Source organism: Furipterus horrens, unplaced genomic scaffold, assembly GCF_987537825.1.
Source record: "Furipterus horrens unplaced genomic scaffold, mFurHor1.1.pri manual_scaffold_8, whole genome shotgun sequence".
Classification (NCBI taxonomy): Eukaryota; Metazoa; Chordata; class Mammalia; order Chiroptera; family Furipteridae; genus Furipterus; species Furipterus horrens.
Window position 1 is genome coordinate 79,121,702 of NW_028327178.1, and position 72,089 is coordinate 79,193,790.

The 72,089-nt window shown below is 40.7% G+C and overlaps 1 long non-coding RNA gene across 3 annotated transcripts; it reads right to left on the reverse strand.

The window, feature by feature from the left end:
- Positions 1-39,055: 39,055 nt before the first annotated feature.
- Positions 39,056-54,712, reverse strand: LOC150003206 (uncharacterized). Of its 3 annotated transcripts, XR_016512655.1 has the most exons (5): positions 54,364-54,712; positions 42,227-42,336; positions 41,511-41,658; positions 39,955-40,619; positions 39,056-39,829 (listed from the first exon to the last, which is right to left on the reverse strand). It is a non-coding gene; the product is annotated as an uncharacterized LOC150003206 (long non-coding RNA). The 3 variants fall into 3 exon arrangements; XR_016512657.1 differs by lacking the exon at positions 42,227-42,336; XR_016512656.1 differs by lacking the exons at positions 42,227-42,336; positions 54,364-54,712 and adding an exon at positions 42,127-42,164.
- Between the last annotated feature and the right edge of the window lie 17,377 nt (positions 54,713-72,089).

Below are 72,089 nucleotides of genomic sequence, written 5' to 3' on the forward strand. Positions count from 1 at the left end.
GTGAGGGGGACTAGCTGCCTGCAGCAAACCTCAGGCATTCAGTTCCTGCCTTCCAGTCCTGAGCCTGCCGCTCTCTCTCTGGAGGCTCAGCCTAGAAAAATATTTTTAACCCCCATGTAGTTAATGTTCTTTCTGGCCTTTTTTATTACTTATTTCTCACTTAATTGCATCTAATCAGTAAATATGGTCTATGAAAACACTAGTTAAAATGTCTTATTAGGATTTTCTTTATGGCTAAATACATGATCAATACTAGTAGTGCTCCATCAAAATAGAAAAAAAAAACATATATTTTCTGTTTCTAGTTTACAGAAAGAAGGGTCCATATTCATTGTTTGCAGTGTCTGTATCCTAACATGTTTCTATTAAATTGAGTTAAGTGATTATATTCTTCAATATATTATTTCTTATTTTTTGTTTATTTGATATTTGGAATTCAGAAAGCTACTATCAACAACCATATTATAATCATAATTAGTCAAATTTTTCTTAACTTAATGGAGTGTATTTTGTTTTTGTTTTGTACTTTGTAGATGCATAATCTTTGCTACTATTGTATCCTTTTTGTCGAATAAAACTTTTGTGATTATTTATTCTTCTCTTCCCTGTTTGTTTTGTTTTTGTATTATATTTTATCTGATTTGATTTCCTAGTATATTTTTGATAAACCCTTTATTATCCATATTTTATTGTCACTTGCTTTTATGTATGATCATTCTAAACAGCATGCAGTTGGTTATTTTTGATCTGCACAACTTGATAATTTGCCTACCCTGAAAGGAGAATTTAGCCTATTTATGTTAATAACTGACATATTATTTATTTGTCCAAATTATTTTGCTTGTTCTCTCTTGTGTTATATTTTGTCCTTTTCCTTGTAGTTACTAATATATAGAATCAGAGGCCACATTTGCAATTTGTACATTCACCTATCTTGAGATTCATGTTGTGAATCAATTCTTACTTATTAGACTATGTACTTCGATATTTTCCTCAAGGTTCATGAAGTTTATTTTCTAGATAGATTCTCTCTATGCTATTCAGTGGGACTTGGCAACTCCAAAAATAGATGGCTATTGCTGGCCCTGGCATGTGATATCTTAGCCAGGTACAGGGTTATAGAGCCCTAGTCCTTTCCTCTAAATTGCTTATTAATGAGAAGTTCAGTGCTGACCTCCTGAGGTGAAAGTGCTAATCTTTTCCTCATACAAGGTCCAGTAATAGTCTAGATCCCTCGTGTGTCTCTTCTCGGTTTACAGGATCATAAGCTCAGAGAGTTTCTTCAAAGCTCACAGGCCCCAAGTGGTATGTGCATCCCTTCTCCAAAACTTCAGCTGAATAGACCTCCCCAGGTAACAACAAAACATATAGACTTCAATTTGGACCTTAAGAAGCCAGCCATCTCTGCCAAGGTTCCTGGGCTCTTCTTCCTTCTGGCTCCTCTTGAAAGTTCAGGAGCATGTGTGACCTCAGATATTTCCTTCCGGCTCTCAGCCTATTTTGTTTCTACAGAGAGGAAGCAGAAGGGGTGAGGATATAGAGAGGAATTCTGAAACAGAGCCCCAGGCCACCATTTTCCCAGTATACTTCATATTTGTGTGACTCTTGTATACATTTTCTCACAGTGTCCTCACAACAACCTTCTAAGTGTCATATCAAGTGTCTGATATGCACTCCAATAATTTCATTACCCTCAGCATTTTTCAAAAGTGCAGTTTGCTTTATTCATTTCCAAAACACAGCAAACAGAATATACCACCAGAAATGGGGAATGGGGGGACAGTGGGTATGTGTATGTGTAAATCTCTTCCATTAGCAGCAAAAATGTAAATGGAATTCTGAGATATTGAACAGCCACTTTTTTAACTCACTATATATATATTTTTTCATTATATTCTATAGTCCTACTCAGGCGAGTCTCCATTCTATACACAAATCTGTGAGGGGTCAGAGAGCTTGCATGATTCTCCTGAATTGTGGCCAACTTCTTCTGGATCAATGAAAACTGTGGAAAATTATCTGCATCTCTCATAGATATCAATAAGATTTGTCTCAAAAGTTGCTTTTTCGTAAGCAATGCAAGGAAGGAGAACACTGGAGCACAGGGAGAGAGAATTGGCATCATTTCCCAGAGTAAGTTTTCAGCACATACACTGTAAGTGCAGTGAGTGATGGGGTACATGCTCACTAAAATCTCCCTATGTGCTGTATTTTATAAAGCCATAGTGTTGCTGCTGCTGCATGGAAAGATGAGGGAAAATGGGTCTGAATTGATGATTTAGATCAGTGCTTCTCGAACTTTAGCGTGTATAAGCATCACCTGGACAGCTTGATGATACACAGACTTCTGGATCCCACTCCCACAGATTCTGACTCAGCAGTTCTGGGGTGGCCTGAGTTTCTGCATTTCTACAAAATTCCGTCCCCAGGTAGTGTTGAAGCTGCAGCTAGTCTGACCATACTTTAAGGAGCACTGGCTTCAAGAATGTGCAGCTGGCCAGCCTGGAGTGGGATAATGTATAGCTGAGGTTTGTCTTTTAAGGCCCTTTCTGTTCTTTCCTACTCCCTCTCTCTCATCTCCAAGCCCTGAAGTCTTCATACTTTTACTATCCCTTAACAATTCCTGGCTGAAGTAAGAACTACTGAAGTTTGCACCATTTTCCAGAATGCTTTCATTTTAATAGGATTCACTTGAATACCAAAACCCTCAAAAACTAAAAGACCCTGGAGATACTTTTGCATAAATGGAGAGTATACATGCTTTGCACCTTCTAAACTGTTCTGTGAAGGTAACTGCATACCTCGTGTGCAATTCAAGCTGAACATTATTTGTATTAGGGTGGCTTAGCATACTGGAGACAGTCAAGAAAGAATGGCCAGACCTTAATTATTTTTTTTATTGTTGGATCTTCCTGGAAGTGTGCTCTGAGCTGTAGCATTAATAATGCATATTTTGTAAAAGTAAAGAAGAGACTACCTTGGGATAAGGATGGGGGTAAGTATTGGGAAGGAAAGTAAGAAAGTACAAATATATGAAAGAACACTCAATGCATTGCCCTCAAAACGCCCAAATCCAAAAACACTCCTCAAAGACATGTGAAAACCTTAGTAGATCTCATTTGTTTTGTAGAGTGAAGGTTCTGGAACAGTTTAGGTACATGGCATAATTATAGACACTGGGTAACAATAGAGCTGCCTTCATCCAAAAATAATGAAAATTGTAACAACCATGAGGGGTTAGACATTGGCTTTATTCTTTAGCTGGCAGAGATATCAAACTTTATGTTGAAAGGCTCTGTAATATCTGGCTGCATCATATACTTTCAGTTAACACAGAGAAAGGCCATGCGATTGCCCACTTATCTTGGGACTGCACTTGGATTTTATTTTGAAAGCCCAGAGGGCTAGGAGATGTTTGACCCCATTTGTTTAAAGTCAATAGTTAAAAATGTCTCTCTTCATCAACTTCTTTTTCAAATCCTGTTGTTACTAGCAAAATTCCTAGTTTATACTATGTCATAATAATTTGGCTGTATATTTTACTCACCTATGGATCTCTGAACTCCTTGGAGGTAGTAGGTGTGGCTGAGCAATGTCTTTCGCCCACTTAGTCTCCGGCATAGCCCCTGGAACCACAGGTGAATTAACACTTCTTGTTGTGTTTATGCTGAGTCAGATAGTGTCCACATATTATCTCTCATAAATGCAACTGAGAAGGCATATATTTCCATTTCATCCAGAAATGAGAAAATGGAAATGCATTATCTTAATATCCTTCATCTCTAGAGTGTCCGCCATGGGCCAGACACTTTGCATGCATCATCTTATTCCGCTTGGACAACTCTGTGAAGCAGAAATGTTACTGCCATGTTACGGGTATAGAAACGGAGGCTTGAGGCATGACGTGTCCAGAGTTATACAGCTAGAAAATGAGAGACCTAGAATTTGTCAACAGAGCTTTCAGCTCTCAAGCTCTTACTTTGTTTACTCTGCCATCCTTCCCTCTTACTCCAAGATCATATGAGAACCTGGGAAAAACAGCAGAAAATACTACAGGTATATTAATAGGTACTCAACAGTCTTGATACTACGACTATAGTTAACAGCAAAGCAAGCCAACAGCATGGAGCAAGTTGTCTCCTTCTTAACCTGAACCAGTCTATTGTAGTAGTTCAGCCTTTATTCAACATGCATTTAGCAAGTACCTTCTCAATATCCAACACTGTACCAGAAACTGGAGAAACTCCTACACCAAACAGACACTTTTCCCCGCTTTTCAGAAGTTCCCAGTTATCAGAGAAAACACCTGAATAATGTTTTTAAGTGTAATAAAGTATAGTGCAAAAGTCCAGGTTTCAGAACTACTGGGCTTTGCAAATAAAAACAGAAAACAGCATATACTCCAAACACTTCAGATTTCTCAAGTAATATCCACAGGAGGTCAAAAAGCTCTGGATAAGACAGAAGGAGTCAACCCCCTTTTATCTACATCTCCAGACTGCACATTTCCTGGCTCATTCATGCAATGGTCATTCAGGCAAAGCTCTCTGAGAAGGTGGAAATTTTTGCTGTTGGTCATTTTTAACTCTCTAAATCTTTGTACACATTTACTCCATTTGGTGGCATAGCTGTTGAATTAGGTAGCCCTGTATTGCTCACGTATGACAGATTCCTACAATCTGAATCTTCCAGAGTACTTACCACTCCCTCCCCCATTGGCCAGACATACAAAGGGTGTAACAATTAGGAACAGACCACTCATCGTCAAAGTTAACTATATTTCCTCAGTGACAAGAGGGGGCAGTGGTGTACTGAAGCCAGCTGATAGCAGCTCATGAGAGCCCATTGTTAAATTTTCTGGAATTTTCCAGAATTCTGTGAGCCAGTTGTTAAACACAGCCATTATTAAAATTTTAATTATATAAACTTAAAGTTGAATAACTAATAATAATAAAAGTAATAAAGACTCAAAACTCATCACTCTAACTAGTTTATCACATTTTACTATCATCATGCTCTTGAGATTACTTGGAGCTATTGCATCTATCCAGTGGGGAAATTTGCCAGCTCTGTGCTCCTTGACATCAGGCTGAAAACTTGAAATTGGCCACTCTGGAAGTATTTGCACCATGATATTTAGCAAATATTACAAATCAGGTCTATCTGAACCCAGAGAGCCAGATGTTAAATATTTACCATCACGGAACTGGGGAAGAGGTTTTTCTCCCAGAGAATTGGAAGCAGTATAACTTTAACCACAGGTTAAACCACAACAAACTTAGGCACAGTCACAGCTGTGAAAAACCTGCGGGGAAGACCAGTACACACAAGGCAACAGAGATGACAATAACACCTGTAGTGCAGGGCAGAAGTCAGGGTAACCTTCTCAACCACGCTGTCCAGACTGGCCTGTATCCCTCCAGTTGGGTACCCCCGAAGGAGAAGGAACCTGGTACTCTGAGCTTTCCCAGATTTACAAACACATACAATCCAGAATGGGTTGGCAGCAGCCCCTCAACATTTGCCACCAGTAGAGAAGTCAGGTGATTTTCAAGAAAGAAATAAACTAGATTGTCCATGAGCCAGAAATAATCCAGACACTGAATCGGTAAGTGTAAAATTACTATCATCACAGAGTCATCCTGGGAGCTGAAAAAGGTGGGCCTGGATGCTAGGGTGCATGAGGTGAACTTTATTGTTTAGGGTTAAATGTCTTTATTCAGTTGGCAGTTAGGAACCATATTAGGTTTGGGGTTTTGAGGGCATAACCTCCAATACAGCATCATCTGACAGGTCCTCCTGCAAAGATGGAGTTGTCCTACCCCTGCACACTGCTCAAAAGGGAGCCACTTTATTAGGCTGTGGAGCACTTGAAATGTAACTGATGGAACTTGGGTACTGAATTCTAAATGGTGCTTACTTCCAGTGACTATAAATTTAACTTTACATGACCATGAGTGGCTAGTGGTTCTCATATTGGACAATGAAGCTCTAAGGAATTTGAAGCTTGGAAACAGCAGTTAATCAGGGTGAATATAAGTAATAAAGTTGGAATGCTAATTAACCAAATATAGTGTAGTTTCTTGGTGTGGTTAGGTTTATAAAAGTATATTTGGCTAAGTTGTCTACAGATCTACGACTACGAATTCCAGAAGAATTTAAGAATCCACTTTCAATACTAAATTTCTGTTAGATTTCTGAAAATTCCAGTCTTGTTACTTAAATATGTCACCTCAATCGGCACCCCAGGCAATGGTCCTCCCAAAGTAGGTCAGCCACATGGCTGGGCTTGTCTCTCCTGGCTCTTGTCCCTAGTTTAATCAGCATTTAGATGCAATCTAGTCCCATTCTTGAGTCCATTCTGACCAACGCAGGCAGAAAATCATATTTTCCAACTTGTCAAATCACAGGATTCACCAGGCATCTACTGAATTTTGGCCTCCATTTGATTCCTGCTGTGTTCACGCTGAATGTGGGGCTAAGTGCTACCTAAGTCTCTTGGTTCTCACTCCTCTCTTATCTCTTCTTTGAGCAAACACCTGCATTTTATGGCCATGATAGAGCCTCACCCTCAGCTTCTGGAAGGTCTTCCATCCAACTCCACAAACACAACACCTTGGGAATTGCAACAGCATGGCCCATTCTCCAGGCCCACACTTGTTAGATACTGTGTTTAGTATGGCTATTCGCACAGGTGAAACTAGACTTTGGGCCACCTCTTTGGGAGGAGAGAAGGGATCCCATAAGGTGCCCCTCCTGGCCAGTATAATAGAGTGGCTCCAGGGAGCTTATTCGGGGGGGGACTTCCATGTTAACTTTCAAAGTAACTCAGACAATGTTTGAAACACACTGAAGTCTTATTTCTAATAAAGCATAATAACTGGGTTCATCGAATAAAGAAATTATATATTTCTTTTACTTCTGTTATTAAATGAGAGTTTGCAATTTTGACTGGTTTGTAACTTTTTTTTAAAGAGCTGCTATCTTCATGTCCTTGTTTATTTCTTTGCAGTCATATTTACTGAGGTATAAATTACATATAATAAAATTCACCCTTTTTGGCACACAGTTCTATGAGTATAGACAAACACATACAATCCTGTAACTGCCACCACAATCAAAATACAGAACAGTTCCAACACAACAACACATTCCCTTCTGTCCCTTTGTAGTCAATCCCTCTATCTACCCCTAAGCAACCGTCGATCTGTTTTCTGTCCCTGTGGTTCTGTCTTTTCCAAAATGTCATATAAATGGAGTCACATAGTATCTAGCTTTTTAGTATGATATCTTTCACTTAGAATAATGTATTTGAGTGAAATTTCCAATTTTGCTTTTTCGCAGTCTAGCTAACAACTGCAGGGCGCTATGAGAGGGCTATCCTAGGTCAGTCCAGGGAGCAAGAGACACTCACCAGGACTGCGAACAGGTCATCAGAGTCTTCTGAGAGGAGGAAAACTTTGGCTCAGGTCAAAAAAGCCAACTACTCACTGCTAAGGTAAAGAAAAAAACCTCACAGTTACAGGAGCCAATGCACAAAGCTGAGGAGATATTAAAACAAGCGAACAAGCTTCCTGCCTAAAAGAAGAAGCTATTAAATAGCACAGGTTCCTTTGCTCTAGTATATAGACCAAAGCAAACATAACCCTGAAACTCTAAGACTCAGATAAAAAGAACACATGCATCTAAAAACTTGGCAACTCTGGATCCAAGTACAATAAAAATGATGCTTGCTTCTAACCAGCTAAGTTTCTAACTTCATCCAATATACCTCCCTTCATTTGATTCAATAGTGATAAAGAGGCAGACATCTTTCAAGTCACATATCTATCAGTTAAACAAATTCTACAGCAAACCTCACCCTGGACTAAGGGTTTGGGGATGTGAGAGAAGATTAGAGAAGAGTTCTGAGTTCCAGCTCTAAAATCTTACCTGACGCATAAATGAGAGAAAATTACTTATCATTTGATGGGATTATATATCCATTCACTTTCCCATGGGAACATTAACAAGGCAAAATCAAAAAAAAAAAAAAAAAAAAAAGAAGTTTTGGCCAAGTGTTTCTAGATTTGGGGGCAGTAGATCAGCTCTGTAGCCAACCAACTGTTTTACCCTGAGCAAGTGTCTTGACGTTTTTTGGTTCTATTGTCTTTGCTATTACAAAGAATAAATTTAAAAAATAAAAATGAAAAAGAAAAAAAAAAAGAACAAAGTTGGATCAGACCATTTCAAAAATTCCTTCTAGCTCTTCTATTTCATGATTTTATAAGCCGACACCAAAACCATTGAACTTAGAGAAACTTGCAGCACGCTCAGAAATGGGGCTGGGACAAAGGCTCCATTCACAGTACCAGGGTCCAGTAAGCACAATGAGGCTTTTTGTTGGGGTGGTGGGCGGAAGGGTAGAAAATCTGGGAGGTCTGGTGTTCACGCTCTCCAGCACAGAGCCCCAGTGAGTCACTAAAATTATGGTAGCAATGGTGAGAGTTAAAAGATTTTTAAAAATAGAGCACTCATTAACTAATGATTTTCTTGTATCTCTACTGGGGCCATAAGAAGCAGTTCTGGAGGTCACTATATCTGGCCAAACTTTATCGTTATTAAAAGTCAATCTCAGTCACATCCATTCTCATCAGCTCAAGTATTGTTTTAGTCTGTTATACATGAGGCTAGAATCGTGTGTCTCAGGCTCCAGAAGACACACAGCTGTTCCCAAATGGAAAACCATTCTCCAATTCTCCACTTTTACCACTGCCTCTCTGCGGTCCCCTCCCTTGTCTATGCTTTGTGGCTGCCCTCTGCCCTACAGATACACCAGCACCAGAAGCAGTGCCAGGAGCACCCTTCTTTTCCCTGGCGGGTGGACAGGGCCTCCTCCCAGCTCCCTCGGTGCATGCACGGTACTCCGGTGTGTCACAGAACTCCAGGAGGGTGGAGGCTATGGTTTCAGCATGAGCCACAGATTCTTGGAAAGTCAGAGCTGGGGGGGACTCCAGAAAAACTAAGTTCACTGGTGTTCAAATCTATTTTTAAAGTAGAGCAAAGTCTCTTCTCAAGTAAACCTTGCATGGAAAACCAAAATGAAAAAGTGATAAAATCTGTGGCAATGAAACATAGGGGTGGGATGGAGGGGGGGGATGGAAATCATAACATGCTAAGTCATTCACTGTCAACACAGGCACGCTCAAGCACACACATGTGCACACACACACTGTCGAGGAAACACAATTAAAAAAAATATTCTCCCAATCCATAAATTCTGTCCACAGTCAGTAGAGAAGAAAAGCAGTTTCATTACTGGATAAACATGAAACAAAAATGTGATGCACAGCACAGGCACCCTCTAAGAGAGTGCAAAGGTTGAAAGAAATTGCACTTGCCCTTTTATATAGCCAAGGAGACACAACCAAGTATACGAACATTTTCAAGGTGAATAATAACCTGCCTTCATGTAAGAGGACTTGACAGAACTACTGATCACATATAGCTAATCCTACTTTACTGGGTAGTCAGGGTGATCATTTGTGTTAGCTAATTGACTTTACCCAGAGGAAAATAATAACTCATCTGCTTCAGGACAGGAGGCAGTTTCACAACCTCGAAGCAGGTACCCACAGATGTTAGACTCCTTCCCTCCCACAGAGTCTGGGAGGTACGGTGTTCACATTCCAAAGGGATGGTTTCCAGGTCCTTAAGAAAGACTTTCCTGAATCGTAAAGCTAACAAAAAGCATATTTAGTTTGTAAAGGTAAATGTTCTGATGGGTTCTAAAGTAAATGTTCTGACAGAAAGGAAGAGAAGAAAAATGTCTTCTTTTATTTTCAACAGGAAGAATTAAGCCTCTTTTTAGTTCATATTTGTCCTTATAACCCACATACACATGCACACACTTGCACAGAGCACTTACTTAAATCATTGATAATCCTGAACTGACCTGTCTTACTCCTGCTGTTCTGATACAATCCAGACTCATTTTGAATGAGGACTTTATAGGTAGTCATCATAAGGTCAGGGTCAGGGCTATTTTACAAACCCAGCTTGTCCACCAGCTATGCTTTCAGCAGTTAAGAATGAGAGCAGTGATTTCCACACTGGCTACATACATATCAGAACAATGTGATGTTTGGGCCCCACCCCAGATAGGAAATGGTCCCTGACCTGCTTGTAAGACTTAAAGAGGAAATAGGTGAATCTAATTTGCATCCAGAGTTCACAACCACTCTGCTACAGATTTATAAGACCCTCAGTCCTGGCTCCACAGTAGAATCTCAGAAGACCTTATAAAATCCTGATGCTTAGTCTTGTACCCAAGACCTAATATATCACAATCTCTGGGGTTGGGACTCAAGTATCCATATTTCTTAAAACTCCCTGGGTGAGTCCAGCTACAGCCAAAGTCAAAAACAACTGGGATGAGAGTCTGCCTCTGCAGAGCAGCCTGTTCAAAGCCTTGTTCCAGAGCTATGGGCTCATGGGCAAGCCTTACCCCATCACATATATGGGCATCTTTATAGTACCTACTGAATAGTGTTGCCCTTAACAAATGACATAAGTTTGAATCATGTTTAGTACAGTGAATGTCATTTGTTAATAACAGGTAGTAGCCATTATTCTTACAGGTCTGTGTAATATTTAAATACAAATTTTAAACTCTATTTCAACTAATTTTTGCTCTGGACATAAACTTTACCATCTAATGGGAAATTTCCTCTCTGTATGATTCTGTTGATTTTGTACATTTTATTTCTGTGTTCTCCTTCTGTTCTTACTGATCCTGGTCCTTTTTTGTCATCCAACTAAAGAAAAATATATTCCAGGTATAAAGGACCCCTCCTCCCTCCTTGTCTTGACAGCCCAGTCCTGCACATATGGGCATCCACATCCCCCAACACAGTGGTGCTTGGCAACAAAGATCAAGTTTTCTTATTGAGCGTGAAAAAATAAAACTGTCTATCCTAGTGGTTCTCAAACTACAGCAAACACCGAATCATCTGGCAGGCTTATTAAACCACAGATTGCTGGACATACACCGAGTTTCTGAGTTGGAAGGTCTGGAATGGGACCTGAGATTCTGCATTCTAATATCGACATAAGAAACATCCAAACCTGTAGAGATTTTTTATGAGTCTATTTGATTCAAATTGACAACAATGGCTGAGAAGCAAATTCTCAACAGGCTGAGAAACTGCTCTAGAGAACAGCAGTTTTGCCACTTATTTTATACATCAGAATGAAAGGAGGAGACTTAAGGAGCATTATATGAAATTCACTGGTGTTAGATTAAGGAGGAGGGCAGAGGCAAAGCTGGGAAATCGCTGGGATCTGATAAAAAGTAAAGTGGAGAAACACATGTCTTTTATATTGGTGGGTACAGAACAGTTAATAGTTAAATTTACAGTAGGGAACAAGTTTTGTGATCTCACGCTCTGATGTTTGTGGTTCTGCCTTGAGAGGATAGAAAAAGAAGATTGTTCTAGCATTTTAAAGGTATGTTATCTTAGATGCAAAAAGATGATACACAGGCTCACTTAGAATAAAAATTGACCTTTGTCTGGAAGCTACAAGCCTAGGACGTGACTAACCACCATTGCCCACTTTAAGTTAGGAATTTTTATGTTCAGATCATCCTATGTGATTGCTTTGCGTCTCTGAGTTTGTAAGCGTGCCATGCAAGCCTCCCCTGAGCTCCTCAGGTTTAGTGTGTGGCTCCTCTCTCATCCACACTAATAAATTCACAGGTAGGGTCGATGCTGCTGGTCTAAAGATCACACTTTGAGAAACACCGGTCTATTCCATTCCTCTCTGTCATGCAAGCAAGCAAAGATCATTCAGAGCTCTTGAGAGCCATTTTGCAAGGCTCCACTTCAGTCAGTATTGAAAAGAAAATAATATCTACATAAACAGACTTAGTGGCTTTGAGGGAGGCCCCCTGCCTGTGCACCACCCCATCTGAAAAGCTTTTGTAGCCAGCACAGGGAGAGAGGGTTACTGGTGGGGGCTGGTTTTAGACAAAATTCTCGTTTTCATTTTGCTGCTGTTTCTCATCTCCACCCCCATATGTTTCTCACCACACCCTGATCTGACTGCATTTATTACCCCAGGAAATTGTCTGTCACAAACAAAGAAGAATTGGAGCACTTAAAAATGTAAATTTATGGACATATTTCCAATTCTGTGGAGCACTAGAAGATGGTAAAGAAATAAGAACCATTCCAAAAATACCAACATATTTGAATTAAGTTGAAGAATAAGAGTTTTTCTTTTGTGAGAACTGGAGTTCCCTGGGAAAAGTTCACTTTAAAAAATAAACAAAGAGAAGACAAAGGTGAATAGGGGAGGGGAAAGTAAGGAGACCCAAGAGAATTGGAAAATGGAGATAAAGGAAAAATTAGTTCTGATACAAACCAAATGTATGTAGGCGATGCCTCCGTTCATTTTAAGTACAATGTCTGCCATGATTTTTGCCAACTCAACACTAATGTTCTTTTATGATTCTCTCAGGACCTCAGCTCCTGCTTCTCATCAACCACTTTAGGGCTCATCATAAGGTTGCTGGATTAAGCTAATAAAACTACAGGATACCCAGTAAATTTAACTTTTGGACAGTTCAATATCATGTAGTACATACTTATACTAAACACATTTTCATTGTTTACCTGGAATTGAAATTTAATCACACATCCTGTGTTTTATCTGGTAATCTGTATCATCGCACTATTTTTAATGTACATTTTCTGTATAAACTCAGGCATTGGGCTCAGCCCTTATTTGTTTTTTTAATCCTCACCCAAAGATAAGTTTTTTTAAATTGATTTTAGAGAGAGAGGAAGTGTGTGTGTTGTGGGGGCAGGAGGAGTAGGAGAGAAATGTCGATCACTGCCTCTTGTATGCAAACCGACGGGAGATCAAGTCCACAACCTAAGTATATGCCCTGAGTGGGAATCGAACCCCACAACCTTTTGGTGTATGGGACAGTGCTCCAACAAACTGAGGCACCCAGTCAGGGTTCAGCCTTTATTCTTTTTTTCCCATAAAATAAGCTGTCATCCTTACTACAGTTCTGGGAAGATAAAAGTTTTTATATTACAGAAGCATGTATAACTTCACACTCAATGTGCAGTCTAGCTTTTCCCAAAAGCTCAACAACTTCCACAATTGAGATTCCATTCGACTCAACTTTCTTTCTCTGCCATCATTCTTTTCCTTTACCCCCCCCCCCCCCCCAAACTCCAGTTCATTTCAAATGCCAGATATTTCTAAGACTTTTTCAATTTGACTCTTCTTGGCCTTTTCCTCGGTCTCACTTTGCACCTACAAATAGAATATCAATGTATTACCTAGGAGCTTTGCATGGGTGTTAGAAGCACTGACCTTCATGCAGTTGAAAATCTACATATAACTTTTACTCCCCCAGAATAACTAATAGCCTACTGTTGACTAGAAGCCTTATTGATAACATAAGCAGCTGATTCACACATAGTTTGTATACTATATGTGTTATATACTATATTCTTGTAATAAAGTAAGCTAGAGAAAAGAAAATGCTATTAAGAAAACCATAAGGAAGAGAAAATACATTTATAGCGCAGTGTGTATTTATTAAAAAAAGAAAACATGTATAACTGGACCTGTGAAGTTCAAACTGTATTGTTCAAGGGTCAACTGCATACAGATGCCTGCAGTCACTCCCAAAGATTCTAACTGAATTGGCTTACCCTGGGGCCTAGGCATTGGTATTTTTAAAGTCCTCTCAGGAATTTTAATAAGCAGTCAAGATTGAGAAATACTCACTTAGATCAGTGCTTCTCAAACATTAATTTGCACAAGAATCAAGGAGAATCTTGTTCAAAATGCAGGTGCTGGTTCAGAAGACGGAACTCGGTCTAGAAGTCTTGCATCACCAACAAGCCTCTAAGGAGATGCCAATACTGCTAGTCAGAGGACATCTCCAGCAACAAAATCTTAGAAGGAATCAAGTGCCAGGTGCTAAAGGCCTCCTTTGAAGTGAGGGGTCATCAGTGACATATGGAGCAGATTTTCAGATGCCACAATGTGCTAGAATGCCAGCTGTCCTGGGTGGGTGGGTGGACGTTCATAAGAGCATGAAGATAGAACAGCATTTCTTGACCTCATTAGCTTCCTTGATATTTAGAACTCGTACTTAGCCAAGATGTTTAAATTCAAGCACTTCCTTAATAACATAACCAAACCCAGTACTTATTTATCTCTTCATTTGGTCCAGAGCACTTTATTATAACTACAGCTTGATTGCCTCAACTCCTTTGAAAAGCTTTTTAGAGAGTTAAGAGTCCTCATTCAGCAGATGCAAACAAAGGCCCAAAGATAATACATCCAGGGCCATTATTAAAGTGGTTTACAAATAATTTGTAATATCAATGTTTCTATTAAATCTGAAGGGTCATAATATGATATTGTATACTTGAAAGTTACTGAGAGTAGAACTTAAGCATTCTAAACACACACACACACACAGTTAATTATGTGAGGTGATGGATGTGTTCATTATAAAAAAAAAATCCAGATGTAGCCTCTAATTTATAACATAATTAATTATAAACCAGGGCTTCTCAAATATTAATGTGCACACAAATCTCTGGGGTCTTGATAAAATGCAGACGGATTCAACAGGTCCAGGTGAAGCCAAGGTTGGGTGAAGACAAGCCTCTGGGTGCTTGTCTGTGCCTGGACCATACTTGGGGCACCACGGGATTTAACCTCACCTCAGTGGACTCAGCTTTCTCAGTTCTGACATTTAGTGATTCAGTCTTCTCAGCTGTGGAATTCTTCTCATTATTCTCTTGTGTTACTAAGCACTGAACAAAATATAGTGGCTGTAAGAACAGACTGACAGTTCTGTGCTTTGGTGTTATTTATGTCCAATAAAAAACATTGGCAACAATGCTTTGGGAAAATGTGTGTTGTTTTCCTCATTGTTCTCTAAGTTGTCTTCTAAAAAATAGATGGAAGTGATATGGAGTCTCCACATTTCAGCCTTCCATTTCATCTCAGATGCTTACCTCTAAGACTTTAGCAGCAACACTTGTATGCAGAGGAAAAGATTTAACAAATCAGTATTTGTTCATATCTAATACTATCTTTACTTTAACACAAGTCTGTGAAAAACAATGTTTACTTTGCAAAAATAGCCAATCCATCTTTTGGTGGTGGTGTTGTTTTTTTTTGTTTGTTTGTTTGTTTTTTTTTTGTTGTTGTTATTTACACTTACCTTTAAAATAAATCCCTTTTTTCCTTTTTTCCCCCTTTGGTTTGTGTCAGAAAATCATATGACGAACTTTTCAAAGATGAATTTCAAGCTAACAACATGGGCTGATCTTCATATCAAAACTGAGATGTTTAAAAGGAAAGCAAGTGTTGGTTTGGAAAAAAGATTGCCTAATTGACCCTGGCCAAATAGCTCAGTTGGTTGGACTATAGTTCCAATATGCCAAGATGTGGATTTGATTGCTAGTCAAGGCACATGCAAGGAGCAACCAATGAGTTTATGGATTGGTGGAACAACAAATTCTCTCTCTCTCTCTCTCTCTCTCTCTCTCTCTGTCTTGCACTCTCTCTTTCTCCCTCTCCCCTTCTCCCTCTCTCTCTCTTTCTCTCTCTCCCTGCCCTTTCCTCTCTCTCTAAAATCAACCAATACTTTTTTAAAGATAACCTACCTGATAGTGAATTTAATATCATCCTCTTACAGTTCCCAAGAGGACTGGTAAGTTTTCAAAGGTCTCCAAAACTCTCCTTGCTCTTGGTTTAAAGGAAAAAAGAGAAAAGAATGAGAAACATTACCCCTTCCACACATACATGTATTCAAACACACCCACGCTCATTGCTATCTGAGCATGTTCCCATTCTGTGTTTTTAAAAGTTATTATATTTTTCAGCAATGACAAAGAGAATAATGGTGCCTCCACTACCCTCATACAAACCACCACTTTAATGTTTGTGATAGATTTATTGTATTAAGAGCACTGATTTTCAATTCCTCCCTGTTTCCTTAGAAATGATCTCCCACACAGACTCTGGACTAAGCCTTGTGATTTATTTTGGCTAAAAGGAGAGTCGCAAACTTGACGCAAGCAGAAGCTTTTAAAAGCATGGTATCTTCTTTCTCACTTGGCATCTCTGGTTACATGCCTTAGTTGCCCTGTTAGAGGCTTATGAGAGACTCATGGAGATACTGGAGTTATTTCAGCTGAGGCAGACCTACACCAGTCATTCTCCAGCTGATAACTGTTGACCTTATTTTACCAGCAAATATTGGCTCATTCAGGAATAGCAAAGAATTGCAAGGAATAACAGGGAAATGCAATTTAGGACATGCAGGCTATAGCAAAACCATAGGCAAGTCTGGAAAACAAAGAAGGGAAATGTTCTTTTACAGAAAAAAGTAGAAGTTGAGAGGAGTTCTTATAAACACAGGGTCCATTGGAGGAAACTGGCAGTTTGAAATGTAATGGCTTTTCATTGGGTGGGTTGTGATAGTCTCTCATTGGCTGGGCTGTTTTGGGGAGATGAGAAATCTTTTTACATCCTTCTGGGGTAGTATAGTAGATGTTTTCTTCTCTTTTACCCTAACACCACATCTGTTGCTGTTTGGAGCAACCAATGATGAGCGGTAAGGCATGAGAACTCTCCTACAATCCCTCCCTATCCCAGTCTTGGTTGAGGTCTCCTATATTAATTTTCATACAACAAATACATTAGAAAACCCAGAGATATCAGTGGGACACAGTCTGCATCAGCAGAAGAGCCTGGCCAACTCCTGGACTCACAAGAAGTAATACATGTTTTTTCTTTAAACCACTATGTTTTGGATGGTTTGTTCCTCAGAAATATAGACAGAAACCATGCTGGGCATCATCCTTTGAGAGTGGCAGAGTCATGTTCTGTCTGATTCAGAAGCATCTTCAGAGTCCTTCCAATCAAGGAGTCACAAACTTAAATGCCTATAGACACCAGGCAGGAAATTTTAAAAAGTGAAGCTGTCCAGCCATAAGACAACGAAGTAGTAGTGACAGGTGAATCAAAAGCATACAAATATATCTAAAACCATTTCATTCTCAGTGTTAACAAAAGATTTTAAAATACCACATGAGCCAAATAAAACCCATCAGCTAACTGAATATGTCTTATGGATCCCAGCATCTGAAGTCTGATTTCTAGTTTAGTTTCTAGATTCAGTGATATAAATGCCTTGACAAGGTTCCCACATGTGGTTAAAAATTAATCCAGGACTTGAAACAGACCTCTTCCCACCACACCTACAAGGTAGATATTTTATTACCATTTTTTTGCTGGAATCATTAAGGTTCACAGAGTTTCAGTTAATGACTCCAAAGTCACATAGCTAGTTAGTGGACAATGTAGGATTCACACTCAGACCTGTCCGGTGGTCACACTTACTATTTTGCACCTCTGTAGGTTAACCATGAACAAGCCAATGGCCCACAAGGCAAATCCAGCCCTGACCCTTGTTTTTGTAAATAAAGTTTATTGAAACACAACCACACTCATTTGTTCCTGGTTCCTTTCACATTACAATGGCAGAGCTGAGTAATTGTGACAGAATCCAACAACAAAGCTAAAGATATTTATTATCCGGCCGTTTATGGAAAAACTTTGCCAACGCCTGGCCTAGAGGCTTCCTTCTGCTACTAGTAATCACAAGGTCTTCAAGATAGACAGCATCTCCAGCTTGCCCATTGATGGGACCTCTCATTCAGGCTCATCATAACTCTAGGAACATGACCTGCTCAAGGTCCAAAGTGGGCAGAGTTGGAAAGATGAGAAAATAGTAGAAGATCATTTTGACCTAACTTAGCCTAAAGTTTCACAATCTTAAAATTTGCAGTGAAGAAACTCATTCCCTAACAGCAAAATAAATAGCAGCTATAGATAGCATCAATATAAACACACCTGCCTACTCTTTGGCACTTGGAGCCTTTGTTTTGCATTTTATTCAAACGTGGGAAGAATCCATCAGCAGGACTCCTAAAAGTTTCCAGAGTCTTCAATCAAACAAATGATGAGAAAAATCTGTCAGTCTTACTGAATGACGAAGCCCCATATTTTATTAGAAAAGGAGACAAAATATTATGATGGCAGCTTATTTTAGAGAGCACAGGAAAAAGGCTTTTAAATGAAATGGTGAAGTGTGAAAGCCATATTCTACAATAAGACAACAAGCAAAGTCACAGTACTGCTCATCCCTGACAGGAACATGCCCCAGCCTATGCTATTTGTATTACTGTATCAGAAGAGCTGGAAGACTGCTTACCAGGTCCCAAATCTAGCTTCACCCAGACTGGCAAACTCCTGCGAAGGTGAGCATTCCATTTGTTCATTTGAGAACATATTCCACCCAGAGCAGAAAATGAATTTGCTCTGGAAGGAAGAAGTGATCTGAATCTTGTAAGTAAATTTCCTGTATTCTCTTCCACATTGCATTCTCTTCGGGTCCCAAATTGTTTGAGCCTTTGTCAAACCCAGAGCCCAACAGAGCCTTGAGATTTACCTGGGTAGCAATTTAAAATTACTGTTCCCTATGCCCCACCCCAAGCTTGCTGAATCAGAACTTGCAAAGGGTGAAATGTGACATTTGGTATTTTGCAAATGTCCTTCAGATAATCTTAGTCCACAGCCTGGTTGTTCAATCACTCTGAAAGTGATTCCTCTGAGCTCATGAATGACTTTAATGCAAACCCACCAACTTTTGCCTATTTTAAGAAAAAAAAGGGTGGAGGTGCAATGAGAGGGTGGTTCCTCCTTGAATTAATAAAAACAAAATTTTTGAGGTTCTACTTAATGCAAATACTCAGTTATTCTTATTCATTACTTGTTAGCTCTTAGACTTCAAAAAATCATTTAATCTCTCTGGGTTTTATCCCTCAGCTGTTAACTGGCAAGTTTAATTCAGGCGGCTCGAAAACTCTCTGACTTTTATATACTATCTCTCGTGTACCCATTCATGAAATAAACTGTGGACTATTTATTTTCATTTATTTCCCAGCTCTTACCCAAAGCCCTGCCCCTTTAAAAATATTCTCTTTTTTAGATGTATGAGTCACCTCATCCCAATGGTTCACCTGGTACCCAATGCAAGCAGAAAAAAAAAAGTAAAAGAGAAGAGAAAGGAGAGCAGGTAGGAGGTAGAAAGATTTTCACTTTTGATTCAGATTATTTCAAGATCCTCTGTCCTGATGGGTCAGTAACTCCAAATTATATGTTCTATACTGCATAGGTACAAGGCACACAAAATGTATTCAGATAAGACTTGTCAATAATATTTGTTTGACTATAACTAGAGAACAACTGTTCAGATATGTCAAAGAATAGCTGAAGTCTGACAATGGTCTCTGTGGAAGCTGAACTTCGTATGTTGGACAAGAAAAGCTGTATCCTCCTGGGGTTGTTCATCAGGCATCTCCTAGTAGGTAGTGTGAGAGCCAGAGGGAGGGCAAGAGGAAGTCATTTCCAAATAAGAGAGGATCCAAAAGGCACTTTGTAATTGGTTACAGAAGGGGATTAAAAAATTGCCCATTGGGTTTGGTCATTATCCCTGTATGATGTCAGGTACATGACACCATCTGCATCTCCAGTTTAATACTGGAGTGTAGTTCTCAACCCGGTGCAGTGTGAGGTGTTGAAGGCTCACGCAGGCTTCAGGTGATGCCGGGGTAAAGTCTCTCTGTGTATGGGCAAGGTTCTAGCAGAAATTTCCTTTATTTACTACAAAACTGAAATAAATAAGATCTGTATTTATTGCCTCATAACTTGCCTTTTGCACTTTATAATACACTACAAACAAATTCTATGAAAATACATTACTCTTTAACATTATTTTTAATGACTACAAAGTATTCCATTATATGAGTGTGTTATTATTTTTATATATTCTGTTGTTGATATTCAGATTGTTTACATTTCTCTGAGATTATAAATAGTGCTTCAATGCAAAATCTCAGAGCCAAATACTACACAGACCCTCATTTGTTTTCTTTAAGTACATTTCTAGAAATGCAACCACTAAACCAAAAATGATAGACATCTTCATAACGATATTTACTGCCAAAATTACCCTCTAGAAACAGATTATCATTTCACATTTCCACTGACAAAAGGCACGTGCTTACAGTACTGAATTGTAAGATCGCAGGCAAGAAAAAGCAGAGAACTGAGGACTCATAAAGCTTGCGGGTACATGATTCTTCCCCGGTGGGGAATAACTGACCACTGGGAAGCCTGCTATGTTTTAAGTAAAGTTTGCTGTTGTCTCTGTTAGGGCTTCTACAGAAGCAGACCCTGAGATAAGCATTCGGTTACAAGTGGCTTATTTGGGAGGTGGTCCCAGGAAATACTAATTGCAGGGTGAGGATTGAGGAGAGAGAAGGGAAGATACAAGACCAGACATGAAAGGTAGTGCATTAAGGGTATGCTATCAAGCAAGTTACCAGTGTTGAGCAGCTGGAGATTGATCTTGCTGGGTTAATCTGGAAATGGTGTAGAAGACACTCCTCAGAGTTATCTCCTTGAAGAATGAGGTAGCTGGAGAATCTCTACACCAACTCCTACCAGCCATTGGTTGAAGGCTGCTCTGAAAGGGAGATGATACTGCAGCACCTCTAGCCTGCTGTGAGCATAGCCGGGCAAAGGGATGCAGAGCCAGCTAACTCTGCAATGGTGAGTCTCGGGGCTGCAGTAATGTTATGGGAGACACATGCATGAAAGGGCAAAGTGGGGAATGATATACAATCTCCCTGTCACTTTTCAGCCCCAACACAACATGGCAAAGCTGTTTTAGAAAGCTATCATGAGTGCCCAGGCTGTCGTGCAACATCATGGATGAGAATGCATCATGCCATCCTTTGGAGTATAACTTACATGAAGTAATATGCACAAATTTAGAATTTTCCCTTCCAGCTATGATAGAACAACAAGGACCAGCTATGCACTGCATCCTCAAACCTTAAGGGCACGTTGTTCCCAGTTTTGAGTAATTATAAATGAAGTTGCTCTGAACATTCATATACAGGCCTTTGTTTCACTTTTCTTGTGTAAATACCTAGGAGTGAAATGGTTGAGTCATATGGTAAGTGAATATTTAACATTATAAGAAACTGTCAAGTTGTTTTCCAAAGTGGCTATTGCATTTTACATCCTGCCAGCAAGTATCAGAGTTTCAGTCATTCCACATCATTGTCAGCACTTGTATTTGTCAGTCTTTCTTTCTTTTCTATTTTTAAAAATTTTAGGCATTCTAACAATTATGTCAAAATATCTCATGAATTTAATTTGTATTCTCATAATGATTATTGAGCATTTTCATATGCTTATTGGTCATCATATATATAAAGTGTCTATTCAAATCTTTTACCTGTTTTTAATTTACATATTTTTTCTTATTATTGAGAGATACTTAACAAATATTATATTTTCTTTTAGTTTGTGATTTACTTTTTCATTTTCTTAATGGTCTTTTTTAAATAATAAAATTTTGTTTTGCTTTAACATTTACAATTTCATTTTACTCTCAGAACAGTTACCTAGATGAGTCTGGTACTGTTTTAACATCTCAGAGATTAGAGACATTATAGGTCATTGCCTTGCTCAAAATCACATAGCCAGTCAGAGATGATGTCAATATGAGACCTTCAGCTTTCTGATTCTAGATCTGTACAGCATTCCAGTGTGTCGACTTAAGAGTAGTTCAGAGGTTTACCCTCTTGGATGACATCTACGAGAGGCCTGTTTTATGTGGAGTCTACTCCCCTGGCAGATGGAGGATTTCAAGCCTTTAGTTTACATTTGTATTCCAGCTGCAGCTGTATCTTCCCACCCATGAAGGGAGACATGGAGAAAGAGCAGGAGCTACCAGCAGTTTCAAACTCCTTCAAGCCGAAAGCTATTTATTAAACCTGACAGATGATGGCAGAGCAAGATCATGTGCCCTCTCATTGCCTCTGACCTCCCATCAACTTCTGTTCCTTCTTGGACTTAAAAAAAAAATCGCTTTTTAATGATATCCATAATTCATGAAAAGAAACAATAAAATCAAAACATATTACCACTGGCTTATAAATGCCAGTGCTATTAATTATTAACAGACCAGAAGGAAGTCAATAATGATGCCAAAGATGAAAGAGAGAAAGACAATAGTGGGAGGAAAAACAAAAAACGTTGATCAGAAACCTTGAGTCCAAGGTTTCTAATTTATACCATGCATACTAAATGGAACTTAATTCCTTTTCTCAAGGAGCAAGCAGAAGCTTAGCTAAAATAGGGGCCTTAGCAAATGTTGAATAAAAAGCCTTTATGCAACACATAGAAAATACCTGAAGCCCAGAGCAGGGCCTGCCTTTGTTACAAGAGAGCAATGATAGAGCGGTGAAATGTGTTTCCTTTTACTGTCAATCCTATTCTCTAACTGTACCTCTTTCATGCCACACTTGATATCAAAGTGTGGAGGATGACGAGTGTTTTCCAAAATAAAGGGACTTGTTTGCAAAGTCTAAGAATCAGTCCCCACTTTTACTGTTCCTAAGTGCATTGTCACTTCTCCAAGGTAAATACTTACACTCCCTCCTCCACCAGAAGGAGCCTGTGCAGGTGGGGCCCCACGTAACAGTGATTTACCTAAAGAACATGTGTCCTCAGTCCTTTCTAGCACCTGGAGCTTCTCTAATAGAGATATACAGGGTCAAAGAGGTTAGTCCATATTCAGTGAATTCCAACTATTAGGTGAGTGCTGTGGGAACTTGGGACTGTGATTTCTCTAAAGCTCACTTTCTTCATCAGTAAAATGGGGCAAATGATATTATATGCTTCATTAGCTTATTCTGAGAATTAAATGAGATGACGCACTAAAGAGCTGAACTCAAGTAGAAAGTTAGTTGAAGATGGCAGGGAACTAGATGAAAGGCTGCAAAGGAAGAGAGACATCCAAAAAGCTTGGTGAGGTATGTGACTAAACCAAGATCCACCACAGCCTCCTATACAATTTTGCCGAGGATCATGGTCTGGGGGGAGAGAATAAAACCTGGGTTAAAAGAGGATCCTTCCATGGAGGGAGCTGCCCCTGCTCCTTCTGAGGACAGGACAAGGAAGGGCTGTGAGGTGGGGCCAAGCTCACATTTCCTACTGGAGCTCTAAGCTTTGCAGGGGACACTGATTGATCTCCGTGCTAGGACATCTGGTTGAGCCAAATCATGCAATTTGTCCTCTTATTTTAAGCAAACGGGTTTATTATAATAGAGTTTCTATCATTTTTCCCCCTCAGCATTTGATTTCTACCATAATTCTAGAGAAAATATATTATTCAACCTAAGGCACATGTTTTCACTTGAGAATAGAGGAAAATAGAAATTTCAAAAAAGTTAGACATGAGTGGCCCTTTTAGTCAGGGAGCAAGGAACGGTCCTTTGGAGAAAATAGCTGTTCTCCTCAGAGGCTAAGATTCTTCCTCATCAGCTTCTCTTTCCCTCTCCAGCAACAACAAGCACCACCTTATATGTCTTCTCATGAGATCCTGCTCCACAGGTGACCAAGAGATACTGGTATCCTGTTTAGATACGTTTCAACTGTATAAAAAATGTAGAAGGTTGGTCTGTAACCCAGACATGATTTACCACTGTCCTTTTCTTCACTTCTAAACTTAAAGAAAGATTAACCCCAGGCCTTTTCAACAGGATCTAGCTCTCAGAAGCATGACATGGAGATGTCGAAAGGACTTTCTGGCCACATTGAATCGGACTTTCACTTCTAGCTGTCTTATGATAGCCTCTTCTACTTTCACTTAAAAAATCAAACTGTATTAGGTTTTTTTCTTTTCATGGGTTCTATTTTGATCTTGAAAAGCACACAAATATTTCATAACACTTGTTTTTTATTCCTTTCATGCATAGTTTATATTTTAAGAAGAAAAAGCAATTGCTACTAATCACCAATAAAAAGACAGAAATGTCCTTTGGGACCAGACTCTCCCCACCCTGCCGGAGCTTTTGCAGAAGGCCTGACATCAGTGAGAAAGACACATTCTACGGGCCTGGGGAGGGTGGTCTGCGCTGGGCTTTGGATCTCAGTGATTTCTACAGTAGCTCCAAGATCGCACCTTCTATTTTCAGATTCGTGCTGGGAAACCAATTAAATTAAAAGGCTATTCATTGCACTATATTTGTCTCCAGGCTGCTCAAATAGAAATGCAAACGACTTCTGTTGAATGAGTTTTCTGCCTTGAAGAGAATGAGATTGTAACCCCAAGCCCCGTGCTGCCCGGAGTCCAGTTTGCACTAAGGCAATAAACCCAAACCCAAACGCAAGCCCGTGATTCCCCTTCTGAGGCTGTTTTTGTACACTGGGTTTGAAGTTATCCTAAATAAAGGCATAGTCAGCTTCTATGTCCACTCAGAGGTTTTTAATGCACTTGTCTAAAAATGGACCTGTGTTTACTGAAAGGGGCACAACTGAAAGGAAGGAAGAAGAAACTGTTTTCCACCTTCCTTCAGAAGCGTGGCAAAATGACAGAGCCTAAATATGAAAACACTGCTTCCTTGATGTTGCTTTTATTCACAAAAGGCATTGCTGCAGAGAAGATAGCTGCCAGCGACCCTAGGGCTCCAATATCCAGTTCCAAATCCTTCAAAGCGGAGACAGTCTGTTGTCTCAAACCAAAAATCCAGAAATGAGCTGTGCTGGATTGACTGCCTGACTTACAACATGTGACCAATGAGAATCAGATCACAGGTTAAAGCACAGTTGACTTACCCCATCTGGGACACTGTGAAGTAGTGAGTGGGATCAGCCTGACTGGGTAATTAAGGGTCCTTGAGAAAGGATAAATGGGGAGTGGACACCGAGGACTTGTCAACTACAGGACTAAATGAGTAGAAAGGACTTTTCAAAACTGGGTTAACTGGTAGCTTGTCCAAGAAAAGAATGTAGCAACTTGAATTTGCAATTTTTTCCCCTTAAAACACATGGCATGTGGAACACAGGAAGACTGCCCTCCAGTCTCCTGGTATAAAAGAAATTTCCATTTTGGACAGATGACCTTCCTTAGAAGGAACAGCACTTTCAAACTAGTCTATAGTCTATAAAATAACAGCCTGAAGCCTGCATTTGCAGATCATTTTGTGACCTGACCAACCTAAATTGAAAGTTGCCTGTGAACAATGGAAGATGAAATGTTAGGTTGTCTTGAATGGCTGGGCTACCAGGGTCTTAGTGATGGAGAGGATGTGGGCGATGATGGCTGTCGTGGCTTTCACTGCAGCTTCTCGAGACCTGTCTGGCAGGAAGTAATAAGCAGAACAAAATTTGAGACAACAATGATGACTAAATATGTATGAAAGCCCAAAACTATTTTCCATAAAAAGAAACCATTTAAAGCAAATTTAAAAATCACCTGACTTTATCTTCACTTTCATGAAAAAAAAAAAAATCCCCATCTGAGAACAATTTAACTCAGTCTTTGAAATTCATATTCATTTTAAAATGATTGGAAGGGAGGGAGGAAAGGAAAGAAAAAAAAAGGAAAAATGGAGGGAGTGAGGGAAGGAGGAAGGGAGGAAATGTTGATACATGGAGCTCAGATGTGAAGAACAATTTTACCCTCTCAGTAACCTGCCTCTCAAATTTTAAATACACTCTTTAAACCTGAGACCTAATTTCCTATCTGGTAAAATTTCCTCTGAAAACTTTTTTATTTTGCCCAAAATAGTTAATTGAATCAAGATGAGTGGCCAGTTTTTTATTCTTCATCATCCTACTATTCCCTCTAAAAAGCAAAGCCATCAAAAAATGCAAGCAAACATGTACCTGTATGTTCATAGCAGGTCTGTTTATGATAGCCCCAAATTGGAAAGGACTCAAATATTCAACAGGAATACAATAAGTATACAATGGCATATTCATACAGTAGAACTAGCATTGAGAATAAATAAATTACAACTAGATGCAATGTGAGAAAATCTCACAAGCATAATGTTTAACAAAAGAAACCAGATGCAATGGAATAGTTATTACATGATCCCGTGTATACTAACATTCAAAAACAGGCAACTAACTGATGATGATGAAAGTCAGATTAGTGGTTACTATTGGGGTGAAGGGACATATGGGGACCCCTGGAGTTCTGTTTCTTGATTTGAATAATGGATACATTTGATGAAAAATCAAGTATGACTTGTGCTTTTTCTGTATGTGTTTTATTTCAATAAAAAGTTCACTTAAAGGTATGCATAATATGAGCAAACTTTGGGGGGTTATGAAAATATGTTATATTTCAACTATGGTAATTACATGACCACATACATTCATTAAAACTCACCAAACTATAAACTTAAAACTGATTAATTTTATTATATGCAAACTATAGCTAATGATACCAATTTTTTTTTAAAGTTTAAAGAGTTTGGAAAAAAATAATTAATTCTACTCTCTACACATCAAAGAAATTTGAGAATAATTCAAAACAAAAATCAACTGTATGGACTTCCAGCCAAAATGGAGGCGTAAATACACATGCTGCACATCCTCACAACTAAGAAGAAATTTACAACCACTTCAAAACTAAAAAACAAAACAAAAGAGAAAATCCAGAAAATCTAAGCTACAGGGAGGTTCAGCAAAGAAATAAAGAAGAAATAATCAGCCAGAAAGGTAGAAGAGGCAGAGCCCAGACAGAGAGAAAGAGGAGCAGAGCAGTGGCTGCAGGGGCAGTGCTTGGCAGGCAACAGCAGCTGGCAAGCGCGGCTAGCTATCCCCAGGGTGAATAACACAGTCACACAGTTTAAACCCGAGAAGTGATCCCAGCCCCAAACCATACCACGTAGCTCGTGGTTCCAGAGCCAGGGAAAATAGAGCCACATTGCTTCTGAGTGTAAAAGCCAGTGGGGGCTGGGGCAGAGGAAGAAGCTACTAATCTCAAAAATGAGGCAGCTTGCTTAGTACAGGAAGGGGGAGAAGTACCTGGAAAAGTGGGGCAAGCAGCATTTTTCCCTCTCAGATCCCTCCTCCACATACAGGACAAAAACACAATGAAATGGTTGCCAGCACTAATGAATACCTAAGGCTCCGCCCCCTATAACATAAGAGGCATGACAGCCCTACCCAAATCACAGAGGCAAACACAGAAAGCTGTCATGATGAGGATACAGAGAAGTACGGCTCAGAAGGGGAGCAGATCAAGGTCCCAGTGACACAACTAAGCAACGAGCGGGTAGCACACCTAATGGATGATGAGAGAACGAGCTTAATAGATGCATAGTTTAAGGCATTGGTGATAAAGATGCTCACAGACTTGACAGCAAAGGTTTAACAGGACGGGGAAAGAATGAAGGCTATCCTGGCTGAAACAAAGGAAAATCCATATAAAACGAGTGGTGAAGGAAAGGAAACCAGGGTTCAAAGCAACAAATTGGAACATAAGGAAGAAATAAAACCAGTTCAGAAGGAGGAAACAAGAATTTTTTAAAAATGAAGAGGCTTAGAAAACTCTGGGACAGCTATAAATGTGCCAACATCCAAATCATAGGGTTGCCAGAAGGTGAAGAGGGAGAGCAAGAAATTGAAAAATTAAGTGAAAAAATAATGAAAGAAAACTTCCCTAATTTGGGGAAGGAAATGGACATACAAGTTCAGGAAGCACAGAGTCCCAAACAAAGCAGACCCAGGGAGGACCACACCAAGACACATCATAATCAAAATGACAAAGGTTAAAGATGAAGAGAGAATCTTAAAAGCAGCAAGAGAGAAGAGGAGAATTACCTACAAAGTGGTACCTATAAGACTGTCAGCTCATTTCTCAAAAGAAACTTTGAAGGCAAGAAGAGACTGGCGGGAAAGAATCAAAGTGATAAAAAGCAAGGACCTACAACAAATTACTCTATCCAGCAAAGCTCTCATTCAGAATGGAAAGGCAGATAAAATGCTTCCCAGACAAGGTGAAGCTGAAGGAGTTCATCATCACCAACCCATTATTATATGAAATGTCAAAGGGACTTCTTTAAGAAAAAGAAGATAAAAACTATGAACATTAAAATGACAACAGTATCACAACTATCAACAACAGAAGCTAGGGAATGGAAACAAAGGCAAACTAAGCAGACAACTAGAGTGGGAACAGAATCATAGGTATGGGGAGCATGAGGGGGGAGGTCAGCTGGGAGGAGGAAGAGGGGAGAGGAAGGGAAATGGTGCAGCAATTAAGAAGCATATTAGAAGGGTGCATAATGGACAGGGGGACGTTGAGAAGAGCTTTATGCATGACCCATGGACATGGACTAAGGTGGGGGACTGCTGGAGGGAGAGGGTTGCTGGGTGGAGGGGAGCAAAGGGAGAAGAAACTGGGACAACTGTAACAACATAATTAATAAAACATAAATAAATAAATTAAAGGGGTATAAATGGTAACAGGCGACTTGACTTTAGGTGGTGAACAAACAATATAACATACAGATTATGTATTATAGAATCATACACTTGAATCTTATATAATTTTATTAACCAATGTCCCTTCAAAAAATTTTTTAAAAACTGTATGCATTTATTCCAGAGCTTTCTTTTGTTGGAAAAAAAATCAATGGCACAAATGCTTCACTATGTATAATGTATTAGACTATAAGTCCTTAAAGGCAGACATTCCCTTTATATACAAATCTTAGTACCATCCAATTGGAAAAGTGAAGCTAGGAATTCTTGTTTCAATTCTAATTCATAATCCTCTAAATTTGTCCCAGTGTCACTAATGTGCTTGTATCAGCATGTTAATGTGGCTATGCATAATAACGCTGCCAAACAAACAACCACAACACCTCACTTATTGCTCACACATCTGGCATCAGGGCTTGCTCCCATGCTGGGTGATATAAGTTGGCTTTAATTGTGATGACTGGCTCATCGTGGTTGTGATCCTCCAAGATGGTGTCCAGTGATACTTGCCTCCTGGTATCCATGCCCTTGTGCAGTACCCACCATGTAAAATAGAGCTGTCCTGTGTAAGTAATAGGATATTCCAAAGACTACACAGTCAGTTCAAGGCTTGGTCATGAAAGACATTGTAGCTTCTGCCTTTTTAATTTGGATCACTCAGCTAAGTGGAAGCCAGACATCATGTCATGAAAACATGTAATCAGTTCTATAGAGAGTCACATGGTGAAGAAGCAAGGCCTCAACATCTAGCATTAACTTGCCAGCCACACATAGGAGCCATCCTGCAAGTAGAATCTCTAGCCCCAGCCAAGATGTCCAGATCCCTGAGCCAGAACCAACTAGCTAAATCACTCCTGAATTTCTAAACCACAGAAACTCAAAAAAATAATAAATTCTTATTGTCTTATAATGCTACTACATTTTGAAATAGTTTGTTACACAGTCATAGATAACTAACATACTTGACTCTGTACCATGTAGCTCTCATCATCAATAGGCCACATTCCCATTGGTGCAGTCTCATGGTCATAGCAGAGACACAAGAGCAAGAGAAGGCATGCAAGCACTTTTCAAATCTCTGCCTTGCATCATGTCACCTAAGATGACCATGGCCAAATAACTCAGCTCAGAGAGGTGGAGCAGGGCAGGTTAGCTGACCTACTGTGGTATGAAACTGCAAATTTATATGGCAAAGAGCATGGTTGGTGGCTTCAAAATATGTCCACAAATTCTTTGACACTGTCCCATTAAAAAGGTGGGACCTAGTTCCCCTCCACTGAATGTGGGCTGGACTTAGTGACTCACTCCTAATGAACTGAACAAGGTAGAAGTAATAGTTTGTGACTATCCAGGCATCTCTGTCTCTCTGTCTCTCTGTCTCTCTCTCTCTCTGTCTCTCTCTCTCTCTGTCTCTCTCTCTCTCTCTTTCTCTCTCTCTCTCTCACTTGTGGATTTCTTGCTCTGGGGAAAACCACCCACTTCTCATTAGGACAGTCAGGCTAAGAAACCCATATGATAAAGAACTGAGGTCAACTACCAAATACCAGCACCAACTTGTCACCATCTTGGAGGTGGATTCTCCAGACCCAGTCAAGCCTTCAGATGACTGCCACCTCAGGCCACATCTCAAGGTCAACTGAGACCCTAAGCTAAACTTTTCCTGAATATTCCTGACCCACAAAAACTGTGAAAGAGAATAAAGTGTTATTGTTGTTGTAAGCCACAAATTTATGGTATAATTTATTATACAGCAATACAAATAACTAATACAAGAGAAGATGAAAAATTAAAACTTTGTCTTTTTAAGCACATGTTCAAGATTCTTAGTTGCAAACAATAGAACCCAGTCTAGCTAGTTTAAGCAGAAAAGAAACAGATTTAAAAATATTAAAGAATCTCCAAGAGGGCCAGGTCATCTGGACTAGAAGCTACAAAGGCAACAGCAATGATCAAAACACAAAGTACCTCTACTCCAACCAGGACCCAATTCCTGCTGAAGCTGGATTAAGATATCTCAGCTTGCACCACTGAGATAGCTGGATGTCTGAATATCCACCATTAATATTCTAGAAAGCTGGATGCATTCACTACTCCCTTCACCCAAAATGGAATCTGTGAAGTGCCAGTTTCGTCTTGCTGCTCTCTTCCAATCAAAAGTCTTTCATGGGTGCATATGATTGGTGGAGCCTATCTGCAAGGGAGGGTGAGAACAATGAGTTGTGGGCTGTATACCTGGAGAGGTGTTATTCATTAGATAGGAAATACCTTAGTGACTGAAAGGGTGTTTCAAATGATGGTGAGGATATACAAAAATTGACAAGTTTTCACTTCTTGTTTCCATATAAAATCATTGTTACGTTACTAAAATACAGATAATTGGAGAAATTGACATGTCTCCTTATTACTTGGAACCTAATTGGTAAATTAATTTTATCTCCAGTATCATTTCTAATCAATTGTTAATGACTGCCTAGATTTATGTGCTATGACGAACTCTAGGCTCAGTTGGGAAAAGATCTGCAATCAAGCTGCAATAACACCACGTACGCTAGATATGTGGGTTAAATAATAGGCATCTACAAAAATAGATGTCCTCAGTCCCTATGTTTTCTCTCTTTTCCTCCAAGAAGTGTATGAAAATACCCCATGATCTTTTATCATTGTTTAGGTTAAAACAATTCCCACTGATCAAACTCTTTTTTAGTCAACTATCTGAAATGGCATACAAGTCAATCCATATCCCAATTATACCACTCCAGTACTTGACAGAATCCATATATATTAACCAACTCTCTGGCTTAATATGGTCTCCTGTTCTATCTCCTCCTCACCTCTCTCACCCTCATGTCACCCCCTGAGGAATCCCTCAAGTAACCTCAAATTCCATAATACACAGTTTGAATACCACTAACCTGACATTGATATAACCTTCAGCTTCCCTCCCAGGACTCATTTGTTTCTGCTCAATTCCTCTTTGCTTTTCCCCAGAATCAGCCAACTTGTATGAATAAATTGTTCACAAATAGTCCCTACACTTTAGCTTTTCCATTTCCATGTTTGGATGGTGTAATTTTCCCCATGTGAATAATAATGTTTATAGCCCTAGAACTTGACATGCTTTGTTATCTTTCAGTCACATTGAGGGACACAGAACAACTTTAGACTAGAGTTGTTATAAGTCTATATTAAGTTGTTTCAACTTCTTCCTTGTTCTAACAGCAAGAGACTTTCCTATCTAAAGATGGGATATCACACAATTGTGTAATGGTCTCAGTGGGCAGATTCCCAACCTTTCCTCCTTCCTCATTAGCCACTATTGCTCTGTGTGCCTGAAGCAGTCTCATCATTGTGTTAGGAAACAGGATATTTGTTTGTACTATAGAGCAGTGTTTTTTAGACTTCAATGTACACACAAATCCCCTGGACATCTGTTTAAATGCAGATTCTGTTTCAGGAATTGGGATCAAGATCTTCCACTCTCATCAATCTCCCAAGAGATGCTGATGCTTCTAGTCTAAGGGCCACCATCTACCCAGCAAAGCTCTAGAAGACCCAGCCTCACCCTCAAAGGAGAAACTTACTGCTTTTTCTGGAACTCTAATTGTGCATAGTTTCTTCCTATCACTCTCCTTTCTATCACATTTCTTTACCATCCATCCCCTAAATATGGGTGTTCATTTCTTCTATACCTTTGATCACACTAATTGTACTCATCCAATGAACCAGTTATTGTTGGGCACCTACCATGAGCTATACACCATGCTAGGCACTAAGGACACATCTATGAACAAGATTATCCCTATTCACATGGAACCTATACTCTAAAGAGAAAGACATTTAACAAATAATTATTCAAAAAGCAGTTGCAATTGTTAGGAGTACTAGGAATGAAAATTAAAGAATGCTTTGAGAAAAAAATAATGGAAAAGAAACTAACCAAGGCTTCAGGGTCCTTGGGGTTTCCACTTTGCATGACTTCTTTCAGTTTTGTATAAACTCAGCCTTCTCTATGGTGAGGCAGAGCATTAGAAGTTTCCCTCATGGCCTTTACCTTCCTCTTGATCATGGGTACCTATGTGTATTTTCTGTTTCATGGCCACACTCACCTTTGGCAGGAAGGTGAACATGGCACAGAGCTTATGATTGGCAGGCACATCTTGGGCTTTCATAACTCCAAATTAATATTGGATCGCCTCATGTCATGATTGTCCCTTGGCTCCCCTTGATAATAGCTCTGGCCATCTGCAAAGGCAACCTGTTCCCTCCCAAATTCTGGTCAACACTTCCCCTTCCCTCACAAATGACAGCAAATATAATACCCTAATTTCTTCCCTCTCATGATCTCTTTTGCTGACCTATTACTTAAACTATAATTCAGCTTTTGCTAGAAAATTATACCGATCAACACCAAAGTTTTTAATATTCATTGATTAAGAATGACAAGGTCCGACTTCCGGCCAAGATGGAGGCTTAGACGGACACGCTAGGTCTCCCTCTACAACTATAGAGGAATACAACTACTTCAAAACAAAGGATAACTAGAAATTCCAGAAAATAAAACTACACGGAAGTCCAACATATGAAGTTATAAACCAACGGTGCCATTTGGGCAGGTAAGAGTTAAAGAGGGCAGTGCTGTTTGCGGTTGCACCCGGAGCAGCGGGCGGCGAGGAGTCCCGGTGGCCAAGCCCCTGGCGGTGCGCGACTCCGGAGCTGGGGAGAGCGGCCGCCGCATCGCCTTGAACAGTGAGGCCCAGGGGAGCGGGAGGACGGATCCCGGTCTCCTAGCTGAATAACTGTGTGAATCCATCTTGGACCCCCGCCCCCAAAGAAAGCACCACAGGGCTGCGAAATAGGTCGTGGACAAGCAGGCGCCGGTCGCTAATTTGTGATGCGTACACAGGCACTACCCCCACAGCCAGCCCAAGAAAACAAAAAGCATCTGTCAAAATGAGGCAGGCAACTTTAGAAATACCGGTAACACAACTCACCAGGCAGCAGATAGAGAACCTGACAGATGAACAGATAAGAAACCTGTCAGAGGCTCAGTTCTGGGCCATTGTTATCAGGTGGCTTACAGAATTCACAAAAGAGCAGGAAAAAGATATGAAAGAAGCGAAAAACTTTCATAACAAAAGGAACAAAACCGCATACGAGATAGAAGGAAAGGAAATAAAATCCAGAGTTCATTTCAACAAACTGGAATATGGAGAAGGAACAAGCAGTCAACCAATGCAGAGAGAGGAAATGGGAAGCAACAACGAAAGGATCAGAAACCTATGGGACAGCTATAAAAGGCCCAACATAAGAATCATTGGTTTGCCAGAGAATGAGGAAGATGAACTAGAACTTGAAAAATTGAGTGAAAATATAATAAAGGAGAACTTCCCAGACTTGGGAAAGGGAATAGACCTGCAGGTCCAGGAAGCAAGGAGAGTTCCCAAGAGACTGGACCCAGGGAGAACCACTCCAAGACACATTATAATCAAAATGTCAAAAATTAAAGATAACGAGAGAATCTTAAAAGCAGCAAGAGAGAAGAAAAGAATTATGTACAAAGGGGTCCCAATTAGACTATCAGCTGACTTCTCAAGGGAAACCCTACAGGCAAGAAGGGACTGGCAAGAAATATTCAAAGTAATGAAAATCCAAAACCTACAACCACGAATACTCTATCCAGCGAAATTGTCATTCAGAATAGAAGGACAGAGAAAGTGTTTCCAGGACAAAATAAAACTGAAAGAGTTCATTAGATCCAAACCACTGTTATATGAGATGTTAAAGGGACTGGTTTAAAAAAAAAAACAGAAGCTAGGGAGATGAAGCAAAGGCAAACTAAATAGGCAACGAGAGGGAAAGAGGAACTGTGGGTACGGGAAGCATATTGGGGGGAGGTCAACAGGGAGGGGGAATGGGGAAAGGGAGGGAGATGATATAGGAATTGGGGATCAAGGTAGGAGGGAATGGAATAGACGGAGAGAGGTTGAGAGGAACTGTATGCACAACTAATGGACATAATCTAAAAGGGGGGGACAACTGGAGGGAGGGGGGCCACCGGGTGGAGGGGAGCAGAGGGAAGGGAAATTGGCACAAATGTAATAATTTAATCAATAAATAATGCGAGGTAAAAGGATAAAAAATAAATGAATGAATCGCAAAAAAAAAAAAAAAAAAAAAAAAAAGAATGACAAGGTCCAAATCTAGTTGCTGTATCAGATTTTCTGAACTCTTAGGTTCAGAAAGCTTCTTTAGTTATAATAGTTGTCCTTCCAGTCTCACAGGGTATTAATTTGGCAAGAAGAAAGAGAAAAGGCAGAGAGATTGCAGAACCATTGTAACCTACAGAAAATAAGGTTTTCTATGCCTTCTGCCCTAAAGTTCATTCCTCTATAATGTTATAGTCAAGAAAATAATCCATCAGCCAAACCACAGCTACAATGCAAGTTGAATCTTTCCAGAAATTTCTTGAAAGGGAATTCCATTAGTCCATTTTAACTTTAAAGACAACTTTACATCCTGTTTGTTAACTTGTCCTTTCCTCCTTTTTTGTGTGTTCAATATTTCACATCTACAGTGGCTTTCCCAATGTCTTCTCTCTCCTCCCTCTTTTTAAACTCTCCTAACTCTCCATCCAACCAGACATTGCACTTCAGAAGCTTCATCACCACATTTTCCCTTCCTGGATTTATTCTTCCAAAGTCTTAAGATAAGAGCTTTCCTCTCTCCAGTGTGGACCAGGCCAGCAAGATCAGCCCTCTGAGTCTTGCCACTCTGACTAATGGCTTGATTCAGACCAGGATCTCATGACAGATCTAGAATTCTTTCACCTAGGATTTTCCCAACCAGAAGAAAGGGAGGGCACATTGCTTGTACTTTGTTTTGTTGCTTACTGCCACATTCTTAACACAAGAATTAATTCCTTTTATTTCAAAGAAAAGGACCAGAGAAGTTATTACTAACGTTCTAGTGTTTGTTGATTAAGAAAACAGGAAATGGCAAAAAGCTAATGTGAAATCAGTAAACATTTTCACTCAATTGACTAGCATCTACATTCAATTCAACATATGTGTGCATATAGATATATGCATATACACACAAACACAAATATATATAGTCATGTGCCACATAACAACATAAGGGTCAATGATGAATCTCATATACAAAAATGGCATATCATATAGCCTAAGTGTGTAGCAAGTTATGTCACCTAGGTTTGTGTAAGTGCATTCCATGATGTTCACATAGGGATGAAATTGCCTTATGATGCATTTCTCAGAATGTATACCTGTCATTAAGTGGCACATGAATGCACACACACACAGATTTGAACTCCCTATAATAGATGCCTGGCTCCTCCAATCCTGCCAAGAGCATGAATCCTCCCATGGCCCCTTCACCACAATTCCTTCTTCACAGCCTACCAGCTGGCACCCACAAATATGTCAATTAATTAACTTAGTTAATATCAATAGTTACCACACAGTGCCAGTATTTTTAAACTTTACCTTAACATATTACTTTTCATGAAATCTCCAAAGTGTTTGAAGTTCGGAGCAAATAAAGCTCATCTTGGTCCTATGTATGTCATAATTTAAGGACTCTTGGAGGGACAGACTCTAATCGAGTGTCTTTGACATGTATCTGACATTTTGCTCCATGGAAAGCCCCCTAAACCTAAGTCCTTACACTGGGAGTCAACTGTGAGCCATTACTTGTGAATGCTAATTGTACACAACATGAATGAAGAATGTGGATGACACCGGCTTCCTAACCTGCAGCTTTGTTTCATAATCCCTGGTTCACCTGCTGGGACTTTGATGGGGCATTTTACAGCACAGCCTTTGCTACCCTTGTGAAATATTATAATCACATAAAATGTTATGCTGTAGGATTGTAAGTAATATAGAGTCTGCACTTGGCATCTGTGTCTTAATCACCTCTTTTCATCGCTTCACTGCCCATTTAAGAGTCCTTGGAAGGCTTCCTTCTACATGAATAGGGGTGTGGAGTTTAATCAGGCACGCTTGGCAGAGACTCCCTCATTTCCAATTCCAGTTCCAATTCCAGTTCAACAGCTCACCAAAGGTGGTGTTGAAAATTTCTCTCAACTTCCCTGTGCTCTTATTTAATCATTTCCTCAGCCTCCAGATCAGTCACGTCCCTCTTTCAGGTGTGGGACACTCTGGAAGGCCTGTTGCAAATGCTCCAATCAACTTACCCACACTCCAGTCAAAACTGGCACTAAAGGCCCACAGTGACGATTTATCATGCTCTGGGTTCTACCAAGCAGAACCTTAACACCAGAAAAAAACCCTAGTTCCCAACTTGGAGAGATATTAGGAATGTGTCTGGGCCAAACATCAGAGTCAATGGCATAACATCTGTCCCTACCCAGTTCTACAGTGCCCATCTACAAAATAAACCCCCTGGTATCTCTTTAGGTTTCCATGCTGACTGTGATCTCAATGCAGACAGTGTAGACTTCCCCCCAGTGTCAGAAGTCAAGTATCAGCTGGTTTCATCAAACTATCTGATGAATGGAATAGCAATTTGTAGCATGAGCACAAATCAACCCATTGGTGCGGTGAGGAAGAACGAGGATCCACTTTGAGCACCAGCTTCTACCAAAAATAGTAAATGGACTCATTCAAAGATGATAGGCTGATATCACTGGATTCAGGGACTAGCTCGGCCTTCCCCTGCTCCTACCAGAGGCATCCGGTAGCCATTGTAGGGTGCTTTCCCAACATCAGGCAGCAAGGTGGCTGTGAAGCTGGCTGGCATAAAGAGCCAGGCATTCACTGCTGATGTGAATAATATTACTGATGTAACCAGGGTCCCCTTGATTCAAAATAGATTTCTTTATATGGATGCCTTTGATTTTGGCAAATGTGTAAAAATGCAAAAATCAACCAACAGGTGCAGGAGGGGAAGGAAAACAACTCCTTCCCTTGTTCATTAAATCTAGACACCCTGGGGTTCTTCCAGGCTCTCGAATGCTCAGACGCTAAATGGCACAGCACAGTGTCCTTAGCTTCCAAATCTACTATACATTCCAATAATCTGGGAGCTTTCAAATATCCCAGTGCCCAACTCTCAGCCCACTCCAATTACAGCCAAATTGTTGAGGGAGGAAGCCAGTTATCAGTAGTTTATAAAGGTCCACAACAAGGAAGAACCTAAAGGGTATAATACTAAGGGAAATAAGTCAAACAGAGGAAGACAAATATATTATTTCACGTATATGTATAATCTTAAAAAAAAAAAAAAACTAAATGGACAAACAAAACAGAAACAAACTTATAAAGAACAAATTGGTGGTTGCCAAATGGGAGGGGGATTGGGAAGATGGGTGAAAAAGTAAAAGGATTAAGAAGTACAAAATTGCCAGTTATAAAAACAGTTATGGGGATATAAGGTACAGCCCAGGAAATATAGTCAATAATATTGTGTGTATGATGCTAGGTGGGCACTAGACTTACCAAGGTGATCACTTCATAAGTTATATAAATGTCTAATCATTATGTTGTAAGCCTGAAACTAATATAATATTGTATATCAACTATAATTTAAAATATAGATCCCTAAAGTATTTCAATGTGCAGCAGTTTGGGAACCACCAGTAAAAGGGTTATAAACACAGACCCTGAGATCAGATATTTATTTTAATCCTGGGTCCATGATTTACGAGCTTTATCACTTTGGGCGAGCTACTTCAGCTGTCTGTACCTCAACATTCTCGTCTGTAAAATGCAGCATCTTACAAAGAATACTAGTATTTACCTCAAGGGTTTCTATGATAATTAAATGATGTGTTATTTCCAAAGTGCTTAGATTAGTTCCTGGTACTATGCTCAGAGCTATAAAAGTTTGTTAAAAGAAAAGTATACCTGCCAAGCTCATTCTTGCCTCAGGGCCTTTACTTTTGCTGTTCTTTCTCTCTAGGCTTCACCCACCTTGACTGCCGTAGCCAATGGGTAGCCCACCTACCCTAGTTATAGTTTATCTTAGTAACCTCTTTTATTCTCATGTCTTTAGGTGTGCATTTATGGAATGTATTTTGGTTGTCTCCCCCTAGAATATAAACCCAAAGAGAGTAGGATCTGCGTTATCTTTAAAATAGCACTGGAGTAAATGAGTGAGTGAAGGAATGGGAGTATGAGGTGAGCTAATTCCTTGGTCATGTGAAGGGTAGCCATTAAAGGAAAGACACCCAAGCTTTGGGACAGAGACCATTCTATGGGCCCCCAATGTTCATGATTCATATGTAACCTTTGGGGTTATTGTGGGTGAGCCTTCATGGCTGGGAAGAGGTACACGTGTTAAAGCTTGTGCAATGAGAGCCTTTCCTGGAAACAAGAGAAATGGCTTCTCCCTGAAAATCTAGACCTGACAAGATTACCTGCCAAATAATGACCGCATTTGAACTTTCTCATTTCATTTTAGTGAATAGTTCATATCTGTTTTATTTAGTTTAAAGCTTACTTATTTTTATTTTTATAAATTGCCCCCTCCAGGGTCTCCAGTTCTCACTCACTATATGGGTGAGAGGAAATAATTTTCAAGAGTTTGACTCAGGATGAAATACAGAAGGACTGTATCAAAGTGGGTGAAGAGATTTATTATCTTCTATAGATACCATGGTGGACATCGGCAATACTATTGCATAGGTACCAGAGCAGTCTCTGTGTATTTCCTTAGGATTCTACATTTCTATTTATGTTAATCATCCTCTAGGTATGTTCCATTTCATGAAAGATGATAAACCCTAACATGGAACCCAAAGTCATCCTGAGGGTGATTTGAATTACGAAGTCACTTCCCTTCACAGTGGGATGCACCGTGGACTCCTGTGGACTACAGCCTCCGTTCTTATACATTTCAGGTCATACCTACAGAGCAGCTGACTATGAAGGTGGTACCAGAGAATGGAATCAGCTGAAAGGCCACTGGACATGACCAAGACTCTCTGAGTGTATCTCTATGAGATTTCACTGAAACTACTAAAATATTGATTTCTGGTAATGTTTTTGGGAACAAGAATGTAACTTAATTTTAACTTTTATCTCCAACTCTGCACAAAGAGAGGCAACGTGGTCCATATAAACTGGTTCCTTCTCAAGGGTTTGTAGCAGGCGTGCCTAAATTAATCAGGAGAAACTCCACAGAGGGTCCACAGGTCTCAGTACAGGCTTTTCCAGCCCCGTTCCTGTAGATATACCTTCTCAGCTGCCGTGCTCAAAATAGTGATCCTTCTCCACCTTCAGACTCAAGAACCCAGAGATTCCTGGACATTCAGCCATCAAGGCCAGGCTCCAGGAAGCTCACAGGTTGGTTCTAAGGCAAGCTCTTCATGAATAACATTCAACAGGGGCTGAAAACAAAATTGTGTTCTGGGTGGAGGCCACGATAACTGACAATTTGTCAGAGCATCACAGTTTGACGTTTTCTTAATCAGCATTTTGCTTTCAAAGGTTGCCTAACCAATATAACACTTACCTTCATTATTGTCCACTGGAGGTTCAGGGTTCTGTCCCCAAGTTGACCCATGGTTTGAGAGTAGGTTTTCATTTTTCAGCTGCTTTCTGTTCTACAAATGTTTTAAGGACTTTGCCTGGTGTGCTCACCAGGCTGAACTATCTCTCCCTTTGGCTCTCTTCCCTTTCCCCACAGTTGCTATGTGGCCCCATTTCAGTCTCGGACATTTAGATCAGTGCTTCTCAAAATTTAATACGTACACAAATCATCTGGGGATGTTTTAAAATGTACATTTTGATTTAGTACATCTGAGACACTGCCCAAGACTCTGCATTTCTAGCAGGTGCCCAGGAAGTTCAATGACGCTGACCAAGAACCACACACTGGACAGCAAAAGTCTACAATTTCTGTATTTTCCTTCCTCAAAGCCATCAAAATCATTTTTGTTGAAAGTGACCTTACCGTGAAGTTTCAACTAAGAGGGGAGGCTTGGTGTGTTTCTACCTTTAGTAGTATTTACAAGACAAACAGTGCTTTGCCAAAGGAGTGATGGTGTTCTCGTGGAATTCTGGAGCTGGAGATGATTTGAGTTGGGCCCAAGGGACATCCTTCTCAAATCATCTAAAACCCTGATCATTGTCTATACAGGCATACTTCAGACATATTGCAGACTGGGTTCCAGGGCACTGCAATAAAGAAATATCACAATAAAGCAAGTTGTAATTTTTTTGCTGGTGGAGGGGGTCTTGCCTTAAATTCGTAAAAAAAAAACACACCACATTTGTGAAGTACAATAAAGCAAAGTGCAATAAAACTAGCCATGGCTGTATTGTGAGGCCCCACTTGCACTAAGTAAAGCCTATGCATGAAGCCAGAGCCAGACACACACATCTGTGTGGCTAAAGCAGATGCAAAGGGGAATGTAAGGACCCCAGTGAGATGGGACACAAGGTTTCTCTCCCTCCACACAATCAACTATCTCAATCTGTGCTGCCAGTTTCTTATATTGGGTTGGCCAAAAAGTTCATTTGTTTTTTTTCCCATAAGATGGCTCTAGTAGTGCTTAGTTGTCTTTAACTTCATTTGAAACAATTTTGTTAGATTTTATTGTGACAGCTGTCATATCAGCATGCATGAAAAATATCAAAATTGGTGAATTTTTGTGCAGTCATCATAATATTGAAGATGGAAGAACATAAGCAACATTTTTGGCGTATAATGCTTTTCAAGAAAGGTAAAAATGCAACTGAAACACACACAAAAAAGATTTGTGCAGTGTATGGAGAAGGTGCTGTGACTGACGGAACACGTCAACAGTGGTTTGTGAAGTTTTGTGCTGGAGATTTCTCACTGGAGGATATTTCATGCTTGGGTAGACCGTTGAAGTTGATGGAGATCAAGTTGAGACATTAATTGAGAAAAACATGGGAGATAGCAGACATACTCAAAATATCCAAATCAATAAAGTTATTGGTGAAAATAAAAAATCTGTCTTCTATTTTACAGAAAAAACTAAACAGATTTTTTGGCCAACCCAATACATCAAGACCGCAGAGCAGGAAAATAGGCATAGTCACCTCTTCTGCAAGCTCAGTTGACCATAAATTCTGCTTGAAGACCTGTTCCCTGTAGAAACATTACCAGCAGAAAAGGCAGCAGGTGGAGGGGAGTGTTAAAACCAACTCCTTGCTTTGTCATTCAAGATGGAGCAGCTGGTGCAGGGAGCTGGGAGGGGGAGAGAGAGCAAACAGGAGTGAGGCTCCCCAAACTGCTTTTCTTTCTTGTTCTTCTTAGGGTTATTTTATTTATAGCTTGGAAAAAATAATTACTTACAGCTGCATTTCTTAATTGCAAGACACTAAAGGCAGCATTTCCACCCACCGGGTCACACCACCTGGAGCATTCTCCTGGGAGGAACTGCCAGGTCCCCTTTGCAACCCAGTGACCTCCCAGCATCTTCTAGTCTTGAGAGGACTCAGGTTATCAGCCAGTGACCTTCCACACAGACCCTCTCTTCTTTTTTTCTGGGCTCATTAGATTAGTTTCTTCATCTCATTCCTTATCCAGTGAATAAATTTGAAGACAAATAGCTCCCCTCTGGGTCCTTCTTGGAGTTATGAGAGTTATGATTAATTTAGCAGCCCGCTTAGTAGCTAAAGCTCAAAACTGACTCAGGTCTAAATTCTAGTTTACCTTCTTTAACTTCTGTGTCCTCATCTGTAGAGTGTGAATGTTAATAGTACCAGCCCCACTAGTATAAGACCCAATGAATGCATGCAAAGTATTTACTCACATGTTTAAGCAGAAGTATTCAACAAATGGTAGCAATTACTAGATGGGTTGTAATGAGGGTGGGTTATCAGGAGCCATAGAATTAAAGCTGGGAGTGTCCCTGGAGTTCACCTAGGCCAGCATATGAAAAGGTTTATGAGGATCACCTGAAAGCAAGGTTGCTGGGCTCCACCCCAAGATGACTGAATTCTGTAGGTCAAGGGTAGAGCTCATTAATTTGCATATTTAACAAGCTCTCAGGTGATACTTTTAGTACCAAGGAGCTAAACTAACTCCTTTTCTGCCACAGAATCCCTAGTGCCACCACTCCTATTCCTGTAAATGTCTTGTAAGCTCTGCTGGGCAACTCATGTGATGGTGGAAGAAAGGAAATGAATCCTTGGTGGTGATCTATAATGGGTCATGAACTTTAAATATATTATTTTATCCTCACAATAATTTATGGAGTTACTTATGGTTGTTTCTTTTGCTGTTATTTTGTTTTCTTTGTTTGCTTTTTTTAAGATGATAAAACGGAGGAGGTGAAAGATAACTTAGGTGCCTACACAATTTCACACAGTAAGAAATTAAAGAGCCAGGATTTGAATCCAGTCTCTGAAACCTAACTTCTGTGTCAGTGATGTTCAGTTTATATTTAGGAGCCCTCGCAACACATTTAATTATTGGGTAAGTCTTAAAAGTTGAAATATATCTTTGTTTTTATACTGAGCTGCAATCTGCCTCTGTTGATTCACTGGTTTTAGTCATGGTTTCTGAATCTTCAATAGAATTGAAAAGGATTTATTATCATTTGGGTAGAAAGAAGACAATCATTTACTTCATTGCAGATTTGATAATGTTTAAGTGTATAGCTCCTGACCTAGGTTTCCTTCCTTCAAATCCTGACTCGCACTCACACTTCTTAGCTGTGTGACTTTGGGTAAGTTTCTATTTCTCTGTGTCTCCATTTTCTTAAACCTATGGAATGGAAATAGTATTAATATCTTCACTAGAATGTTCATACAAGAAGAGTTTAATGCATGTACAGGATCACATGACAATTTTAGCTTTTATTTCAATCTCTAAAGCCTCTGTAAAGCCTTCATAAAATCCAATCTAACTGAGGTCTTAAAAACTGGAGAAACCAGATTTTTTTCTTTTCCTTATGATATGACTACAGTGCATTTAGCAGTGTATTCTTTCAAGTCTTTGCTGGTGATTAGAGGTGCTAGATAAAAAGAATATCAAAAGCAGCTGTGTTTTTCATCAGCAAGCATTCCCTGAGTTAAACCAACCAAGTTGTTATGTAGTTATGTTTTCTTGGAGAGGTGATTCTGCTTCTTGTATTTTAATATAGGGAAATGGAGTGTTCAAAATGCTAGAGAAGGCTGGGCATGCATATCCCAGTTAGAGCCTCCTCAAACTGCAGGAGAGCCAAAGGAGAGAAAAATAAAAATACCTAATGATCCAAGGCTGGAGATTTTTTGTGCTTTTCAAAAACCATTCTTTAAATTAAAGAAATAATATAAATGATGAGGCAAAGGAATACAAATATTTATTTATACTTCCTGTCTTAGACTGATTTATTTAAAAAAACAAACAAACATAGCCTAAATTCTCCTCCCTTCCCTGTATGCTTGCCCTTGGGAATGTGACTTCAGCCCCTCCAATCAAAGGGTGGAGTCTATTTCCTCAACTTTCAAATCTGGGTTTGGCCATGTGACTTGTTTGGGCTAAAAGACTTCAGCAGAAGTGGCACTATGCCAGTAACAAGGCTGAACTCAAGAGACCTTGCATTCTCATCGGAACTGAGAGACATCACTTCATAAAATAAGCCCAAGCTAGCTGGCTATGAGATGAGACACATGGCCCAGTCATCCCCATTGCCCCACACGAGAGAGGCCATGGCCCTATTCCTTCTATCGCATGATTACGGATTTATGAGCAAACCTAGTCAGGATTAGCCAGGTCTGATCTAGAGCAGCAGAACCGCCCAGCTGACCCACAGACTCATTAAAAATAATAAGCACATTGTTTTATCCTTCTGAGTTTTGAGAGATTTTTTTTTTTCACAGCAATAGCTAACTGACATATCCCTTATGAAACTGATAGGAATAAATTAGCAACAACCACATTAAAATCAATATAGTATTATTTGTAGAGTCTAAACTGAAGAAAACTATTAGTTCCGCCATTTTTGACTTACAAAAATAGCAATTTCATGTCAACCACCCTAACATTATTAAGTACTTTTCACACATCAAGCACTATTTTATATGGATTATCTAATTTGATCTTTTTTTTAAGTATATTTTATTGATTTTTTTGTTAGAGTAGTCCCTATTTTTTTCCCTTTTTTCCTCTCTGCCCAGGACCCCCCTTCTCTCCAGCAATCCCACCCCACTTAGTTCATGTCCACAGGTCACACATATAAGTTCTTTGGCTTCGCCCTTTCCTATATTATTTTTAACTTCCCCCTGTCTGCTTTGTACCAAACAATTACGCTTCTTAATCCCTGCACCATTTCCCCATTTATTCCCCTTCCCCCTCCCAGCTGAGAACCTTCCAAATGATCCCCATATCTATGACTATGTTCTTATTCTGGTTTGCTTAGTTGGATTTTGCTTTTATTTTTTAGATTCAGTTGTTGATAGTTGTGACTTTGTTGTCATTTTAATGTTCATAATTTTGATCTTATTTTTCTTAAGTAAGTCCCTTTGACATTTCATATAATAATAGCTTGGTGATGATGAACTCCTTTAGCTTTACCTTGTCTGGGAAGCACTTTATCTGCCCTTCCATTCTAAATGATAGCTTTGCTGGATAGTGTAATCTTGGTTGAAAGTCCTTGCTTTTCATCACCTTAAAAACTTCTTGCTAGTTCCTTCTTGCTTGCAAAGTTTCCCCTAAGAAATCAGCTGATAGTCTTACAGGCACCCCTTCGTAGGTAACTCTCTGCTTTTCTCTTGCTGCTTTTAAGATTTTCTCTTTATCTTGAACCTTCAGCATTTTAATTATGATGTGTCTTGGTTTGGTCCTCTTTGGGTCTAGCTTGTTTGGGACTCTATGCATTCTGGAGTTTTATGTCTATTTCCTTTGCCAAATTTGGGAAGTTTTCCTTCATTATTTTTTCACATAAGCTTTCAATTTCTTGCTCTTCCTCTTCTCCTTCTGGCACCCCTATGATTTGGATGTTGGTATGTTTAAAGTTGTCCCAGAGTTTCCTACACCTCTCCTCATTTTTTTAAATTCTTGTTTCCTCATTCTATACTGGTTGACTGTTTTTTTTTTCTTCCTTATGTTCCAAATAATTGATTTGAACCCCAGTTTCCTTCCCTTCACCATTAGTTTTGTGTGGATTTTTACTCATTTCATTTAGCATAGCCTTCACTTCTTCCCTTATACGTCTGTCATACTTAAGCATATCTGTCAGGCCTGTGAGCATCTTTATCACCACTGTTTTGAATTCTGCATCTGTTAGATTGGTTATCTCCTCGTCTGTTAGGCTGGCTATCTCCTTGTCGCTTAGTTCTCCCACTGGAACCTTGATCCATTCCCTCTTTGGGGTCATACCTCTCTGTCTCCTCATCTTAACAGGCTCCTGTGTTTGTTTGCCTCTGTGTCTTAGGTAGAGCTGTTGCTCCTGTTACATTGTAACAGCCTTAGGTATTCATCATAGAGGGCGACCTGTTTCACCATGTTGTGGCGCTGTTTGTGGGGGAGGGGCCTGGGAGGGAACAATGCTGCTTGCTTAGCACTCACCCCTTTTCCAGGCACTTCTCCCACTTTGTATGGGACTGGCACCTCTCTAGCTATTGCCCTGGCTGTTGTTTCCAGAGTGGGTGGGTCTGCGGATATTCTAGGACCCTGGGGGCCCTTTAAACAAGCAGACTCTGCTGAAAGACCAGCAGTTTCTTCCTCCACCCCAACCCCCACTGGTTTGCACAGTCAAAAGCAATGAGGCTCTATTTTCCCTGGCGCTGGGACCATGAGCTGTGTGGTCTGGTTTGGTCTGGTGCTGGGAGCACTCCCTAGGTGTCCCTCCTGACTTTTAAAAAAATGTGACTATGCTTTCCGCTGGCCTGCTGCTGCTGCCGCTGTTGTTGTCACCACACTGTGTCCTCTCCAAACTGGCTCCGCCCCTCCTACCTGTCTGGATGAGTATTTCTTCTTTATATATTTGTTTGTTGGACTTCCATGCAGCTAGATTTTTCTGGAACTTCTGGTTGTCTCTAATTTTGAGGTAGTTGTATTCCTTCTTAGTTGTGGAGGGAGATGCAGCATGTCTGTCTAGGTCTCCATCTTGGCCAGAAGTCTCATTTTATTTTTATAAGTATTCTATGAGGTAGACATTATCATCTTCATTTTACCAGCAAGGAACTACAGATTCAAAAAATATCTGTTGAAGGAATGACTAAAAGAAAGGGCAACATTCCTCAAAGTCACATTGCCAAATCCTTGTAGGATAGAAATTTAAGCTTAAATTGGCTTGATCCCTCTGCCAATGCACTTTGTACGATGGGATAACAGACGGCAATGACATTTATCAAGTATTCACTAGGCATCAAGCTGTTCTATAATCTTTACATGCCTTATCTCATTTAATCATCATATATAACCCCTGAGGTTGGTGTGATTTATGCATGGGGAAGCCAAAGTACTCCAATGCTCAGTAATTTAACCAAAGTGATAGAGAAAGTAAATTGCCAGGCCGCACTTGAACCTAGGCAATACTCCAGGAACTGCAGTCAGCTATAGATGGCACCTTTCAAAGAACTGAGAAAAGACAAATGTAAGGAAAAAATGGAGTTTTCCATAAGCAGAACCCTAGCAAACATTTTGTATCTCTGAATGTGACTCTATTAATGAAGATTCATTGTGTGAGAAACCTGGTTTTATAAAGGCTCTTCCTTCCCAAGAGGACATATGCAGCCTTTTCTCATCTATCTCCACATCGTTACATGTCAACTTTTGGAAAACCAGGCTAACCTCCTTATGGAGACACGGCAGGTGACCGTTCTGTGAGGTCCTCGGAAAAGGCCCACAATTCTCTGCAGAAGCAGACCACTGTAGCCTAAGATTTCCACCATCAGCATCACATCTCTGAATTAAGGCATCATCACCTACCTGAAAGTCCTTGTAAAAATGTGCATATTTTGCCTATTAATACTGTGCAAACTTAAACTATGGTGCACAAAGTTAGGGGCAAACAAAATCCAAGATATTAAAAACAATGGAAGTGGGCTTGGTGTAGTATGAGAAAGGGTAGTGGGGACTGTGGCAATTTGAAGAGTACATTTCCCCTCTAACTAGGGATTCTGGTACTAATGTCAAGGCAATTGGTGCCATTGACAATGACAGATGTTTTTATTTTACAAAAGAAGACAAAACATCTAGATATTTTTGGGTAATTTTCCCTTTAAAACATTACCAGAAAAAATAAAACTGATCTGTGAGCTAGAATTGACGTGCAAGAATCCAGTCTAAAACTCTGTGCTTAGATCAATGTATCACTTCCTTAAAGCAGAGCTACTCCAAGTGAGGTCCCTCTACATCAACATTACCCAGGAGTTGATTAGAAATGCAAGAACTTGGGCCCCACCCCAGATGTTTTGAATCTAAACATCTTGGGAGTATGACCCTAGTTTCTATGTTTAACAAGCCTTTCAGGTGATTCTTTTACACATCAAAATATGAGTGATCCAGATGCAACAAGAACCAGATATGCATCTGGTATGTGCAAGGACTCAAGGACAGGGTCTGAGGCTGACAGGACAGAAAACCTCTAGTTCTCAAGATCGGGGAGAGGAAAAAGAAGGGTGCTGACAAGACCTGAGAAGGCATTCTGGGAGCTCTGCAAATAAGACTGTCAAGTGTGGAGCCCAAAGGGGCCTTGCAAAACTCTCTGCTGCTCCTCCTTTAAAGTTAAGATACCAGACTTCTGAGCCTGGTAGCTCCTCCCCTCCAATTCCCAGGAAAGTGACACTGTGTTCCCATATTTATAGAGCCTTGTCAGCACTAAATCTGTTCCGAAGAATGTTTCCAAAGTTGTCACCGTTCTCAAGTAATTAATCAGAGGCTTCTATCTGCCTAGAGGCTCACCACACTTTTCATGTTAATTTTTTTAATGCAAATGTGGTGATTCTGGGAAGCAGTGAAGTCAAGAAGAGTGTTAAGTACCTCACTTCAGCCAAATTAGGACACATATACTTAATGTACACACAATCTACAAAATCTCCACAAAGGTCATGTTGAACTAAACTTTTGTATTTGAACTCCTCTGAAGCTATTGACCTAACCTCCCTACTGTTATCTTAACTGTATAAGGAAGCTGGAGTCCCTAAGGTGGTTTGACGTTGTAGTCAATACCGGCAACTCCTGCGGCGCACCTGAAGCCAAGCTGTATTGACTCCTTCTTTCCCTTGGACCCTTCAGCTGCGAAGAGAGGGGGGGTGTGCTGCATGGGCAACAGCAGACCCTCCATATCACCCTGCCCAGGCTCTGTAGCTTCAGCTTCACTGGAGAGGACACTCCAGCGTCATCGCAAGATGTCGATTCAACACGGGAGGAGACAGATACCGTGTCACTCCTGAGTCGGACTGCACAGCCATTCTCGGCGGTGCAGATAGACTCTTAAGAAGCTACACCATCATCTCTCGAGGCTCTGTAGCTTCAGCTTCACTGGAGAGGACACTCCAGCGTCATCGCAAGATGTCTATTCAACACGGGAGGAGACAGATACCGTGTCACTCCTGAGTCGGACTGCACAACCATTCTCGGCGGTGCAGATAGACTCTTAAGAAGCTACACCATCGTCTCTCGAGACGGACGGCTGCCGATGACAATAAGGAAGCTGGTCATCAAGCCAATCATTCAAAGCACAGTTCAATTAATTTCTTCTTCCTTCTTCTTTTATCCCCCTTTGTTTTTTGGCTTAGCTGTGTAATTTTATTTTCCTTCATTCTTTATATTATTTTATGCCCTATTTTTAAAGAAGCTGAGTTATCTTTGAAGAACAAATTTTATTGTAGCAGTGACCTCAAGGATGATAAGAGATTAGATTAAAACCCAGAAGTAGTACAAAATGCCAAGGATGATTTCAAAAAAGGGTCAGTTATCTAGTATTAATTCAGTAATAACTAGAGAGACACTTTTCTTATCACCTCCTTCCAGACAGAACTCTCTGGTGTCTCATGAAGTTCAGTGCCACTATAAGGGAAAGTAAAATAAAAATTGGATAAAAGCCAACTCTGATTCCAATACTGACCCCACATTCAGATTCTACTGACAGGTGCTTGTTGGGCTAGGAATTAGACTGAGGATTTAGATAATTTCCTTCTTCCTATATTAGGTAGCTTTTGCTGAATACAAAGCATGCCAATTCCCAGTGATTTAAAACAACCACCATTTACTTAACTAACAACTCTGGCAGTTCAGCTGATTTGGGCTGGCCTCCATCACGTGACTCCATCATGTGGTCAACTGGTGGGTTGCCTAGAGACCCATGAATTAGTACAGCTTCATTTTCTGAGAATCATAGCTGCCTACACAGACTCTACTTTGGGGGATACTCACTGATGCCCTAAACAATTTCCCAAGGACCCCTCCTGCTGGTTGCTTATGCCAGTCCCCTCGGTTAGCAGTGATGTGCTGCTAAGGAGCGGCCCCTGTGACCCCTTCCAGGGGGTTGCCCTGGGGCACCTGAAGCTTCCTCATCAGCAAGGAGAGCTGGAAAGTGATGAGCATTATGTCCTCCTCGATAGCCTCTAGCCAAGAATATAAAAACCCAGCTCCTTTACTTCAATGGAGATAAACTCTGGGACACAGTTAATGTTCCAGAACATCCACAGGATCAGGCCGAAGCTGGAAATTTGCCTGAAAATGCACCTTTGCACCTTTGCTCGGCCTCTTGCCAACGCAATTCTGCTTTCCTTGCACCTTCCTGGGAGCACCTCCTGAAGAGATCATCGGCTCATGACTCTCCTCTCAGAGTCTGTTTCCAGAGATCCCAACCTAAGCAGCCTTGTGCATCTTCATAGAAGTTCACATAAAGATAGAATTTTCTAGCCAGAAAGTTAAAAAAATCAAAACCACCTTCCATAGCTCAGCGTTTTTCTATAGGTAAAAAGACAAATATACAAAGAAGTAAAGCAACACATCAGAAATCACAGAGTCCCAGAGGACAGAACAAATTCAGGGCTCCTCTCTGGTTCACGTTCAATTCTGGCCCTTCCTTCTCCTCATTCTTCATTGCTTTGCCCTCCCCCTCCACCCTTCCTCCTCCTACCTCCTCTCCTCCTCTCTCCTTCTCCCATCTTCCTTCTCTTTCCTTCACACTCCTCTCTTTCACTCATCCCCCCCCCTCCTCTTCTGTCCCTTTTTCTCCCTCTCTCTCCTGATCATTATCTTCATCATTAGCTTTATGATTATCACTGTCTTCTCCAAGGTCCCTTCTACTAACTTCTGTTTAATTTCACATGTAAAGACTTGTGAGATAGCAATTTGGCACAACACACAAATCTGCACTGACAGCAGTAGGGCTGCTGATCCCGGGCATTGTTGTCAGTGGGAATGCCATCATGGAGATTCACAGGAACTGGAAATGCCAAAGTGGCAGCCTTGCTCCACCACAGGAATTTTATTAATGTTGCAGTTCACAGATCTGCAAGGCTTGATTTATCGAACAGGAGATCAATGTGAAAATACTGTCAAGCCTCTGGAACTAGGAAGATATTTAGATCACTCTACTCATGTACATCATATTTATGAAAGGAAAAGGAAGTGGGTGGACTATAAATTAGAAAAACCTGGAAGAATAAAACTCCATCCTTTCCAAATTTGACCTTTTATAAACTTCTTTCCAAAAGGCTGAGCTCAACTGTAAATACCTTTGTAGAGCGTGCCTTAATTTCTGGCTTCCAAACAGCCCTTTGTCAAAGAGGCAGCTTTCTGGAATTCCACATCCTCCTTCAGATATGCCCTCACCCATGTTTCTGCCCCTCCCTGGGACCCCACCTAAGAGCAACCACCAAGTTCCACACCTATATGAAGTAAAAACTGAAGGAAGTCAGAGAAATCATTGTGTATCCCCATCTTTTTGTAGATAAAACTGAGAGGCAAGTGTTACACAGATAAATTCAAAAAATAAACTTTGGGCCACCCTTGGTCTGAAAATCATTTACGAAAAATTTCCTCTGTGACCACAGGCCATCACTGTACCCTTTGGGTCTCAGTGTGGTTGATTATAAAAATAGTCACAATTATTCTAGCTTCCCCATATCCACACTCTTTGCATGTGTCTCTGCTGCAGCTCCCAATAAGAGAATTCTATTTCCACCCTTCCTAATCTGGGATGGCCTTGGGATTTCCTTTGGCCTATGGAATGCAGTAGAAGAGACAGTGAGCCAGTTCTGAGATTAACCCTCACGAGCCTTGCACAGTATGGCTCCCTTTCTTGAAACACTGTCCAGCCATCATGTGCAAAGAAGCTCAGGGCAGCCTTTGAGAGAATGAGGAACCACATAGAGCCAAGATGAGCCCTCCCAGCTAACACCATCCTAGACCAGCCAGTTCCAAGATGAGAGGGAGCTGCCCACAAATGCACAAATTTAGCACAGGAGACAACAAAAACTGTCCAGCTATGCCCATGCCAAATTTGTGTTACATGGTATCATGAGCTAAATAAATGATTGTTATTTCAAGCCACTATCTGGGGGTGGCTTGTTATGCTGCAAAATTTAACTGACTCATTTGGTTTCTTCATCAGTACAAAAAGGGTTGGAACATAAAGACCTCATTTTTAGGTGCTTTATAAAATACCAACTCCGCAAAAGGTTAAGGCCTAAATCTGAATTGTCCAATCCAATAGGGCACCCATTAGCCACAGTTTCAACTTTATGAATTGAAACTAAATAAAAGTAAAACTTCAGTTCCTTTGTGGCACTAGCTGTATTTCAAGTGCTTAACAGCCATATGTGGCTAGTGGCCACTGGAGAGGGCAGCACAAGTACGGAACATTTTTGTAGTCACAGATGGGCACAGTGGATGGTGCTGGACTGCAGTCTCCACGGAACAAGCGCCAAAGCTGAACCTGCAAGGACAGCCTGACCTCCTGACTCACTACATTTACTCTCCCCCTCCAGGACATCCTGTTCCATGGCAACTACCCCCAAGTCCCCTTGAAATGTTCAAATCTATATTTTAAGACTTCAGCTTTCCCTAAAATATCTAAATCATCAAGGAGTCTTTGAATCAAATGCAAACAAGTTCAGTATTTCAATAACAGAGTGGGCAGGGGGCTCTTAACAAGGTAGGAAACTCTTCAGATGAATGCAAGCTTTTCCTCCTTCAGGGGACTGCCCTAGTTTTTATTTTAAGTATATTTTTTCCGTGTTGATATGCTTGATAGCTGACTTTATCTGCATTCAGGATGGATGATATTTTTTTTTTCTGTATATGCATGTAGGAGGTTTCCTCCTAATTCTCTTTCCACTTTCTTCCCCGCTCCAATGCCCAGGGCTTTCACTGACTTCAAAGAACTAAAAAAGACTCAGAGGAAAATGGATATCTGACCTAATTAAGCATACAGATTGAGATTTTTCTCTCTTGGTTGGTAAAAAATTCCCTTTTCTTTACAAGCCTCATTCTGATTTCCTAGATAAAGGAGACTCAGAGAGCCACCCTCCTACTGCCCATCAAAAAAGCATTGCCCCTACAAGGAACCCAAGGCAGAGGGAACAGGTGGATCCTAGAGGACAGCCCAGGCAAGAGGGGACCATTAACAGTGATGGCTGGGGATTGCACTGCCTGGGTTTGAATCCCAGTTCAGCCACCTCTTACCTCTGGTGGATCCTTGGTCTAATTACTTAACCTTCCTAGGCCTCAAGTATCACGTTCATAAAGTGAGGATGCCAACTGTTCTTACCTTGTGCTTCTTTGATGAATATATATAAGGAAAGCCCTGAGAATATTGCCTGTGCCTGGCATCAAACAGAGCTCATGGGAGCCAATGGGACTTTTCAGTGCCCTGTCCAGGTCCTCTGAGACCCAGGGTACTGGCTGTGGGCGTTCACCCACCAGGTCATATGTGCTTTGCTGCTAACAGCTTGCACCTGAAACCTTCTTCAGGGGTCTGTCCCTGGACTACTGGAGCCACTTTACCTGAACAGGTAGGGAGCCCACCTGTCAGGTGTCATCCCAAGCAGACAGTTTGGGGTCAGCAGTCATAAAGCCTGGCTCCCTTGCCTTTGGGTCAACAGACACTGAATGTATCTCACACCCCAGAGCTGCCCTTGGGACCAGGCTGATGCTGGGGCTTTGCCTGTCATTGCTGCCTTGCTTGGCTTCTCCTCCTCTTCTCTCCTGCTTCCTCTGATTCTAGGTTCCTCCTGAGAGCACATCTTCAATAAAGCTCTCTCATGTGAATCCTTATCTCAGGCTCTGCTTCTGGAGAACCGTACCTAAGATAGTAACTATTGTAACTACAATAATTACTTTATTTTAACTATTTGTATTATTGCAGTCATGCCATAAAAAGTGATTTTGATTCCTACATGAGGTGATGATCATACTTTCCAAGTTTACAGAATTCAGCACTTTTGAAAGCATCTTCACTTTACTAGCTCATTGTTATGACTAGAAACTCCTGGAAACAAGAGATTAGATACAAAATCCAGTCCTACTTCTCTTGCTTCCCCTGGCTCCTTCCTTTCAGCACAATCAAGGCCTCCTGTGCAATGATAAAGACACACCAGTCCACATAGCTAAGCTTGATCTTCCCCTAACCTAATTTCAGTAAGCATCTTCCAGGATCCAGGCTATATACATTAGAATGTATGGTCCACCCTTAACAGGAGAACCCCTGGAAAAAGAGCCTACAGACCCTGGGTAGCAATGGTTCTCAATCTAAGGCCTCCTTCAGAGCCCTGGACGTGTTTGTTAAAACATAGATGCCTGGGCCTCATTCCCAGGGGCTCTGAGTCAGTAGGTCCAGGGTGGGACTCACGTCTTGGCACAAATAACAAGCACCTAGGTGATGCTACCACTGGAGTCATATGTGGGGTTGGAAAACCCCTGGCTCTGTGAGGAGGATCACAGCTAGAGGGGGGACCAGAGAAGGACTATCCCTGAGGTGCAGGGTCCAAAGCAGGGCTTGCTTACCTGACTCTTGGGTGGTAATGGTCTCAGCCATGCAAGAATATCCACAGTCATCCCATGGATTTAGGAAAGGCAGAGTCTTCAACATGGCAGGAACATGGTATATCTGTTTACTATTGTTGTTATTACAAATTACCATAAACTTTGTTTGCAGTTTAAAGTAATACATATATATATTATAGTCCTGGACGTCCAAGGACTGAAATGGGTCTTATTCAGCTAATGTCAAAGGTTCTGTTCCTTCTGAAGACTCAAGGGGAGAATCCATTCCTTGCCTTCTCCAGATTCTAGAGGCTGCCCACAGTCTTTCATTTCTGAGTACATCAACCCAATCTCTGCTTCCACCATCACATCTCCTTCTCTGACTCTGACCTTCCTACCTCCTTCCTGCCTTTAAATATAGGCTTCAAACTTTGTGTAGCAACCATGTAAATAAGCCTGGGCTAGCCTGCTGGAGGATGAGACACCACACAGAGTAGAGATAAGCCATACAGCTGAGGTCATGCCAGACCACTTGGCCCCCAGGTGAGCTTCCAGATGTTTACAAAGGTTTGTGTGAGCCTAGCCAGACTTATAGGAAATAATAAATAGTGGTTCTATTAAGCCACTACATTTTTTGGTGGCTTGTTAGATACAAGAGATGACAGACACCAACCCTGAGTGGAGGGACTTTCAGGCAGCTTGTTTACCTTATACGAGGCCTTGCATACAAATGTCTCATATGGCTACCACACAATAACTTAAAAATCAGGAAAAAATTACTTTAAACTTCAAGATCCTAGCTTATTTTGAAATAAGAGAAAATCTGACTAGAAGGGAGCTTTAGGAAGCCTTCTGGGATACCGAGATGGTCTCTTTCTTAATCTGGGTGCTGGTTGTACTATGTGTGTATAGTTTGTAAAAATTCATCAAGCTGTGCACTTACAATTTTACTCGGTTCCATAGATAGGTTATTAAGAGTAAAAACAATATGAAATAAGTTAAAATGGGGCTCATTCCATCTCGACCTATGACATGAATGGAGGAGTGTGGTGAATTTAACTAACTCCCTGCTCCAGAGCCTGTGATAGAGTTAAACATTTGCCAGTTAGCCACAGTTCTCCTTTTATCCCACTGACATGCATTTGACTCATTATATTAGTTGCCTATTTCCTATAGCATCTAAGTTTGCTCATTATTAAATGAGATCTCTTGTCAAATAATATTATAGAAGTAACTGTTACTCAGATTATCATCTTTTCACCCATCTCTAATTTTCTGGCTCCTTTTTTAAGAAACTGTTTTGGCAATAACAATTAGCTCCCCTTTTCCTAGTGTACAGCTGAAAGGCAGAAGCCTAATGAGGGATCTTATCCCCCAGCCTCACTTGCATCCTGGTGTGGCCATATGACCAGGTCTCTCCAGTGGAATGTGAGTGGAAGTGGTGAGTGTCCCTTCTATTCCAGGCCTGGGGCTAAGAAACAGTTGGGCCTGATCTACAAAGACACCAAGGTCCAAGTTATATCAGCTGGATAGAGCCTGGGTCCATAAATCAACATGCGGTGGAAAGCCATCTGCTGATTGGAACACCAAATTGGACTCTTCGGTGAGTAAGCAGTAACATTCTATTCTGATAACCCACTGAAATATATTTGTTTCTGCTGCTCGAGTTACCCTGATTAATATGCTATTTCATCCCATAGTTATTCATGCATTCACTCATTCAATAAATATTCATAAAATCTCATATGCAAGGCACTGTGCTGGCTTTCTGTCTTCAAGGATCTTATACACTAGCTTAAAAATAAGGACAGGCTACTAATGTTTGTTTGCCTTACTCTGTGGCAGACCATGTATAAGTTCCTTTATAAACATTGTAATACGTGGTCTTCACACTTATTCCACAATAAGTAAATAGTCACTAGCTTATAAATAAGGAACCTGGGGGCTTACAAAGTCTGGGAAACAGAACTTTCTCACTTAAACACCTATATTTTCCCCAAGACATTACACTGCTTGACAGGAGGGAGAAAAAAGGCACATGTGAGAACCGTCAGGCATGTTATTGAGGATTAAATGGTATAAGAGCAATTCTGAAATGCTGAGGATGTTCAGAGATCACTATCTTGATATTCACACTTTCCCCAAGAGATGTTGCCCACTGATTCACCTTCTTCTGTCTGTGCTCTGGCTGGGCACCATCTTTAACTTCTCTGATGGTGATATTTTGGGGGCCAGAAAGGTCCAGAAAAGTCCATGTAGTCACCAGAGTGCTATATGGCAAAATAGCACCATGAGTAAGGACTCAGTAATTAAGCGACTGCTGTGTCTCTGCTGTGCTGACGACTGCTCTCGTGCTGTTTTTTAAAAACTCCCTTTCTGCCTCTGTGAAATCATCATGGTAAAGCCTAGCTGGATGAGTCTGTATTTGAAATGCATAAAACTACAGAAAGCATAAAGCAACCTTATGAGTTGTTCTCATTCATTCTTTCAACAAATAATAAATCAACACCTCCTCTGTTCCTAGTGATAGGCCCTAATTTTCTCTGTATCATAATTAATTTGAGGCACATTCTGCTAAAGAACATTTCCAGCATCCTAACTTGGCTGTAAAATTAGAGGCTTTGCATTGCCTTAGATGTAAATACCAGGAGGAAAACCTGCATTCAGTTAACAGCCCACAAAATCTTCAGATCTGACACCTTCCAAGTGATTGGATTGAGATCTATGAAAGTGGACAAACCTTAGACTTCAAGGCTTCCTGCTTCTGTTTGAAGAGATACATACAAATTGCTTCCTCAGTGCATCTTCTCAGGGGAGCAGCCTAGATAAAATGCTGAGATTGCATGAATCTATCTCCAAGCAGAAACCTGAGGCAGATGCCATTATTTTTTCATGTCGTTTTAATGGGCTTGCTTAAAAAAAATATATATATAGCAGTATGTTTGTGCCAGGCTCCTTGGTATTTTAAATTGGTTTCTGCAATGACTCTTTATGAGGGCAGAATAAGCCATGTGAGAACCAAATGTTACTTAGACATTTAACAAGACTTCCCTTTTGCATAGTCACCCTTATCTTCTGACGCACGTCTTTGCTTTTTGCCCAGTTCAGAACAATCTCTATTTCCTCCATTCAAGAGTCAACAAATATTTCCTGAGCACCTGCTTTGTGCCAGGCTCTGAGGAGAGCTCTGGATATATGGTGGTGTGCAGGCAGCAGTCACTACCCTGCCTTTGAAGGGGCTGCCTCTGAGGCCGTGTTCTGCTAAAGAGGCTTCCTCATCCTCTAATTTGTCCATGCCCCTCCTAGACAGTGAATCCTTGAGGACTGCCTAAGTCTTCTCTACCTCAGTGCCTGGAGTAAGAATTACAGTGCCTGGCTTATGGGGTGAGCTCAGCCCATATCCCTGAATAAATAATTGAATGTTTGGTAGGATATTTCACCTAGATGTTAGAAAAGAAACAGTCTACTTTATATTTCACACAAACAGCCTCAGTTTTATTGCCCAGGGCCTGGAGATGAAGAATAAGAAAACTGAAATACTCTCTCAGAAATGCTTATTTCTGTTCTACCAGGGAAAAGACATTCATTCATTCCTTAATTCAACAAGTACTTATTGACTGCCTGCTATGTGCCAAAACTGTCCTAGGCCTAAGACAGACAATTTCCTGCCCTAGCAGAGCTAACCTACATTTGAGTAAGGATGATAGGCTATCAATAAATCAATCAATAAAGAAACAATGTGTTCGTGACAGTGATAAGTAGTATTGTGAAAAACATTATAAACAAGGTGTTCCAATTGCTATTGCATCATAACAAATTAACTCAAAAATTAATGGAATTAAACAAACCATTTAATTATGTCATGGCCTCAGTAGTTTGGGAATTTGACAGGGCACGGTGGAGATAGATTGCCTCTGTCATGATATCTAAAGCCTCATCTGGGAAGATTATAAGACTGGGGCACTTGATAGCTACAACCTAAAATCATCAGAAAGTGTCTCGTGTGCATGTCTGGTGGCTGATGCTGGTTGTCACCTGGAACGTGGGCTGTGAATGCTAACTGGAACACCTGTCTGTGGCCTTTCTATGTGGCTTGGGCTCCCTCCCAGCTTGGCACCCTCAGGGTAGCTGACTTTCATACTCACTGGCTCAGGACTCCAAAAATAAGTTCCCAGCAGGCAATGTGCTAACTATCACCTTTAATAACTTTACCTCAAAAGTTATGTGAGTTATGCAGTTATTTCTGCTGTGTTTGCTTTGTTTTAATAGTCTTCAAACTGAGCCCAGATTCAAGGAGTGGGAACTTAGGCCTGATGTCAGGATGAGTGGAGTGCCAAAGTATGTGTAGATACATTTTAAAACTGCCATACAGGGTACCATCTTAGACAATGACCGGAAAGTCGGAGAAGACCACTCTCAGAAGGCCAGTTATGAGCTAAGATGTACAGGAAAAAAAATCCATCCATAAAACAATGTGAAGGCAATGCTCTCCAGAAACAGGAAGTGCTGATTAAGAGAAGCAAGTCTTTTGTTCAGCCCTTTAAGTAGGTAGCCTCCCAGTGCACCCCACCACGCCTGAGTAATTAAGTCTGCCCAGGTTTGATGCTCAGTATTCAGGAACCCACTTTCTCACAGATATATGCCACATTCTCCCATATCAACTCTAATTTTAAAACTCCACCTTCATTTGCAATCTTTAAAATCTTCTCAGTTGGTTCAAAACAAGGGTGGGAAGAAGGGATACTCTTTGCTTCCCCCACCCCGAGAAAAACTGTAGCAATTAGTCCAGGAACTTACAGGAATGTCAAAGGAGTATAACTGGTGGGTTGCAGTAACAAATGGAGAAGCTTAGGATGGGGCTGTGACACAGGCATGGGCTTGTGAACACAGAAATTTACAGACATCTAAGTTGGCCGTGGGCCTCAGTTTTATCTTTTGGTAGTTGGGCTCTTCTGAGCTAATATCCAGGTAGTGGCCTTGAGGCTAAGGTGCCAGCCTCACAAGGCTTTCACCTTGGCAGAGGCTTTGTCCGCACATAAATAGATGTATTCATGGAGGCAAGGTTGCAAAAAAGTGAGTGCCTCAGCAAAGATGCTGGCCTTTACCCTGAGGCAAAACCTTAATGTAGGCTGGGTGGACAATATCGGCCAATGGCCAGGGGCTAGAGAATGAATCAAAGACTACCCTAGCATAAGTAAAGAGCAGTCTCACTAAAGGGGTGGGTTGTATGGGTGGCCTCAGGTTAACGTTGAAGGCACAGCTTGTTTCCATAAAATATCTATGCATCCAATGGCTGCTTGAGGAAGATACTTCAATGCCTGTAGTACATTTCAACCCATGGTAATTGTATCAGTTATCTATTGCTATATTATCAACCTGAAAAACCTGTGGATTAAAATAGATATTTATTATTTTTCATGAGTTTATGGGTGGTTCTGTCAATTTTGGCTTAGCTAATCTCAGCATAGCTTGCTCATGTGTCCACAGTCATCTGGGGGCTGGCGGCTCTATGGAAACCTTAGCTATGATGACTTGTCTCTAACTCATGTGTTTGTCAGATGTCTCCAGCAGGGTAGCTTGGATTTGTTCTCTAAGCAATAGTAGGAATTAAAGAGAGGAGTAAAAATGTACACCTGCCTTTCAAGTCCCTTGAAAAAGTGTCCCATTTGCTACCTACCCACTGGCTAAAGCAGATTGCATGTCTGAGTGCAGAGGCAGTGTGAGTATTTACCGGAATCAAATCCATCCTGGTTACCAACCTGCCCTCTAAGGCAGTAGGACCTATGAGAGGCAAGTTGGGACTTACAGTGAGTAATTTAACACAACCAAGGAGACTGAGAACTTTCACCAGTGACCACTCACTCTACCCTTTTTCTTACAACAGACTCTATTTTAAATCAACATTGACCCAATATATAAAGAATACCATGTTGAAGGAAAGACATTATGAGGTTGCCCTGCTGCCCACATGTCTTGGTCAACAGTTGGTTCTCCTCTCTCCCCAGGCCAAGACTGAGTCATGAAATCCCCAGTGAACAGACTGAAAGCAAAGGCTTTAGAGACAACAATTCCTGAGTCATGTGCCAGTTCTGACCTAACCAAGTTAGTGTCTCCAAGTTCAATTCCCTTATAATGGGGAGTACTGAGTAGGTGCTCAGTAAATGATAGCGTTTTCTGTTTTTATTATTATCGTCATCATCATCATTATCATCATCATCATCATCACCTGGGAGGACAGTGTAAGTGTTACCTTAAGAGTGGATGGGATGAAAAGAGTGGGGCAGAGAAACTACACAAGCAGTGACAGGTATTAGTGGAACTAATTAATTGAAAGTGGGAAAGGCTATATAAATACTTAAAACAGTCTTTACTGGGATGAAGAAACACTGCTCTCAGAAAGAAGAGGAATTGCATGCATTTGGCTGATGATAACCCCCAAAAAGGAATTACTGATTGGTTGATTCAAGATGGATGCTGACCCTCTTCCTTTCCAGTGCTCTATTGTCATGCATCCTGGGAAAGGCTTGATGAAAAAAACCTCAGTATTTGTCCTTCGACTTGGAGCAACTAAGGATAAAGGGGTTCACTTTTCCTTTAATATGAAAAATCTTATGATGGAAGACTGAACAGCCAGGGCAAGTAGATGCACATCTTCTGAAACTGGATAGGACTTCTGTCAACCCAATTAACAAATGACACAATGGACTTGAGAGGAAGAATGCTACATATAGATATATTTGCATGCAGAGGCATAAAAGAGCCATTCACATCAGAGACTATGTAAACAGTTCTCTGTGTGTTGTGCAGTATACAAACTGCACACCTATTACATAGATGGAAACTTCTAGATTATTAAGCTAAAGTGAAAATTCTGACATCCCTTGTATTAGTTATTTGTCTTTGTCTTTGAAACATTGACAACTTTCTCTAGAGTAGGCCTAACACATTTGATGCAAAATTTGGGGTGGTTTTTCTATCGCATTAATTTTTCTCCTAAAAATTAGGGTAGACCTGAGATTGTGTATGATCTCCCATGCTCTTTTAGAATGTTTCCATCCATTTAGTTTGATTTCCCATCCCATCAGAATGAAAATGACACCCCGTGTCTTCACAGTCATATTATACGGCTTTACTGCTACTGTTGATGTTAATGCTTTTTGTAAACTTCTTGAATCTTGAATTCAAATCAATCCAAAGTGCTTCTCCTGACTTTTTACTTGAACTTGCTAAGGTCTGTGAACAAATTAAGGTGATGAGTGATTCTGATATTTAACAAGAAAACTGTCCTAGGGAGTCCTTATGTGGCTTGCTTAATGCTTCACAGCCATCCAGTAGCAAAACTAGGTTTAGAAGCTATATATCTGGGCTTCTTCTTCCCAGGGTTCTTTCCATTGAAACTTGACACTACTAATACATTACTTGGCCAAAGGTGACTACATTAAGCTTTATATATCCATTCATTGTTTGAATGAACGGCAAACAGAATAGACACTCTACATTTGGGAAAGATATATTCCAAGGTCATTCATGAGTCTACTAATTTTATAATACCATTAAAGCTATAATTTTCAAACTGGATGAGAGGGGTATGAGTTCAATGCCCCCTAGACATTTTTGTTGGAATCATGAAGGACTGTGTATAGTTTATGTAAAGCATATTCAACATACCAATAATATTTTTAATATAAGCCATAGAACACAAAGGTCAACAAAATCTTCACTAGTAGGAATAAAGAAAAAATAAACAGAGAGAATTTCAAAAGACATAATTTAAAAAGAAACAGCTTGAGTAACTGTCTACTGAAACATGTAATTTTTTTCTGTAAGAGACAGTAAATTATAACTGAAAATTTTAAGTGACCCTTTCAGACTCTTGAATATTCCTTAAATATAGGATTAGAAGCACAGATGTGAATTTCTGTTGAATAAGATATTTCATTCTTTAATTTATATGAAAGTTTGACTTTCTGCTAAGAAAGCCTGTAACCAATTTTTGCATTATTTTCACTTCCATAGAATTTCTTGGGGGGGAGGCAATTTTAAAGGAGAAGAAAAAGCTATTGTTTTGTTAAATTGCAATATCAATTAGGTGTCTTTTTTGTTTCAAAGAGAAAACTTCAATCACACAGGCTTGAATGATTATCAGAATTTACTGGCATAAGTATAAGTCCAGGAGAAGTCTTGGCATGATCCAGACGTCCACATGATGATGAGGGCTGTGGCACTTTTCTGCTGTGATTCTTGTGATTCTGTTTTCCCCTGTAGTTGGTCCTTGTCCTTAGTGTGGCTTCCCTTATGGAGGCTGCCAGTAGCTCTGAGGATTTTCATCTACTTCCTTGTTCATATCCAGAAGTGAGACAGACAGAGGTAGCCAATCTTGACATTTCTCTCTGATTCTAGTAGACTGATCATAAAAATGGCACTGATTATCCACCTGTCCCTGAAAACTATGCCTTTTGCAATGTGAATTTATAGTTCCTCTCATCATGCAGTGGAGTCAATTTCTTCACTCTTTGGATTTGGGCTTGCCTCATGACTTAAGTTTGCCAACAGGATAGAGTGGAAGTGTCAAGGTGCTAGTTCTGAGCCAAAGCCTCAAGAGAATCGCACATTTTCATTCTTACTTGAAATCCTATCTCTATGATAAGAACAAGCTTTGGCTCCCCTAATAGGCAATGAGAAATCACAGGGAGCAGAGAAATGACATCTCAGTTGAGCCCAAACTAGACCAAGTTGTAGCCAACCAACCTCTATACACATGAGAGAATCCAGCTTAGAGCAGCAAACCACTTCCTGACTTGAAGCTGAGTATAGACACATACGTAGGATCAGCTGAGATTAGAGGAACTACACAGCTGACTTGTACAGTTAAAACAAATGCTTATGGTTTAAAGAACTGAGTTTTGGGTGGTTCATTACGTAACAATAGCTAAATAATATACAGATCATCTAAGGTTGCCTTGATTGAATTGTTTAAAGTCACTGGTCACCCCTAAACCAATCAATATGGTTGGACCTAATTCAATTCACCTTGAGCTAATGGAGAAGTAGCAGTGGAAAATTTAAAGGAACATCAAGAATTATTAGGACGGCATTGGCCTTCAAGCCAAGTGTTGCTGGTTCGATTCTCAGTAAGGGCACATGACTAGGTTGCACGTCAGGTCCCCAGTTGGGGGCGCAAGTGAGAGGCAACCACACAGTGATGTTTCTCTCCCTCTCTTTCTCCTTTCCCCTCTCTCTAAAAATATAACAATAAACAAACAAACAAATGTTTTTTAAAAAAGAATTATTAAGAAGGGGATAGGAGAAATGTGGGTAGTGGGGCTAGATGTACCTGTTGTGGGCAAACAACATACCTACTACCATGATGACAAAAGAGGTCCCAGGTGGGTGATGATGGAATGAGATGAGGATGATGAGGTAACCCTACTGGGTTGAGTGACTCTTACTCAAAAGTCAGCTCCACAGCACATTCAGATTGAATGTCCTGTCTCAACAAAATTACAAATTACTAACAGTTCTGAAGTTTCAGGTTGCTTGGAAACTCTTAAAACCACAATGTCAAATTCATCACGGTCAATTTTTTAGGTACTAATGGTTTTCCATACTCCACATAAAAAAAGGTTAAGAAACCAAACCCCAAGCCTTTAAGTTCAGAAAGCCTTCAAAGAAGAGAACAGATTGCACTAAATAGGGCACATTTTCCTATTAGCATCCAATGTACACTTTCAAGGCTTGAAACTCACAGCGTTTCCTCCAGGTGATTCTGTAACAAGGGATTCCCCCCAGTACATATCAGTGTGATGAAACCAAGTTGTGACTGTGGTTGCAATTAAAACGCCATCAAGTTTTGATTAAATATGCTTTTTAAATTCTGTGTTCTAAGTTTTTTGAAGTACAACTGTAAAGGAATTAAAATCATCTCTAAAATTAAAAGAAGGAAAAAGAAATCATATGTAACATAAAGCATGCTAACCTAGCAGGTATTAACGCTGCAAAGGAATCATTCAGTGCAAAAATCAGTAATGACAGTTGGATTTCAAAGAGCAAAGAGTTACCATTAAGGGAAGGGGAAGAGTAGAGTATTTCTTGGCAATTGGGAGAAGAGATAATCTTGGGGTTTCTGGTAGCAAACATTCTGCATTTTCGTTTTTGAATCTTTCATCTGCTTTTGGAAGACAAGAGCTAAGGAATATGTGTGCTGGGAGAAGTAATGTGAAGTCCTAAGAAAATAACTTAATAGCATTTTAAAAACAGTATTTGCAAGCAGTCAAGCTTTTATTAGTAGACAGCATATCAAAGCTTAGGGGCCTCTGGCAACTGATGAAAGAAGGTAACTAAGGAATTCTAGTGTGAATACTGCCCATATAGATTTCAGAAGATTTAACGTGAAAAATTCTGCATACATTTAAGGAATCACTCATTAAAACTTAAGGAAAATTGAATTAGATTAAACAGTGGTAGAACACAGGGACATGTGAATCAGAGTGCTGTCATCCTGAACATTTTTCTATAACTTGATATATATAAAGCGACCTCAGTAGGTTGTTGTGGTACATTAACTGTATTAATAACCCCAATTTATCACAACTGCCCATCTCCATGCTCTGAGTACTAACCTTCCAGACAATTCTGTGCTTGGACATGTGATTCTCTCTCACCAACTGGGCAGTAGCAAATCTGACACAAGTGGAAGCTTAAAAGGTGCTTGGTGTTTTCTCTCTTTCTCTCTTGGATTCCCATCACACTCATGTTTACAAGCCCCAGCTACCCTGCTGGAGTCACTTGGAACACCATGAGTTCTCTCAGTCTAGGGGAGTTTGAACTCATGAAAATACTGACTCCATAGAATCTGTAAGAAGACACATAACATTATTTAAAGGATCTTTTGTCTGACCTCATTTCTGGTGCCAAAATCTATATGAGTTATCTCTTGGTACATAAAAATTACCCTAAAATTCTGCTTAATAAATAATTATTACTATAACATTTATTATTCTGTACACTTTTTGTGGGTCAGAAATCTGGGTGCAGCTTTACACAGTGATTCTGGTTTAGAGTCTCTCTAATGAGGTTGCAGTTAAGATGTAGTGGAGGCTGAAGTCAGTGGAAGGCTTGTATGGGACTGGAGGACTGGCTTCCAATAGAGATCACTCACGTGGCTGGTACCAGACACCTCATTCCTCACCACTTGGACCTCTCCATGGGATGGCTAGGATGTCCTCACCACATGGCACTGGCTTCCCCTGGAGTGAGTGGACCAAAAAAAGTAGCTCAAAAGCTGTGATGCCTTGTAGCCACCAAAACCATACCCTTATTTGTGTGATATCCTACTGGTTTTACAGATCAGCTCATTTCTCATGCGTGGAACCCCACAGACATGGGAATCATTGGAGGCCATTGTGGAGGCTATCATACATGATTTTACAGATTTGTATCTCCAAGTTAGTGCTCAGAGAACTGTGTGTTTTATTCCAGATCAGTCTCTTATGTTACCTGAATGTCTTCTTGGGCTCACCAGCTTGCCACTCCAAGGTAATATTACTTCAAAGCTTGTCCTGAAGTCCAGACAGCCAGACAGCCAACTGGTAGGGTCTCAGCCTATCCCTTCCTTTTATTTCTCTAGCTGTACCAGAGTTGGCAGAGGCTAGTCTTCTTTATCTCAATGTTTGGATGGAGTACCAAAGAATTTAGGATCATTACTCATCATCAGTCTTTCCACTTGAAAGTATACTGTGTGACATATACTTCTATTTTATTCACTCCTGTATCACTAATACCTAGAAATATGATATTTGTTTAATGAATGAATGAGGCACATAAAACCATGGAACCGGATGAGATCACTGAGGAAAAAAGTACTAAAGGAATGATTATAGGGCTCAATACCGAGCTCTGGAGGACACTCCAACATTTAGGGCCTAATAGAGAAGGTGACAAAGTTCTTTCCCATGGGTCCCCTTAAACCCTTGCACATTAGTCAATGAGACATGCCTACCTAGAATGCATGCTTCAATCTCTGCATCATAATAGTACCTGGGATGCTAGAAGTCTCTGTCCTCATGGCCTCAAGCCCACTTCCTCATGAGGACAGGCCATACCACTAGTGTGTGCACCCTTAGGCCCCGGGGTGGCCAAGACAAGGGGTAGATCTTTGGTGTTGCATTGGGATAGAGACAGTTGAATGTATGGGCTGAGGAGTCATAAAATCATGGATTATAAGAAAAAGGGTATAAGCTATGGGAAAGGGCCCAGGAGCCAAGTACCACCTCTCCTCAACCACCACATTCCCTAGTGCAGAACCCTCAGGTGCTGAGAATTTGAAATTTGAACCTGGCCTTCCAAGTTGCAACATAATCATGTTTATCAAGATAGAATGCTAGAACATATTTTATTTAGCAGTTTGTTAGCTTAATTTATAACTTTTATATGTATACATATAGTATGTAAGTAACCATTAGTATGATCGCTCTGGGGCCTGTAACTGTTAGGGTCAGGCATGGCTAAATGGAGGGTCTGAGGTGCAGTGGATGGTGGTGCTACTTCCAGAAGCCAGAATATCTCAGATTCATCTCCAGTCCACACAAACCATCACTGCACTTGCAATTAAAATTTGCTAAAATTAGATTAGGTTGCCACTAGGGGAACTGTAAAAATGCCCTAATGAAATCATGATCTAAACATCCAGGCTTCTCCCAGATATAATTAACAAAGATCAAGAATTTAGAATGCTTTTCCCATTTAATTAGGAACTTTATGAAGTAGGAGTCTTCACTTAAGCAGCTAAGCATAAATGTCAATCCCTGCACTTAGGAGGATGCATAATTTAAGGTTTAAAACCCCAAAGTCTAGCATTTGTGAAAACCTTAGTTCTATTATAATGCCAGAGGTGGGCTGATCCCAGAGAACCCTTTGTCCGTGTGTGTCTAACACAGGCCAGTTTTACTTTCATACATGTTTTCAGCTGTAAGTTATTAGAATGAGTCCTGCTTGCACTGTAAATTAAATTTAGGGGAAAACTGGTCTCTGCCTGGGAGCTACATGACATGCATAAGCTCTTTGATCCAATTTCTACCACAATTTAAAATAATTTTTTATTATGGAAATTTTCAAACATACACGTAGTTTGTTCAGTGAGTCTCAGGTATCCCCTCATCCAGTTCAACAATTATCAACATTCCCTTCAATTGTGTGTTTGGTGGTAATTCTACAATAGTCTCAAATCAAAACCACTTCTTGACTGAAGGCAGTGGTTTTCTACTTAGTTTGGGCTTGCTTTTATTTTCTTTATTTATCTTGCTACCTGAATGAGATTCATTCTTCTTCTTTGTGTCATCCTGAAGGATGAGGACTGGCTGATAAATGAACGCCTTCATCCCAGTTAGGAGTTTTCACAGCATTCATGTTTGGCCACTCTTCTTCCCCCATTATTGTGCAAATGTTTCCATTGTTACCTAGAAAGGAAAATGCTTCTGGGATGAAATTGGAAAGATGACATCAATTTAACACTGCCTTTTCAGGTTAGCACAAAATGACAGGACAGTGGGAAGCAGTTAAAAAGCTTCCCCTGACAAGAGAAACTAAATGATTCTGAGAGCAGCTCCCAATCACGCATAGTATTGACAAGAGACTCACTCTGATAATGACCTAGGAGAGATTGCATTCTGGCCACACATGGTAATTTGTTTCTCTAACCAGGATGTCTTAGTGGGAGTTTGGGAAGACTGCACGGCCCCTGTGTAAATGGCAATCACATGGCAAAGCCTGACAACGAGCTTATTTTATTTATCTAGGCTTAAGAAGTCACTTGCCTAGTCTTGTCTATGGGTCAGGGGTCAGGTTTCTCCCCACATTCACCAGTTTGTTCCCACCCATCTTCATCATCGTGACAATATGGCATCCATGGGCTCTTCTACTTCTGTTGTCCCTGCTTATTCTTCCACCTGTTGTGAGGTGGTCTTTTAGTTGTAAGGTGAACACAGTTCTTCAAGAGAAAAGCTCCCTCACTTTTAACATCTTTGCTAATGAATGTGGGGATGGGGGTGGTACAGGAAATGAACGGATCACCCAAGTTCAAGGGCTATAGCTAGAGGCCATTGAGCAGCAGTAGGATGACTCTATTGAGGCAAGAAGGGTAGAAAAGGAATAAGGAAAGACCTTTGGCTCTCCCTGTGAGGTTGACTTCACCTAGCCTGAGGGGTGAGCAGAGCAGAACAGTAGTAAAACTTAGACATAAACTTCTGGACTCCAGGTATGTCTGAGGTTGCCATGGGAAAGAGTTGGTTCTTTCTGGCAAAGGGAAAAGACCATTCATCTTTTCAGCTGCTACAAGGCCTAAGAGCAATGCTTCCTGGAGAGCAGTTCAGAATGGCCTGGTTCATGCCTCACTCCTCAAGCCTGAATGGCTGGTGGGTCTGGCCTGCACTCTGGGGTCAATTTGGAGGCTCAGAACCTCAAAAGCCCCCAAAGAACAGACTTGAGATCATTTATGGGACTCTAGTAAAAGGCTTAGCAAACCTATAAAGGCTCCTTAGAGTACATGTGGCAGGCCACGGAGGTCTAACAGACCCAGCTTCCCTACCCCAGTGGCTTGTCACTATTGAATATCACTTTCTCACCCAAAGGAAGTCCACTCCTTTCCTTCACCCTTCTTCCAAAGGCTTTGCATCTCAGATGAAATAGGGAATGAGGCTCTCTCTTTCTCTTCTCTTTCCTTTCCTTTTGATTTATTCTGCCTGCACTATCCTATTTCTAGTCACACTCATGCTCATTTCTAAAGCTTTCTTGAGTCAGAGTTTGGAGGCCATGGTGACTTGCATATTTGGAAATTTGTTTTTATCAATCTAATAACTGTGTTTTTTGCAATTACAGGGAAGAACCCAGTTCATTTCCTTCCTGATGTCTGAACTCTGTCTGAATAAATGTTAATATTAAAGAATGGCAATAAGACCCATCACAAACATCTACAAGCACCCCCAAATAGAGTTTTCTTACACATATAGTCAGTCAGTACACTGAACTCACTATAAATGGGTGTCATTTACTCTGATTATTTATGGTGTCCTGGGTAGCTGCCCATATAGAAAGGTACCTTCCACTTATTGCAGTGGGAAGTGAGAGGGAAGGAGGGTGAGAAGCTTTAACATTTGGTACGTGGGAAGAGGATTGGCCTGGGAGATACTGTCATTCAACCACAGTTTTCTGATTTGGGTGGATGACAGAGCCAATATCTGGGACACCACAATGTCATATGATTCCCATTTGCACTGAATGTTACCTCCAACCCAAAGTACACCTACAATCATGGGATCCTTTAAAGGAGTAACAACACTAATTGGTAAACAAGAAACTCTTTAAAGTATATCACAACTGTGTTATTTTTTTGGCATTTCTTTATTTAAGGAAAATAAATGTTGGGAGCCTCAACAAACGAAATGGTTTGAACTGCCTCTCTCTTGATTTTTGATTTAAAAAAAATAACATGTGGTAATTAAGTCAGAAACTTGGGGAAAGAGTGGAGTTGATAAAGCGACAGTTTCAGCAGTCGAGATTTGGATTGGTTGCCAACCGTAAGCGTGATTCCTCAGTAAGGAGTGCAGGATCTGGGACACTCCAGCAGTGAAAACTGTCCGTACCGCGGGAGAAAAGGAGGATCAAGAGTACTGCTGTATTACTCTAAAAAAACAGAGCACAGAGCTCACACACGTGTGAGATAACAAAGCAGTGCTGGAAAAGTTTCATAGGAAACCTGTTCTGTTGATGAGGTGTTGGTGGTATGGTTGCAAAATACAGTCCTAGTCAAACAGACCTTAGGAGTTGAGCTGATATGCCCAGGCCACCAGCTGGTGGACTCACCCCACACTTTTGCACCTGCTGAGCTTCCTTAGGTCAGACACTGTGACTGGGTCCCAGGTCAAGGATTCCTGGAGAGATGAGGAAGTGGGAGAGAAGCTCCTGGTAAAGAAGTTGCATGAGGCTTTCTGCTTACCTGAGAACCCATCATCTCTTCCTGCTCCAACCAACCCTCTTTCTTGTTTCTCTGGGCCCGTTTGATATAACAGTTGGCCAAACTGTTATATCAAAGACCATCTCCCTCTTCCTTTCCTGACCTACTGAGAACCAACACGGGCTCTCCCTACCTTCCTGTACCTGGAAGAAACTTGTGGACCATCTAAGGTTTCCTAGGGGTGTTGCCTTTAATGATGATGAAGAAACACAGGGTGGGAAGTTTCTTCCTACACGCTTCCACTATCTTCTGCTTTACTAGGGCCTGCTTTTCTGAGTAAGTGTACAAGCATGCTAAGAGACAGGTATGTGACAGCACAGTGATGTAAATGACAAGACAGAAATAGTACACTGACAAGGTGTTTACTAACTGCAGGCTGAAGGCTCCAGTTTGAGGAGCTGAAGCTGCGGGGTGAAATGTGTTCTGACGAGAAGATACAGCTGAGCAAGTCAGTGGGTTTGGGGCCAAGAAGAAATGCCTGTTAGCAGAACAAACTAGTTATATGAGAAGGGGACCTGCTTAAAGGATATTTGGGTAGTTTATGCTGCATGAGAGATTCTGCCTCCTCTCCCCCATAAACTCTTCAGTGACGTTTTCATGCTCACTATTGCTTTTGGGACAAGTAGACTGATCCTCTGTGGCTCACTTAAGTGGTACTGACTGCTGTCACGTTCATAAGGAGCAAAGTGTCCACATGTACGTGCTTCTAACACTCAGGTGAAATCCTCTAGAATACGACCCCCCTCATTATCTACAGCCCTTGCCATGTGACTATGCTGTGTGCTCAGTGAAGAGGCCTTGTTTCATTCCCCACCCCTTTCACCTGGGTGGCTTGCTACTTGTTTTGGCCACCAGAAAACAGCATAAGTGATGGCACACAAGTTCTGAGCCTTGCAGGTTTCTTGCTGTTGCAGGTGATCTTCTTGTGCCTTGGCTGTCTCTATGAGACTGTGCTTAGTCTGAGATGAAAGACAATCAGAGCAAGGTTACCCCAATCAAAGGCAGCCAGCTCCCACACCCAAGTGAGCCCAGTCAAGTCTGCAGGGCTGCCAACACATCCTACAGCTGTTCCTAGAAGTGGGAGCTTTAATGTATTGCTGTGTGCTACTTAAGTTTTCTGTGTTTGTTATATGTTATTTGGACAACAGAGAGCTGTCACACATGTATTTTAAGTACACCATTCTGGGGGTCAGTTTGGAGGTAAGAAGAACAGGGAGTAGGGGCTAAAGAACATGCTGGGCAGGGGGCTCCATGAAGAATAGTGGGTTTGGAGGTTAAAAGAGGAGACCTGAAGGCACATATCTGATGGAAGTAGAATAGTTAGCGATAAGGCTCAGAACCAGAGTCCTAAACACAGGGAGGTCCTGAGACGGGCTAATAGTGATTGGGCTTGAACATGGTCAAGTGGACTAGAGTTGGGAAGAGGATACTGTTCTCTGTAAGGACTGGATTTATGGGCTTTTGAGGTGCAGATGGACGGCGGGGGTACAGGGAGACTGACAAGAACGAGATCCATAAGCACATGTCAAGATCAAAAAGTTAGGAAGTCAGAGCTTGAGTCTTCAGATACCCCTGGTTTATTTCATCCACTATTGCAGACTGTGATTTTGTCTGGGGTCCACCCCAGGGATCAAGGATTCAGGGCGTAAGCACCAGGCTGATGTCTGGAGTGTGTGGTGCCAGGGTTCCCAACAGGGAACAAGGAGCTGAAGCTAGGCTCCAGGAAATCTGTCTACACACC